This window comes from Cyprinus carpio, chromosome B8, assembly GCF_018340385.1.
Source record: "Cyprinus carpio isolate SPL01 chromosome B8, ASM1834038v1, whole genome shotgun sequence".
Lineage (NCBI taxonomy): Eukaryota > Metazoa > Chordata > Actinopteri > Cypriniformes > Cyprinidae > Cyprinus > Cyprinus carpio.
Genome location: NC_056604.1, coordinates 17,481,653 through 17,535,973, shown reverse-complemented (window position 1 = coordinate 17,535,973; position 54,321 = coordinate 17,481,653). Strand labels below are relative to the sequence as shown.

The 54,321-nt window shown below is 36.1% G+C and overlaps 3 protein-coding genes across 6 annotated transcripts in view; 2 read left to right on the top strand and 1 right to left on the bottom strand.

The window, feature by feature from the left end:
* rassf2a (Ras association domain family member 2a) overlaps positions 1-8,810 on the top strand; it is a 15,660-nt gene extending 6,850 nt beyond the window's left edge. For all 3 annotated transcript variants that reach the window (XM_019082910.2, XM_019082911.2, XM_019082909.2), the window contains exons 3-10: positions 444-519; positions 858-1,009; positions 2,565-2,671; positions 2,747-2,889; positions 2,973-3,126; positions 4,367-4,488; positions 4,687-4,784; positions 7,928-8,810. In XM_019082910.2, coding sequence (XP_018938455.2) covers positions 444-519; positions 858-1,009; positions 2,565-2,671; positions 2,747-2,889; positions 2,973-3,126; positions 4,367-4,488; positions 4,687-4,784; positions 7,928-7,997 — 922 coding nt within the window. In that variant the 3' untranslated portion in view covers positions 7,998-8,810. The remainder of the gene's footprint in view (positions 1-443; positions 520-857; positions 1,010-2,564; positions 2,672-2,746; positions 2,890-2,972; positions 3,127-4,366; positions 4,489-4,686; positions 4,785-7,927) is intronic.
* Positions 8,811-8,992: 182 nt separating this feature from the next.
* On the top strand, positions 8,993-12,860 carry LOC122138133 (glycine-rich cell wall structural protein 1.0-like). Its single transcript, XM_042729025.1, has 2 exons — positions 8,993-10,238; positions 12,163-12,860. Exon 2 carries the CDS (start codon positions 12,174-12,176, stop codon positions 12,720-12,722), a length of 549 nt encoding a protein of 182 aa, XP_042584959.1. The 5' UTR covers positions 8,993-10,238; positions 12,163-12,173; the 3' UTR covers positions 12,723-12,860.
* Positions 12,861-14,570: 1,710 nt separating this feature from the next.
* Positions 14,571-35,907, bottom strand: LOC109080060 (coiled-coil domain-containing protein 92-like). Of its 2 annotated transcripts, XM_042729013.1 has the most exons (5): positions 35,567-35,907; positions 34,092-34,298; positions 25,211-25,427; positions 20,587-20,628; positions 14,571-16,277 (listed from the first exon to the last, which is right to left on the bottom strand). In XM_042729013.1, the coding sequence occupies exons 3-5, from the start codon at positions 25,344-25,346 to the stop codon at positions 15,400-15,402; spliced, it is 1,056 nt and encodes a 351-aa protein (XP_042584947.1). In that variant the 5' UTR covers positions 25,347-25,427; positions 34,092-34,298; positions 35,567-35,907; the 3' UTR covers positions 14,571-15,399. The 2 variants fall into 2 exon arrangements, with proteins under 2 accessions (XP_042584947.1, XP_042584946.1); XM_042729012.1 differs by lacking the exon at positions 34,092-34,298 and having other exon boundaries at positions 35,567-35,906.
* Between the last annotated feature and the right edge of the window lie 18,414 nt (positions 35,908-54,321).

Sequence of the window (54,321 nt, the reverse complement as noted above, 5' to 3'; positions counted from 1 at the left end):
ATATATATATATATATATATATATATATATATATATATATATTAAATGGTGTACCTGTTTCTTTTCGTTATTCATTTGTCATTTTATTCATAAAAAATGTCATTGGAGTAATAGCTGCTGAAAATTCAGCTTTGCCATCGCAGGACTAAATTACATTTTAAAATATATTCAAACAGAACACAGTTATTTTAAATCATAATAATATTTCACAATATCACAGTTTTTACTGTATTTTTTTTTATTAAATAAATGCAGCCTTGGTGTGCATAAGAAAATTCTATCTAATATTTATTATTATTATATGTCCATAAATATATATTAATTATTCTTTCAATTTTTATTTTTCACGTTGCACTTTAACTAACATAAGCACTCAAGTCCATTACGTAAATGTTCACAACTTTTTAAATGCAGATGAGATGAAATGAATTGTTCTTTCTCAGGAGAAGCATTCTCTCTCATTTAAAGACCTACAATCTCTACTATGAAGGAAAGAACCTGCAGCTACGCCACAGAGAGGTAAGAACGAGTTTTACACTAGTTGTGTGGCAGGTGGGGTAGCGTTTGACCCCTTCTGTGCTTTCTCAATTATTCACTATTGTCTGGGGAGTAATAACTGTCTGCGACTGGAGGGGTTGTGTTGGGGGGGGGCTTCTTTTGTGTCTGTAAATGCAGCTTGCTCAGGTGCTCTGGCTGTGCCAAATTACTGACAGATTTAGATATGCTACATTTATTATTTATCAACCTCATTTATTCTAAAAGTAATACTCCGGTCCATTTTGTATCAACACTTGTTTTTGTCAGGTAACAAACTCAAGGATAAGTATATGTGTGTGTTGTATGTATTGTGCCTGCAGGAAGAGGAGGAGCTGATCATTGAAGGACTTCTCAATATCTCATGGGGTTTGCGTCGACCAATCAGGCTTCAGATGCAGGATGACCACGAGCGAATCAGACCTCCTCCCTCCTCTACCTCCTGGCACTCAGGGTGTAACCTTGACAACCAGAGGTCAGACAATGAAGCAAACACACAAATATATTTAAATGAGCTCATTAACTTTCTATACATGCGGTATTGAGGAGCTACTGATGAAGAGAGAACGCACACTGACAAAATCAGTTCATGTTGAATAGACCTTGTTTTTAGGATGTTTTTAATATATAATTAATATGTTAATATACACTACCATTTAAAAGTTTGAGATTTGTTTTTGAAAGACATCTTTTATGCTCATCAACCCTTTAAAAAAAAGTAAAAATAGTATGCTTAATATTATGAAATATTATAAATAAAAGATTTGGTTTCTAATAATTTGGTTTCATTTATTTGAAAATGACATCTTCTGTAACATAAATGTCTTAACTGTCACTTTTGATCAATTAAATGTGAACAAGATTATTAATTTCTTTAGAAAACATCTTACTGACCACAAACTTTTGAAAGATAGTGTATATAAGACTGATAAAAAAGTTTTTTTTTCTTCCAATACAGAATTTTCAACCATTAAATGTCACTTTATTAAACAAAACAGTGTTTGATTAGTACCTATTTAGCTTATCAAACATAGCATTCAAACATTATGATCATAACAGAAATCAAGATATATGTCATAAGCCCAGTTCTTTAAACTCAAGTAACCTTGACACCATACGCAGCTGAGAGCCTGCTTTGTTTCCTGTTTGTTGCCATAGCAACTCTATCCTTGTGATGACCATGCTTTTGGCATTCCACCAGCTGAAATGTTTTGAACGTGTGTGATATAAATATTTCACACATTTCTAACGTTTTATGGTTTTGATCTCTTCTCATCTATTTTTGCCTCATGGTTCCAAATGGTGACTTCAAAAGAGCTATTTATATCTGAGTGCTCCAATGCTAATATTGCTTTCAGCACCTACTGAGGTTCAGTACACAGAACCAAAGAGCTGAGAAACTGAGCACTTACCTGCCAGAATGTTATTATGTTAGCTTAACAAGCGGTTCCCAGAATCATTAGATTTCACATCCAGTATGTGTTCATATGCATGACAGAAACTTTCAACTGGAATTAATTTTTTGATTGTTTTGGCATCATTTGGACAAATAATAGGATTCATTTGAGTGATTCTAGGAATTCAGTATTGATGTTGCTCAGAAAAGCATGAAAAGTTGCAAGGTCAAATGTTGCTTTACTGACCTTTTTTAAGGTCTGTTGGCATTTGGGTTTTTGAAGGATGAATTAAATTAATCAAAAGTGACAAAAAAGACATTTATAATGTTACAACAGATTTCTAATTCAAATAAGTGTTGTTTTTCAACTTTCTCTCAATCAAAAAATCCTAATAAATAAATAAATCTATCGTTTCCTCAAAAATATTAAGCAGCAACTTTTTCATCATTGTTAATAAATTAGTATTAAATCTGCATATTAGAATGATTTCTGAAGGATCATGTCATATTAATACAGTATTGTATTTTTTATCTAATAAATGCAGCCTTTGTGAGCAAAAATAAAATAAAAGTGTATAGTATATAAGGTAGATTTTTGGAAGAATTCTCCTGTTCCTCTCTAATTGTTTTCCAGTCAGGAGGGTCAGAAACAGACTCCTCAAACTCCACCTCAGTTGGAAGTGACGCCCCCAGAGGACCACTCGAGCAATGGCACAACACAAGACCATGAAGAAGAAGAAGGTCCGACTTCAAAAAGACACATTATGTGAAATTGTGACTTGTTCTTCCTCCTCATCTTCTGCTTTCTCCCGGCAGAGGCGTGTGACCTCTCCGCTCAGCTTCTTAGAACCAAAAGTGATGCTGGCGTTCTGAGACGGGGAAGGAGACGGTCTCCCAGCGACCAGCGGCGAATCAGAAGGCACAGATTTTCCATCAACGGTCACTTCTACAACCACAAGGTAACTTGAGAAGAAACATTTGTGTGTGTGATTGTTTGAGCATCAGTCATGTGATCTCTTGTTCCTCTTTCTCTTTAAATCAGACGGCTGTGTTCACCCCTGCGTATGGTTCTGTAACTAACGTCCGGATCAACAGCTGCATGACCACGCCACAGGTGCTGCGGGTGTTACTGAATAAGTTTAAGATCGAGAACAGCCCAGATGAGTTCGCCCTCTACCTCGTTCATGCCAGCGGAGGTCAGCTCCTGTCTGCTTTTATTTACCAGTTAATAAAAAACTTTACTGTGAAATACTGAATCGCCATCTAGTGGACACAGAACAACATGGCACTTACACTATATTGGAGGCTAGAATCAATATTATACACTAATTATAGCTATTATACTGCTACCAAAAGTTTGGAATATATATATATTTTTTAAGAAGTGTGTTATGCCCACTAAGGGTGCATTTTTTTGATTAAGTATAAAAAAATGTGAACGTAATATTTTGAAATATTATTACAATTTAAAATAACTTCTTTCTTTTTAAATATATTTTTGAAAATGTAATTTATTTCTGTCATGGAAGAGCTGAATTACTCCAGTCTTTAGTGTGGCATGATTTGGAAATAATTTAATTATTTCATATTTTTTTTTCAAAATACACTATACTTTTCTTTTTAAATATATTTTTAAAGAGCTGACTTAATTGTCTTTATATAGATTACATGGAAATGAAAATTTTAAGAGGAGACAAAATGAATTATTTAATCAGTCAATGGCATGATTTGGAAATAATTCTAAATATTTCTTGTAAAATAATTTTTTTAAATTATATATTTCTTGTAATAATATATTTTTTTTAATCATTATATTTTGTGGTAAGATTGATAAGATATAATGTTGTTTAATAGTTGATCAGCAAGGATGCAGTATTTATTAAATACATATAAATTATTATTTTTGTTATATTATATTTTAATTATTTTATTTATTAAATGATGTTCTTTTGAACTTTTTTATTTATCATAGAATAATGAATAAGTTAGTTTTTGTTGTTTTAAAGAAAACTTTTTAAAAATTGTATTAATATTTTACAATATTGCTGTTTTTTTATATAAAAAAAAGGTACTTTAGTTACCATGAAAGACTTCCTTCAAAAACATATATATATATATATATATATATATATATATATATATATATATATATATATATATATATATTAGTTTTAGTATTAAACTTGATGTTTGTGCTTAAGATATGAATGATACCTCAAATCCTATGACGGATATGAAAATTTTAATTAGCTGTGGGAAATTGCCAAAGAGTTGCTCTGTGGTTAAGATTTTTGTATAGCTCTTTGGCAGCTGCCCACAGCACACTAGTATCGTGATAGTGACCAGTTTTGCACCTTATTTACCTTATATATTTGTACAATGTAATGAAATGTTCAAATCTTGTTCTATATGTACAAAATGTGTTATGTGTTTCAGAGCGTGTTCAGCTCAAGCGTATGGACTACCCATTAGTAGTGAGAATACTTCAGGGACCATGTGAGCACGTCTGCAAGATCTTTCTCATGGAGCAGGATCTGGGAGAGGAGATTCCCTATGAAGTGAGTCTGTGTGTGTGTGTGTGTGTGTGTGTGTGTGTGTGTGTGTGTGTGTGTGTGTGTGTGTGTGTGTGTGTGTGTGTGTGTGTGTGTGTGTGAAGCAGGGTTGATCTGCTTAGAAATTTTACATTATAGGCTGGTAATGCTGAAACACACAAAGAAATTCACAAAACTTACTGCAGTTGCTCTCCACTGCTCTAGGTGGCGCAGTACATTAAATTTGAGATGCCTGTTCTGCGGAGTTTTATTACCAAACTGAAGGAAGAGGAGGACAGGGAGGTGCAGAAGCTGAGAAGCAGGTATGAGCCACCTTACATGAGCAGATGGGAGAAATGATGGCTTCTGAAGCTTTGAATCAATTAATTAATTTCAACATGCTGACATCTGCTGGTCAAACTTGCAAATGCTGTGGAAAGACTCAAAGGCCCCATTTACACTGCATGGTTCAAGTGACCCAATTCCAATTTTTTCCTCTCATGTGGCATAGATCGGATATGACCGGTGAACGTGTAAGCAGGAAAAAAACGCATGGATTCCGATTTTCTCAGATCGGATTCAGGCCTCATTCATATGTGGTAATAAATTGGATATGAATCGGATACGTGCATTTGCGCGTGCCATGTAAGCAGACGAATCGGATATTCCCCAGTAAATGCGAGTCGTACGTCATTAAAAAAGTGATGTCAACTCAGGTGGACACCACCAACTGAGATCACATGACTTATTATAGGCGCGATGGAGGACGAAGGATACACACAGTGGAGCAATGCGGAGGTTTCATGTCTTTTAAGTCCTCTTTTTTTCTCCGCCGTACGAGACCAATGTTTTGCTGATTTTTTTTGTTGACTTTTCAAAATATTGTGGAAAGCAAAACACTGTATAATTTTATTTGCATCTGCATCCATTGTATTTCGTGCTGTTTTACTTCCTTTTCCGGGTCAGAACATCTACGTTTGGTAGTTTCAGCATTGTATAGTGTAAATGCAAAAATCGGATACGGGTCACTTTTAAAAGATGATGTAAGCGAGTCGTCAAAAAAATCGGATATAGTCAGAAAATCGGATTTGGGCATCAAGACCTGCAGTGTAAATGCAGCCAAAGTCAGCTACAAAGACACAATACTGTACTTTGGAAAATTGAAGGCATATTTTTTTTTATTTAGTTACAGTTACAGTATCATAATATACAATGTCCAGATCTGATTTTTTTAGTTTTTCCATAAACTTTCTTACTAATGAAATATTAAAGGGGTCATATGATGTTGCTAAAAAGAACATTATTTTTTGTGTATTTTTTTTTGTGTATTTTGTTTTGTGCGGTTTGTTTTTGAGGTTTAATGTTAATTATTGTTTTTCTTTATTGTTTTTCTTTTGTGAAATGCTTTTCTGAAAACAAAGCTCTTTGGTCTGAAAAGCGAGGTGTGCTCTGATTGGCCAGCTATCCAGTGTGTTGTGATTTGCCGAATACCTCAAGCCTGTGACAGAAATGTTACACCCCTTAACATACTGTGATGCCAAGTACCCTTTTCAATGAGATAAAACCCATTGCAAAATAGGCATTTGTTGCATCCAGTGGGGACATAATTACAGATTATAATCACTTATACTGTGTTTTACGCTTTGCGTTGTGTTGCGGATCGCGCCACGCCGTGTAAACATAAATACAACTTAACCACTGATTTCTAGTTGTGTCCTCTTTTGGAAGGCCAAACAAAGTAGCTTCGATTTCACTCCGAAACACAGCGTCCCTGCTACAGGGCACCCGCGGCAACAACGAGAATTAAAGTTACGCCTTCTTTCTTTGCGTGAACATTTGGGCGCATTATGCAAATCTTTCTACATCGTGACGTAGACAGGGTTTAAATTGGGCCGGGGCCATCCGGAGCTGAGTCCCGGTACATAGACTCTGTTGCTTGACATTAACGCTTCATTAATGCCAGAGAAGTAAGCATGCTGTGGTAAAAATTCAAAATGAAATGTTTTTATATTTAAAATACAGTTAGTTACGCAACATCGCACAGCGTTTTCACCATTACGATTGTTTAATAGTTCAATAAACAGTTCAGTAAGCAAATACAATAATATTAGGTCACTTACATTTTATGCGGAAATACAGCGCATCTCACAGCAATCAGCCGATTCATTGCTGAATGATTCTATGTTCTGAGCGAATCGGTGGAGTGAAAGTTTCTTTAACCCATGCATAAACATCTGATGAATCAGCCATTTGAACGAATCGCTTGAATGAACAACTCAGTGACTCACTCATTAAATGCTCACTACTGGCACCTATTGGCATTTTAATTTAGTTTAACCTGTTAACCTGCACCTAGACGCCGGCGTCCTCAACTCCCCTTGTTTGCACGTGTCAATATCTATGAATAGATTAAATGAAACGGGACAAATTTAATCTTGACAAACTATATATAATTATAAGTATCATTTCCAGCATCAGTTCTTGTTTGTATATTCCAAAAAAATACTTAAAACAATTACATTATTCAATGCAGTTATATTTTTTCAGTGTCAATTATTTAATCTGATAATGCATAGATAACAATAATCACATTATTATAATTGAATTTATAGTTTAAATGTAAGAATTTGAAATGAAAGATGAAGTATTAATGAGGTTGAAAATGCCCTCTATAAAGGTAAAAAATGCACTTGGATTAATTGGAATCCATAAAAGTGGAAAATAAAAAACGCAGATTTATGTCTGTATGTATATAAAACTGATAAGAATATTGCTTCAGAATAAATCATATTTGATATATATATATATATATATATATATATATATATATATATATATATATATATATATATATATATATATATATATATTAGCCCGACACTATAGAGCCCATCCACATATAAAATCCCAATTTAACCCCTGGATGTAGACATGTGGGAGCGAGTTTAAACGAGGTGTTTTAGGAGGGCGTGGACATATTACTATTTCATATTAATTCTGTTCTCTGACAACAGAAACAGTAAAATATATAAATGAAAACAGTTTTATTGAGAATTTAGCTGCATCAAAATACAGTATGTGGGCACAGAGAGACAAACAAATATAATAATGCTCAGTTTACACAGAAATCTGTGATTAGAAATGTGTGTTGCTCATCGTGGCTCATGAGTGCTCATGTCTTTTGAGCCTAAATGCCATGTGACTGCTGACTCAAGCACCACAGAAGATGATGTCATGACAATGCTAATGGCTGATGACTATTGGCTGATGGCACCACAAGAGGACATACAGTCACAAGCCCTTCACTAGAGACTATCCTAAGCTGGGATGTCAAAGGCAGCAGGGAGGGAAACATATTAGTTTCACTTCTAAGAGACCTCCAAATCAATGATGCATTAAAAGTTAGTCAAACTTATTTTCAGTGCATTTCTGTGTTTTAATAATCCATGCATCTCTTTCTGAATAGATACAAGTATCTGCGGTGTATCATTGAGAAGCAGCTGCAGTGTTTACCAGAAGGCTCCACCTGTATGTGACGAGCACATTCCCCTCTTCATATCAATTAGTGGACTTCCAGACACAATTTCATCAGTCACGTCTGTCCTGAATGATTGTTAACCACTAATATGCATTGATATTTGCTGACCAGTGAAGATGGATGGTACATCTTGTTATATATACATTCTTTGTATATTTTCTCTGGTGCTGTAGGAAAACACATGCAGGTACAATAATATAAAAGCACATTCTTCCATTAAACCAGGGAATTTCATCATCCAGTGATCACTGGAAAGAGCAATTGACAATAACAAGCAAAAAAAAGGAGCAATGACAAGCACAAAGTAACAAATGCTTACAACTTTAGTATTATTTGTTTGGTTTAACCCATTAAAAAGGGTGACGACTGACTGATCACTTTAAATGTTGGATGTATTGAGAATATATGCTGTCTGAGCCAACCATTACTGTCTGATTACAACTCCATTAGACCAACGTCTTTTTTAGACAGTGATTAAATCTCTGTTCCAGAATGGTGGGAAGCGAAGTCAAAGACTGAATTTAAAGGATGATTGAAAACGGAGTGAAGCAGCACAAGGGATTGTAGTCTCTGAATATCTGAATGTTGTTTGGGATGTCTGAGTGAGTGCGTGAGTTAGTATGACTAGTATGCATGTTTGGGCACCTGAAGAGGAAGGACAGCATGGCTGTAGTTGAGAAAGAGCTTCATTTTTTATTTTATTTTTTAACGTTTAGACTCTCATTCACACCTATGACTGGCCTCTGTGTTGTCATACTTCTGATGTTTCATCTGGCCTGTGTTTATATGATACTGATTGTAAAACTGGGAATATGGTGATAATTATATTTAAATAAAATGTTATCATCAGAAAAAAAAAAAAAAAAAAAACTGTTTTATTTACACTTATCAGATATATCTGTTACTAGTTTGAGCATGTGTATCAGTATTAAGCTAATATGTTAGATTATGGAGGATAATTACTATTATTTGACAGTGCGCATGTAACTATTAAAACGCATAACAAAAACAGTATTATATAATTTTTTTTTTTACTGCTTATGGTCAGTAAGATTGATATAGTTTTGAAAGAAATTGATTTTATTCAGCAAGGATGCATTACATGAATCAAAAGTGATGCATTTATAATGTTAAAAGATTTCTAATTCTAAGAAATGCTGTTCTTTTGAACTTTCTATTCATCAAAGAATGTTATAATAATACCCACTACATAGTCTACATCACAACGGTAGTATGAACTACATCCAGTGTGCCCTACACGTAGGCCTAATATGTACTATAAATCTAGTAAAATACAAACTTAGTATGCATTACATCTAGAGTGAACATTGCAATATATAGCTAGATATAGGCCTATGTTTATAACGTAACTGAGGTTATGCACACTATGTAGTATGCAGTTTAGCAAGAGGACTAAATGTGTATAAGATCACTAATTAATATTGTTTTGCATTTGTATTCTCATAGTCTTTACACAGTTCTAGCAAAGTTTTTTTCTTTATTTTGATGTACCTTTGTAACACTATATTTCATGTATTATAACCTTAGCATTACTTTTCAGAAAACTAGTTAACGCTGCTGTGTGGGTATATCTAACAGCTGAGCGAGTGATGGCAAGTTTGACATCTTTTCCTAATCTATCATTTTTTTCCTCTTATGGAAACTCAGAAATGCTACTTTTTTTTTTTTTTTTTGGATCGCATTCACCACTTCAGAACCCAACTATATTGACATCTGCTTTTAAGAATACTGGAAACGTGAAGGTCCATTGCTATTCTTTTACTGGCCAAGATTTTTGATGCACAACCTACCAGCAAAGAAAATCTCTGAGTGAATGTCAGAACTATCAGTCTTCCACATGATTTGACTGCAGGTCGTCTCATGGGTTATCTAACCAGCATCTCTGAGCTCATGGAGAGATACAATCACCACATGACCGAGCCCACAGTATGACCCCTGGGCCTAAAGACGTTTGTCAAATCCACAGACCGTCTTAATCCTGTTGATGGATTAGAGTGTTGTTCTGATCCTGTGCCGGTGAGACGAGCCGACGTAGGTTCATTCATTCAACCAATCAGAGGATGAGCAGCAGTCGGTTAATGCCGCTGTGTACGTGTACTTGTGTGAGTTCTGCCTCAAACTCTCATCCATTCAAGCTCAGCAGACCAGAGAGGAGGACAACACTTGGACAGTCATCCTGAACCTTGCAAAACACATTTCATCCACATACCAATTCAATGTAAGTCAATGCATAGGCTACTCTTTTGGACAAACTAAACTTTAACCGTATTATATAAGAATATGTAATATTATTAGTAGTTTATTATTATTTTATTAATTTTCTAAAGAAAAGTATATCTTCATACTGGAAAATTACATACCAGTGCGTTTTATAATGTTGTATTACTGTTTATTTCTATTTTCTAAGGCTGTTGATGCAGAATTAATACTTGTATGTAATATGAAGATAATGGTGTAAAACATTTGCTTTTTACTCAAATTCCAGCACTGTTTATATTATTTTAGGGTCATCTTAGAGTGATAGTGTCCTTGTGATAAAGTTTACTTTATAATTGAATGATTTTAAGAATGAGCGTCATCTTTGTGCTGCATTTGAGTGAATGTTGCAGGGGTGAGAATATTCTTAAGAGACAACCAGACACTCAATTGTACCAGATTACCTTTCTAAAGCTGCCAGACTGGCGGCCTAGATTCTGGAAAGATCATGTACTGCTCAAGTCTTGATCATAATATACATAGAGATCTATATACAATATGTTAAATACAGATTTTCTTTATATAAAATGTTCTTAATCAGTATTTTTGTCTTGCCTTCCAAATAAATAAATACATATTGGAAAAAAAATACACACACATTTTATATATATATATATATTTTTATTTTTTTTTGAAAGAAATCTTTTTTTGCTCACCAAGGCTGCATTTATTTAATCAAAAATACATAACCTTAATATTGTGAAATATTATTATAGTTTGTTTTAAAGCTGAGAAACAATATAAAACTGTTTTCTATTTGAATATATTTTAAAATGTAATTTATTCCTGTCATGCAAAGCTGGATTTTCAGTCTTCAGTTTCACATGATCCTTCAGAAATCATTTTATATATTGATTTGGTGCTCAAGAAACTTTTGAAGAAATTACATCTTAAAATATTTTTATATAGAAAACAGTTCAGTAACACTATACGATAAGGTTCAATTTGCTTACTATAATTAATTAACATTAACAATGAGAAATAAATTGTTACAATATTTAATAGTCTTTGTTAACACCAGTTAATAAAAATACAACTGTTCATTGTTAGTCCATGTTAGCATGCAGGTCTATTAAATAACATTAAGTCACAACTTTTGATTTTAATAATGTATTAGTAAATATTGGAATCAAAATTAAGAAATGCTTTAGAAGTTTTTTTATCATTATTAGTTTTGTTAACTAATGTAGTTAACTAATATTAACAAAAGGAACCCTATTGTAAAGTGTTACCAATAGTTGTTTAATTGTAACTGTGTTTCACAGTGTTCCTGCAGTCTTTGTGAGCAGAGACTTTCAGAAACATTACAAAATTCCTAAATTTTATATAGATAGATTTTGTATTTTTATGGCCTCTGAATAACTGTTTTTTTTTTTTTTTCTTTTTTTAAAGGACATTGTTTGTGTTCTTTATTTATTTTTTTTGTTGGGGTTGGGGAAGTTTACACAAACATTCTTAAAAGATCTGTTTTGCATATATCTTCAATTATTATTTTTTTCCGTTTTAGAAACAGAATTGTCTCTCAAATGTATTAAAATTATGCTTAAAATTAGCCAATAACCAAAAATTAGGTTAGGTTAGGGTTATATAAAATAGGTTCTTTTTTCTTACAGGAAAACATTATAAATAGCCTACTTTTTTTTTTCAGATAAAAGCTTATAGACATTTAAGAAAATAAGACCGCTCTAATTTCTCTTTCTTGACATTATTGGCTTTCTCTATATCATTTCTCCTGATGCTGTGTCCTCTGTGACCACTAATCAGACAGATCTCATTGGGATTGTTTTTTTAAAACTGTGTTTAGCTCTTGCTTTCACAGAGTTTGCATGCACTGTCTTTGTTACCGGACATGGATTCAGTCAACCTCTGACCTTGTGTTTTCACAGCATCTTCCAGCATGTTCTCCCAATATAAAATCTTGTCGTTGATGAACTGCCTGTTACTCCTGACGGTGATATTTCCTGTGGTCCAGTCGCGTCGGGGCGGGGGCTTCGGGCGCGGAGGAGGCCGAGGTGGAGGATGGGGTGGCAGCAGCTCCGGTCGCACGGGTTGGGGAGGAGGTGGTGGACATTACCATGCCCCACCAGCCCACACCGGAGGCTCCTCGGGACACAGCACTGGGAAGGTAGCAGGGGCGGCCGCCGCCGGAGCTCTAGGGGGAATGCTGGTCGGACACGGCTTGAGCTCCTTGGCCCGACCTGGATATGGGTACGGGCACGGGTATGGAGGATACGGAGGCTATGGTGCGGGATATGGGCATGGCCATGGGTACGGCCACGGTCACGGACACGGACATGGACACGGGCATGGACACGAAGGACATGAAGGACACAATGAGACAGATTTGGATTATTACACAGATGCTGCCAGTTCTGGACCCATTTATAGCTGTGTGACAGTCTTTGGACTCGTGATGTCATTCTTATTTGGGTACTTTCTGTCATAAGGGCCACTTATGGGTCACTTGGCATGGGTCATGGCTTCTTGCATCTGTCACTTCTTTCAATACAAAAATAATCTAACAAAATAAAAATATGGGACATGGACTAAATGCAATTAAACAGCACTCTGTGCATGATCTTTGCCCAAGTTTTGTGTTAAATTGACAGCAGAAAACAAGGCTGCATTTGCTTGACTGGCGACTGTTTCCAATGTTTTTTTGTCTCTGCAAGCGAGAGTTATGATGAGCACATGCCTCAGAAGCCTTTAGATTTTTTTTTTCCAGATTGTTGCTTTTTATAAATTAATAATGTAGTTTTTTCATGATATAGTTTATATGAATAATGAAATTTGTATTATTTAAAATATATGATGAATTACAGGTAGTTTATTATCTAAAGAGATTTGATTTGCATAGTGTATTTTGTATATTTTTTTTTTTTATTTTTGTGCAAAGTTGATTTGTTTTTTTTTTATTGGGCGTTTTTTGATGTTCTTTGTTTTTTTATGTTTTTTTCTGCCATTTACGTCAGCGAACATTCAAAATAAAACAAGGCTTATGGTAAAATCACATTAAACCATAATAAGCTTGACGAAGTGTCTCGAGTCGAGAGCAAATCTTGTTAAAGGGGCTCGGGCTCTCTCTACCTCACTTCCCCGAGCTCTTTAACAAGCAGCTGATTGTCTTAAACCAATAAGATTCAATTGCTTTCGCTTATACACCTTCCTAGATTTGTTTATCAGTATGTATGTTTATTTTTGTACTGCTAATATAAAATAAATACACTTCATAAAATACTTGACGTTTTGTCATTTTTCATTCCATGTGAGTGATATGATGCCTACCACTTAGAGGACCTCAGATGATGCTAACCCAGAGACAACATACAGAACTACCACATTTTGCTATAAGTTTGATTGCATAATTGCTGTTAATAGTCTGTTTGTTTACGTCTTTTATTGATTTTTCTGAACATTTCTGCCATATGCACATAAACTGACAGTCATCACTGATAAGCTACTACTAAATATTGTAGAAAGTTAATTTTCTGTATAGATGCTTTGCAATGATTTGTATCGTAAAAAGCGCTATACAAATAATCTTGAATTGAATTGAATTGAATAATACAGATAAACGTGGTTTGATTTAGTCAGGAATGGGAGAAATTGTGATGACTAGGTATTCACTATTACATTGGTCCTAAAATTAGACTACATTTTCAGATGTGGACATGATATTTACATGCAAAATAACCCTAACAAAGAGAACTTAATAAATCACAAAATTCTGTGTTTAGAAGCAAGCAGGAGGAATTTTCATCCCCAGTGTATTATTGTCGCTCCATCTTTCTTCATCTTAAACAATGAATAACACATCTTTGAAGGGATAGTTCACCCAAAACAGAAAATTCTATCAATAATTACTCGCCTTATATCATTTCAAACCTGTAAGACCATTGTTCATCTTTTAAACACAAATCAATTTATTTTGATGAAATCCGAGAGCTTTCTGACCCTTCATAGACCGCAACACAACTGACACATTCAAGGCCCAGAAAGGAACATGAGGACATTGTTAAAATAGTCCATGTGACAAAAGTGGGTTAACCATAATGCTATGAAGCTACGAGAAAGCTTTTTTTGGGGCCTTGAACGTGTCAGTTGCATTGCTGTCTATGCAGTGCCAGAAAGCTCTGAAATATCAAAAATATCTTAATTTGTGTTCAGAAAAGGTCTTACGGCTTTGAAACGACATTAGGGTGAGCAATGAGTGACAGAATCTTCACTTTTGGGTGAAGTATCCCTTTATTTTTTATGTAGAATGTTATTAATAAAAGCAAGTGAAACAAGATCATAAACTGAAGTGACCTCTTTGAGACCTTTAATTGCTGTAGGTGTTTAATAAGGAGCAGCAGGATTGTTCACATTAGCCTGTAGATATGTGAATAAAAGGGGAAGGAGAGTTGAAGGAGAGTGGAGATTCCAGTACTGCTGCAGTGTTCATGAATAAATATGAGTAGATATGAATATGCATTAGAACATTAAATCGGCAGGCAATGACGAGATTTGGCAATATATGAGCCTGTGTTTGCACCTTGAGTCAAACAGAGCGGGACATCGATGATGAGAAGAACGGAAAGCGCGAAGAAGATGCTGAAAGTCAAATGGGAAAGAAAAAGAAACATTTGGCATGCTCACAGTTCTCCTTCCCAGCTGATGTGAGACAAAGAAATTATTCAAATGACCATGAACAAAAGTATTTAACATCTTTTTTTTCCTCCATTTATACAGTGTTGCATAAAAAGCAGCATGACATACAGAAGCTCTTGCTGCCATCCGTAGTCTCTCCATCTTCCCTTTAAAACACATTCATATTCTCTCACACTCGCAAAAACAGTCTTTGCCTAAATATTGTTCACTCGCCAGTGTGTGTTGTTCAGACTTTAACAGGGATGTGCTGTGCTATTGTGTTTGTTAGTTGTTTAAATCTGTATTGTGTTTGTGTTCTATATGTTTATTGACTAGGTTGTTGGTGATATGTTGATGATTTGAGCATCTGTATCCATGTTTGTGTGTGGTTTCACAGTCATAAAGATTTCCGCATATACTGCATTGGTCTTAATACGTCTATATATTTATATACCAGTTGTTTCAGGATGTGTAAATGTGCGCATTTGTCAGTCTTAAACAGTTCTGTCTGCACCTGAGCGTTTGCGAACCACCTGCTCCCCATTGACCTGGTCCACGGCGAGGGTCTCCACTTCCGCCTGGTGCCGAGCCGCACCTCCACCTGCTGAGGGCGAGCGGTGGATCCTATGCGCCACTCCTATATGCGCGTTAGCATGTGGATGGGGTCCCTCCCACGCTGGACTATTCTTGGGACTTGGGGGAACTGGGATGTGGGAGGGGCTTGATGGTGCAGGAGGTGTGGCCAAAGAAGCGATGGGCGGGATTACAGAAGGGCGTTCCCGCAACACCGGCTGAGACTCTACGGGGGCCATGGGCTCTCTGGCTTGCAGGAATGGTGTGGGATCTGGCATGGCATCTACCGAATCCCTCAGTACCACCCTGCGGCCATCTGTGGCGCCCAACCGGTACAGCTCCGTGTATTCAGAGTGCAGCGGCTGCGAAAGACTTTTGCGCATGCGTCTGCGAGGTGTCTCGGGTTGCCGGACGTCTTTGTCATTTCCCAACGCCACAGGAGCAGGAGGAGGGGTGGGTTTGAAAGAGCCAACAGGGCTGACGGAAGGGCTTATACCCGCAGCTCCCCCGGCGAGAAGACGTTTTTTGGTAGCGTGGAGCTGGGAGGTGAGGTAGGCAATGGTGCTGGCTCTCTGCTCCAGCTCTCCAGACAGGACAGCCAACTTATGGCTCTTCAACTTCAGCTCATCCAGGTACTTCTTCTCCCGCTCACGGATGGTGTTCTCCAACACCGAGATCATGGCGTTCTTCTGCTCCAGATCTCGCAGGAGCTCTGTGTTCTCCTGCTCTTTAGCCTTGAGCTGAGCCTCCAGCTCCTCACAGCGCTGGTGCAGCTCTCTGCAACGAGCTTCACCATCATCTGAGAGAGAACGAGATGTTAGGTTCAAACATTTAAAAGGATGCTACACACAAATATACATTTTATTCCAGGGCTCTTCAACTCCAGTCTTGGAGAGCCAGTGTCCTGCTGAGTTTAGTTTCATGTAGCCAGACCTTCAGACTGACGGCAGAAGGTCTGAGAACCTTGGCCGCTTTTAATGGTCAAGGACCAGTCAAAAGGGTATATGACTGACAGATAGACCAACCAATCATGTTTTGTTTTGTGCCGCGTTATGTTTAGGGGCGTGGAAGTGTTGCCACAATAACAGACTGGTGTGTTAAACTCTTGAATGTATTTCAGAGAGTCCATGCTGCGAACTTTACATATTTCACATACTTTTAAACATCCAGTGTTAAGTTGATCCTCTCATTAGCTGTGTTTCCATTAGCCTTCAAATTGCGCAAATTGAAATTGCGAATTGAAAATACACCTAATGGAAAAACATCAATTACACAAAAACTCTCAAATATTACAAAGAAGTTTTTATGCTCGCATTATGAGGTTTTTCAGGCAATTCAAAAAAGGAACATATCGCAAAACTGCAATGGAAACAGTTGTTGTTTTTTTCTCTCGCATTTATAGGTTACCTGGTGTACGTAAAAATCACATGGTCATTCTTTAATGTACTATAACCTCCAAGAAACACCTCAATGCATTGACGTGATGACTGAGGCTGAGACTTTAGCTCTAACACAAACCAAACACATCCGAATGAGCTTATAAAGTGTTCAATATTACTTGAAAGTTGAACGCGGGTGCGATAAATTGGGATTGTACTAATGTCTGCAGGACACTGGCCCTCCAGGAATGGAGTTTCACTTTCACTAGTACCTTTCACTAGTATCATCATTTGTCATCAGCCTTTTAAGATTCTTCTTTAGTCTCCAGTGCTATTTGTGTGCCACGAGTTAATGCCTATGCGGTGTTTTTTCACTTGTAAGTAATAATGATTATGCTTCCTTAGAGGGCACAAGGCAGCTGTCTATCTAGAAAGAGAAGCGTTTCACTAGGTTTTGGAATAAAGCTATTAATAAGTACAATGTCTGAAATAATATGTTAACATAAAGACATTCTGCAAACTGACTAAAACACTAGCCTGCAGAGGGCAGCAGTGAACTGTGAATCACACATCAATAAACCAATTACCCCTGCAGAACTAATGGCTATGAAACATCAAACCCTTTCCTATACAGGAGCACTCCACTCCTCCCTTAAGATCTGATGTTATGCTTTAGACAAACAGCATTTGTTGTATTATGGGAACAGTTCGTTTAGCTTAGCTCAGCATAGATATTATTGATTTCTACATAAATTTAGCTGGGTAAACACTTTGTAATTGCATGGATAATTCTGAACCATCTTACTGAAAATCACCTCATCATTAAAAAAAAAAAAAAAATGTACATGGGTTATGTCGGTCTTATAAATGTCTAAGATTGTTAAAGACATGCATTTAGCAGCTAAATAGGGTGTGGCTGAGATGGGCACCTCAGAGAGAGACTCCACACATTCATAAGGAGAGGGAGTGAAGGGCAGACACACAGAGACAGAGTTCCTATCTCCTGTTACACTGCTAATGGATGTGAAGGTTGGGGGAATAGCAATGTCCCTCTTTATTGACCTTCAGCTTTGCAACAGCCTAAACAATATGCACACAAGGGAAGCTTTGTCTCTCTCTCTCTCTCTCTCTCTCTCTCTCTCTCTCTCTCACTTTCTTGCTTTCTCAGTTTAAATTTATCGTGCTTCACTGGCATGACAAAAGACAAAAAGTAAACATTTGTAACTGCCAAGGCAGTAAAATAAAAAATAAAAATAAAGAAAGAACAGTATAGTAGTATATAGAGTAAAATTAGAGAATCAGAAATGTAACATGATTTAGCAAATGTAAAAAAAAAAAAAAAAAAATCTGGAAATTTTATCAAATTAATCAGAAAAATGCTGCAAATTTAAATTAGTGCAATCAAATAAAGTGAAACAACAACTTAATAGACAAAATGGCATATAAAAGTAGCATTTACAAAACACAATAAAATAAATGTCCTTTAATGTCAAATTCACATATTGAAGTTATCCGGTACACTTCATCTGAGATAATGAGGGTCTCAGTTTTGTGTGATCTCTCTAATAGTTATTAAAATAGACATGCAGAATGAGCTCATGTTGGAGACTGACTCACACTCTCTCTCACTTTCCCTGACCGCATCATTACTACTTAGCAATGGCCGCACCAGATAATGAGGTCATCATTAAATTCATACACAAACCCAGTTGGAGAGCAATAATACATCCACGAAACACACTCCAGCAAAGTCATCTGAGGTCAAAGCGACAGCTCCAGTATGAGAGTGCTTACACGTGAAACTGAACTTCATTCTTCACAATGATAATATGTGACCCTGGACCACAAAACCAGTCATACAGGTACATTTTTCGAAAATAAATATTTATTCATCATCTGAAAACTGAACAAATAAACTTTCCATTGACGCTAGTTTGCTAGGATAGGACTGAAAATTTGACCGAGATACAAGTATTAGAATATCTGGAATCTGAAAGGTGCAAAAAAATCTAAATAATGAGAAAATCATCTTTAAAGTTGTCCAAATTAAGTTCTCAGCAATGCATATTACTAACCAAAACGTAAGTTTTAATATATTTACGGTAGGAAATTTACAAAATATCTTCATGAAACATGATCTTTACTTAATATCCTAATGATTTTTGGCATAAAATAAAAATCGATAATTTTGACCCATACAATGTATTTTTGGCTATTGCTACAAATATACCCGTGCAACTTAAGACTGGTTTTGTTGTCCAGGCTCACATATCACATGTGTCACGGTAGAGAGACAACACAGATGTCTAATTAGCGAACGGTGGTGTAGTTATCTGTTACGGACATGTAGTTTAATGAGAATGAACCATCTGCTGTTACTCCAGTCGACAGAAAGTGCTGTTTTAAATTGGAAGAGAAATAATCTCTATTATTATATGATGGCTGGATTAAGAATGATGCTTGATCTTTGAAATGAGAGGAACATGATTCTCATTTGCAAAGTCTTTCATGTCATCTGTGAATGTCATTCCACATAAAACTAAATGTTTTGATGTATGGCAGTGGTGCTAGTCTGAAATATCATGGCTATTGTTAGGAACATGAGCGTGGGGATGTAGTCAGCAGGTTGCAGATGATGCATTAGCCGTTTGCATTAGTGCTGTATTAGTGTAGTCATTCATAATCTCATTTCCTGTGCTAGACACGAATCTGGCTCACATCAGCCACATGCACAAACACAAACAACAGCCTGTCCAACCATACAGACACTAAACAAATGTGAAACTAATTTATTACACACAGCTCTCTGCAATACTTGATTCTGACTAGTCAACTGCAGAAATATAATATGCAGAATAATCATATTAATCTAAAAACAAATATTGGGATATTGTTACAGTGTTTGTCATGGTGTTTTTTTCTGTTATTTTATAATTTAATTTAATTTTTTATTTTTTTGCTATTTTTGTGAGATAATACAATCATTTTTTAAATCCAAAATCAATATTTAATGTATTTATTTGTTGGACTTGTTCAATAAAGAGGATAATGTACAGTCTTTATCATGTAAAAAAACTCTCAAAGTCTCAAAGCCTTCACTGTTTTGCCTGGAAACTGCATGTCTGTGGGAACTGCGTTGAGCATTCAGACACCTAAATGTTTCATCAGTGCATTGTATGTTTGTGCCGACACTGAAAGGCCAACATAATTTAAACAGAGTGAAATTAAAAGGGAGAAAGCGGGAAATGTCAGTCCCTGTGGGCAGCAGGGGGTCTGTGTGTGTGTGTGTGTGTGTGTGTGGGTGTGTGTGCTTGCTGGGTGGGTTGCTGGTTGCCAGGTTACAAGACATGACCATGGTGGTATATGTGCGAAGAGGGACACAGTTCTCTTTCTTTGCGGGAAACAAAAAAGTCTTATTTACAACCTGCTGCAAAGAGGGGGCAATACAGTGTCAGATAAATAAAGAGACTGCCAGATAAAACAAGAAACTAAAAATAAATATGAACAGCATTTCTGGATGTTTCCATTTGGCATACCTCCTGCTGTTTGCATGTCCATCTGTCTGTGCGTCTACTAGGCTGTTAAGAGATTTCTTTTAACAGGTAAACGTGTGGATGACAAGCACTTTGACAGCATCCTAGCAACACCTGACACACACACAGCTCTCTTGCAAAAGCATTTTCTGAGTGTGAATGCAGCCACATATAAATCGTGCGTGAGAAATCTTACCTCCTGGATCAGAACTCCGCATTGTCAGCTCATATGTCAGGTCTGTGAAACAAAAGAGAGGAAAGAAGGAGTGGACAGGACGACAAAGGGAGGAGTGTAAGAGAGAGAGAGAGAGATATCAAATGTTAGGCTGGCAGCACGAAGCATCACACTACCTTAAATGACAACAGTTGAAGAACACATGACACAAGACATCACCTGAAACAGGAGGAGATCAAGAGAGTGAGAGCAAAAACAGAGAAACAGTAACACAAGAGAGAGTCAACCAAGGATAAAAGAGCATGTGGGAGTCAGTGGGACAATAAAATGTCTGTTTTGTTTCGTGGTTTTGCTTTGGTGATTTGTTTTGCTTTGCTTTTTGGCTGTGATGTTTTGTTTTGTGCTTTGATTTTGTGCAATAATGAATCACACTAATATTTTGTTTTGTGCTTTGATTTTGTGTAATATTTATTTATATTTATATATGTTTTTATATTTAATTATTTAATATATTGTTAAATGGAGAATGACCATGGAGACTGGAGTGAAGAGGGTTAAGGCCACTGAACGCGAAAATTCTGTTCTCAGATACCAATCATAACAAGAATTCAGCATCCTCTTCACTCTCAGAATACTCTTATTCGGTGCCTCTTGCCTTTTTGTACAACAGCAGCTGCACATGATCTAAGCTCAAATCTAATTGGACGGCCTCTTACATCGTGGAGTGATGGGGGAAAAAAATGTAATTGTACGTCATCTTAGATCGTGTATTGTTGGGCGGACGATATATTTTCTACATGTGTTTTGTATGCAGCTCATGGTGTTTTTATAACAACCAAGGATGTTAACATTCATTTTTCCATGAATTAGTTCAAATTATTCATTTTAACGATTCAATTGCCTCAATCTATTTGTGTCAATTGTTTAATAAAAGTTAAACAATGTCAAGTTTAATAAAAATTATTAGATTGTTTTATAATTGTTAATTTTATTTAAGTATTTTTTATTGTTATCGGCATCGGCCATTTTCAAAACCGATTTGCCGATAAAACCATTTTTTTTAAACGCGCGATCTGGCACTGATCCAGCCACCTCAGTCAGAGCGCACCACTCTGTGGCCTAGACTAAGCCCTGCCCATCGTCCGTCTGATTTGTTGGGAGTCACGAGCCTGGCCAATCAATACGGCTGGCGCGGCTGGAAATGTTCCGCTCTCACCAGTGTTTTAGCGACTTGTCGCTAGATTTAGCGACTTTTCAGCCCCCCTTAGCGACATTTTTTCGGAAAAAGCGACTAGCGACAAATCTAGCGACTTTCTTGGACAAACCTCATTTAGTCTCTGAGACTCTCTGGTAACTGTACGGCCGCACGAGCGCGAGGTCTCTCTTTCCCAGCGCGCGCCTCTCTCTCTGCATCTGCTCTGTTCAGCGAGCGCAGAGAGGAGCAGCACTTTCAGTTAAAAAAAGATATTCTGTTGCTTCTAACTCTTTTACATGTGAGTATAGCCGAAATCACAGCACAACCATTGTCTTTAATCATATGTGTATTTGATTTCATTAGACAATGTCGTGAATAGGATTTTAGTGCAGATTAATATCCTTGAGAGCTGGTTATGTATTCTTAATGGACCGCGTTTCAGTCATTATAATATTCATTCCGTTGTTTGTAAACAGAAACATTAAAATATAATAATAAAAACAGTTTTATTGCGAATTTGGCTGCATTAAAAATGCAGTATGTAAGCACAGGGAGGCAAATAAAAATACGACGCACTTACGTCATGAATATGCTAATTAACGTATGACATCATATAGCGACATTTAGCGACTTTTCAGGCGGGGTTTAGCTACTTTCCATTGAAAGAAGTTGGCAACACTGGCTTTAATATGGTAATTAAAGTATGTGATTATGTGGTGATATTTAGACATCAATAAGTTATCTCTCGAAGGTAAGAATGCAGTAAACATTCCTGAAGTTGCAATAAATCACTTCACTGAAGTTGCAAAACACCTAAATATAATCGATTTATGATGACAAGCCCCGTTCAGTTATTATACCGTGAATTCCCGTCAATGTCCGTCATTGCAGTGATATGCTTTAACGGATCATCACATCAGTGCTGAGATAGTGAAACTAAAACCTACTTCTCTTGTCCGTCATTGCAGTGATATGCTTTAGATAGATTATCAACACGAATGAATTCACTCACGTCTGCTGCGTTTTTTTTGTGTGTTGTTCACATAGCTTCACTGAACAGCGTCCGTTCCGTTAGGGCTCTTAGTCAAAAAAATTGCGCATATTTGGAGAAATATTGCTTTATTCTAACATGATTGCAAAATAATTTATCATACAGATCCAGAATTACCATTATGCAATTTTGAAGAGCTGAAAGGGCATCAAGCGCGAGCTCTGATGCCCTGACGCGACGCGAGCTCCCTATTCCTGATTTAGTTATCTCCCTCCGCGGCCGCGCTCTCTCATTTGACTAATAACCAGGATGCGATTTGCCGGGGGGGGGGTGGGGGGATTTCCCCCCTTCTGGTCTATGCATCCCTGCCTCTGCTGAATAACTTTTATCCCCGGTGGGTGATAAAAAAACATCATGCAAACCCGCTCTGACGTCCAGATCTGAATCAAATGATCGCAATACGCGATCCATTGAAGCGCATCGAAACAGTTAATCATTTTGCGACGCAATGGTTTAACTGATTCGGAGTTTTCAAAAAGCTCCGTTATGTTTCCTTGCTCGCTTTCTCAATGTAATTTGTTGTTTGAATAACCGTGGACAAAATCATTACAATTAATAGGCCTAACGTAGGCTTACAATGTTTTTATTAAACTGAGATCACACTAAATACAATTTCCGTCGTATTAAAAACATTTCATAAAATTTTTCAAAAGCATCCCCCCCCCCCTCTGTTTATTTCACAAATCGCACCCTGCTAATAACCCTATGCTAATAACGGTAAATTGTCAATAATCTCACATTGCACGTTTCTGGATGACGCTGTCCTGTATACTTCCTAGTTTGTATCGCCGTGATAAACAGTCAAACAAACATTTTACACATCAAAAAAAAAAACACTATTACAGTATGGGTTGTGTGTGATTTTAATGCAACTCTGGGTTGCAAATAAAATGCTAAATATAACACACACACACACACACATATATATATATATAGAGAGAGAGACTATTACTATTTTCATTATTTGTTCATTTGTTGCTGTTTAAATTTGCTTTAAGTTTTTACTTTGTTTATAGGATGCTGCTGGATGGATGCTGCCACTTTTTTATGTTTGTTGTTATTATTAATAGTAATTTTTGTTATTATGAACAGTTCTCAGAATTAAAGATGTGTTAAAATAATTTAAAGAGAGTCTTTGTCAGAGGCCTTTTTATTCTTAATTTTGACATTAATTTTTCATTTTTACACTAGACACATATCGGTTCAAAATATCGGTTATCGGTCTCCTTGATCTGTAATAATCGGTATCGGCATCGGCCCTGAAAAATGCATATCGGTCGATCCCTAAAAATTATTAAACATACAAAGATTGCATGTCTGTCTATAATAGAATCAAAATCAACTATAGATCACAATCGGAAGTTATTACAAGCACCCGATGATGGTTTAAAGTGTGTTTTGAGCAAAAACATTAATAATTACATAAATTTGGCTTGATGCTAATTGTACTTCTGTTTATATTTTAAGATGTTTTCGTGTAAGTATTATAGATAGTTTTTTGTTTCTGGTGCAGAACCAAACTTTATTTATCTTAATTTAATGCTGTATACTGAGAAGTGGAAAATGTCCACAAAATCCATATATGAGATACATATCTGAGGAAAAATGCATTGTTGGCCAGCACCACTTAGCATACAGGCGTGAATTAGCAGGAGGCGATCAATCGTTTCGCGTTCGGTGTGAAAGCACAGTTCATCGCCGATTCTTCTTGTTTTTTTTTCGCTGTGCTCTGTTTTTGAAGCGATTTTTATGTGAGATGTGAGGTGTATAGTGTGATATTAACTTTATTCTCACAATCCTAAACAATAATCCCTGTGGCACCATTTTACTCAAAGTAGAGAAGTGACCTGTTGACAGGACTGCATAAACTCGATGTGCAGTATGTGTTTCTGACAAAGTGCCAACGATTTGTGTTCATTTCTGATCTAGACATTTACTATAATGCCACCACAACTGACCTCAAGATGTCAACATCATTAAACTGACAGCCATCATGTAACACAATGGATTTTATGAGTCACATCCCAATCCCATCCTCCCCATCCGTCCTCTCATTTCCAGTCAAATTTTAATTATCTTCTGAATAAAAGTGGCAAAAATACAAAAATAAAATAAAAACAATACAAGAGTAACTAAATAAAATAATAGTAAATGCACTGGCAATGAATTTTCTTCATTGCTCAGCAAAAAATTTTACATAAGCAAGTAATTATTATGAGAATTTGAGCCATTAAATAAACGAGACTCCATTTTTCATGATTATAATGCTTAATTTACTGTAAACATTTTACAAATGAATAATGTATGTGTTTATGGATGCTTGCTTAGGTGCAGTTTTGCTGTAAGTGGCAGTCACTACATGACGCTCAGTGTATTGGCATGTGTGCGTATGCGTGTACCTGTGCAGTGCTGTTGTAGGCGGCGGATCTCAGCATGAAGGCCTTTCAGTGTGTTGGCATGGTCTTGTTGAAGGAACAGCAGGTTTTTCTGTGCGCTGTCCAGTTGATTCTCCAAGGTCACACTCACCGAGGCCATGTTGATGATGGTACACGGTCACACTCACATGTATAACTAAACTCACTCTCTCACACCTGCACACACACTAGCCTAGGAGACCTGTAGACACAAGAAAAGAAAATACTTGTCAGATATATAGAATACTCAGCCTTCTGGCAGTTATCAGTCATTATAACTAAAAGTTACATTAGTCTATTACACAACTAGCTCCAAGGTTATTGGAGGACGTTTTACAAGAAATTGCTATTTCAGTCTTTCTACTTCAAAATTTCTCAGTTAATTTAATGTGTTACTTGCTGTTTCTTCTTTGGAATTACTCGTGACATTTACTTGCAATTTCTGAATGAAATTGGTTTCTGCATCAAATATGTTTTTAGTGTAGCTGGCTGATTATAAAACTGTATACTATTTTTTTAAACAAGTGAATATTAAAGTAATTAAAATATTTTAAAATAAATAATAATATTCTTATTTTATATACTATAAATACTAAAAATAAAACACCACAAATAAATTTTTGAGATAAAATATGCAATTTTCTAAAGCGGTGTTACTACATTATTACTGATTATAATGGAAAGTTTTATGTGTATATATAATTATGAATAATACTGATCTAATAACCACAAACTAATACAGTCTATAGTAAATTTCATCGTTGTCAAGCACAACAGAAGTAAAATATTATTATTGTATGAAACACAAAACGTTTCACACAAAAAGCACCTCAAATTTCTTTTTATCTAAAAAAGAATTTGACTGTAGTCACATTTTTGCAGTTCACAGATTCAGTGCTGCCACAGACACAAGTGTATTATTTCAAGATATTTTAGGACGTCTAATTCAGATCTGACAGGTACTGTAATAGGGACATTTTCTGAGTGTCATTCCATTAAAAGATATCACTTACAGCGTCTTTAATTAAACCTCTTCTGAGACATCAACATCAGGATATCTGCTACTCTGCAATTCCCAGAGTACATGACAAAATACAAGTAATTCAACATAACACCAAATCACTCTTTCTACTGGCACGTGAGGTCACAATTCACCAGCGGTGGCTGTGTTTGTGTAATCAGGACAAGCTTCTATAAAACTGCAGATTTAAAGTCAGTGCTGGATAAAAATGCACTCACATGAGATGTTTACAATGGAGTCACAGCCACATAGTGAGGTCAGGAGACTGTCATGTAGTGCTTAATTTATTAATGTACATTAATGCATTTATGTTGTTAAATTGTTTTATTAGTATATCTTTACCGAATTAACGTTCCTCTCTCTGAGAGGACAAAGAGCTATATTTATCTAATGACAGCATAAAGGTTTGACATTACGTACTGTGTTTCAGATGAGGCAGAGAAGCAAGGGAGAGTCTGTAGATACTGTATGTGGGAGTATTGATTTAAGGGGGTGAACACTGGGCTGATTTCCACAGACCCTGCACTGCTTAGGGATCATCCCCCATCCCAAAGCGCTCTTAAAGAGGTCATATCATACATATTTCATTTTTTCCCCTTTATGTTTTCTGATCCACTTAAAATTTAAGTAGGGCTGGGTGATATATTGAATATTCATGGTCTATCACAATAAATGTGCTGGTGAATGAAATTGAGCAATATTTTAATAATCAATGATATAGTGTCTTTTTTATCTAACCATTATAGTTCCCTTTTTATCTAGCCATTAATTTTCTGTGATCAGTCTTTGATTCTGTCTTGTCTCACAAGTAGGGAAGTGTTGAAATATGTTTTAATAGCCTCATTTAGAGTAAAAACAGTATTTGATTGATTAAGTTGGTTTAAATTATTCATTTTAATGAATCAATTCAGTTCTGGTTCAAGTTCTGCCTCAATCATCACTCTAACGTGTTCACAGGAATCTCTGTATTGCATTTGTCATTTATTTAAAATTTAAATTATCAATATAAAATATACACTATGCACATTACTGTTCAAAAGATTTGAACAAAAATGTTGTTATTTTGAACTTTATTTCAAGGAAATCCTGAAAAATGTATCACGGTTTCTACAAAAAACGCTTAAACACTGATAGCCTAATGCAAAAACTTTCTCAGTTAGCATAAGAGTCTTTATTAAATAGATTTGTAGAATGTTTCAAGGTTTTTATAAGTTAGGTTTAGAGTCTTTTTTAATCAGATTATTATTGTGCATATTAAATGTTTACTAGACTAAAAGTGCATTTTCCTCGTGCTCATTTAAACAAAAACTGTGCTGATTTTTATGGTGCATATATTGTGATGATCAATTATTTTAAAATGTTTTGTTTTTTTTACTTTCATGCAAATCCTCTGGTCATGAAATTTTGATGAGTACCTTAGCTTAAATAAAGGATATTTTTAGACAGGCAGTTTTGAGTTTCACGTTTTGAGTTCTGAAAGTTGATCAGGTACACCAAACTCTTGTCTCTTATTTAAACGATCAAGGAAAATTCAATTTCTCATGATATGTTCCTTTTAAAAAACACTTTGGCCCAGCCTAATAGATCATATTCCAGCTACAAATATACTCGATTGTGGGCTAATGTATTAATCTAACACCACGTTTAATTTTTTTTTTAATTTTTTTTATGATTTTAAAGGAAGTTTAAAGATAGTGTCTTCTTAATGAATTCTTTGGTTTGTTTTTGTTTTTTCTCATAAAGCCCTGTGTAGTTTAAATTATTAACAGAGAACTTAGGCAGACTCTCTCCTCTGGGTGCACTTCCTCCTATCATGATAATGCAACACAATAAAACTGACAAAACCAGCCATTCAGAAAGACAGAAGAAAAAGGATAAACACATGAGATAAGAGAACGCCTTGCGGGTGTGTTGAGGGTCGGCATTGCTAATCATACTTCGCATTCATTCTACTATATGATGAAAAAATGAGCTTCCTGCTTTCATGCAGAAAAACGTGATGCTACAAAATGTGAAAAATGTTCCTGCGGGAGCAAACTGCAGCAGTTTCCAAGTGAAACAAAAAGTGGTGTAGAAGTGCTGCAATTTTTTATTAATTTTATCAATTAATAATGTAAGTTTTACTTACATTTAAAATCTAGGGATTATGGTCAGGGTAAGCGTTAGGAAAAAATTAATTCCTATTGGTTGTGTTAAAAATTTATAAAACACTTTAGACTTTTAGACTTTATAAGAGAAAATCAATCACTTTTAATGACACTCTGTGGACATTTCATCTAGACACTGCAGTGATTCATACGGCAACTTATTTCAGGCTTGCAAAAACATCCATGGTCATGTTTTCCTTGTAAGATCAAGTATAAAACGAGAGAAAGGAGCAGCCAAAAAAGGTAGTGTGGTCAATCAGAAGAGAGGAGCAGATGCCTTAAATGAACCTTCACTCTGTCAGACTGACCACAGCCCTCCACCAGACAGACACAACAAAAGGAAGGGAAAAGCAGCAGGCTGGATTCGCTCTAAAGTCTGAAAGGGAAAACAAAAACACTGTGGGTTTCTGAAAACAAAAAAAAAAAAAAAAAAAATATATATATATATATATATATATATATATATATATAATATATATATATATATATATATATATACACAAATATTTGAACAGTGTGGATAAAAAGAGGGTAAGAGATGTTCGAAGTACACTACGAGTCAGTGGAACTCATGAAAAGCCTATGAGCATGAATGAGTAATGCCAGGCTGTGCTGACGCTGGGTGCGGCACAGAGAAGGCAGTCAGTAGACTCTGCCCCGCTCTTTTATTAATTCACTTGCTGTCGTCCCTCCTCATGTGTCTTCTCTCTTTTTCTTGCTATCTCCATTTCTCCTCATTCATACAGTATATCACGCAATGTTAAGATTTACAGAAACAAAGAAACACACTACCAACAAACAGGGTTGGGCAAAATTCAGAACTGAGAAAAGACTCACTTTCAATTTACAGTGAGAATATAGTAAGTGAGAACCACAACCAACAGAAACCTGAAAAAGTTTTTTTTTAATTATTATTATTTTTTTAAATGACTATTTATTACTATTTCTATTTTGGGCCAGATTTACTAAACATCAAATTAGCATTAAAGCGCAATTCCATAAAAAACACAGATGGGAAGGGAAAATTCTGCCGGTGATTAACTGACAACGCACATATTAAAGAACACAGACACAACATCTCATTTGCATAATAACAAGTGCAATCTACCAAGAGCAGAGCAAATTACCACCTGCTTTAAGACATGCTTTTTTTGGCCATTAAATAATGTCACAAATTCCAGTGAATGGACAAGCACAAATCTTAGTAAATCGTGTTGCGTGGTACATTTAAATACTCTCTTCCCATAGGCAAGGCAAGTTTATTTATATAGCACATTTCATACACAATGGTAATCCATAAATTTACAGATCGAAAGGGAAACTCCTACAAATGCATATTCAATATGAGTTGCAAATATAACTGTGTCCATGCCATTTCAGCGCTAATTTCCCACTGAGTGTCTTTAGTAAATCCTAACATTATTTTTTACGCCAAATGAGGGTTTGTGCTGGCGCAAGCTATTAGTAAATTTGGCCCTTTGTCACTTAAATTTAATGCCCAGAATATTGTGAAACATTACAATTTAAAATGACTGTTGTATATTTAAATATATTTTAAAATGTCATTTATTCCTGTGATTGCAAAGCTGAGTTTTCCGCAACCATTACTCCAAAAGATTACAACCATTACTCCAGATTGATCTACAATGATGCTCAATATTTTTATGGAAACTATAATCCGCCCCAACCCCCCATCTCATAATTGAAGTGTAAATTCTTCGGATTACATCGTTGTCCAGTATTGTACTGTCAGCAATTTATAAAAACGTTTTGATAATTGTAACATACATATTTACATTAGGGCTGTCAAATGATTAATCACGATTAATCACATAGGCCCAAAAAAAAGTTTTGTTCCTGGTATATTTATTATGTATATATAAATAAACACACATGCATGTATATATTTAAGAAGAATATGTTGTGTTTATATATAAATATATTTATATATAATAAAAAATATAAGAATATAAATATATAAATGTATATACATGTAAATATTTTCTAAATATATAATTTATGTGTGTGTATTTATATATACATAATAAATATACCCTGTAACATACATATATTATGTAAACAAAACTTATTTTGGATGTGATTAATCGTGATTAATCATTTGACAGCCTATTATAAAAACATTTTGATAATTGTAACATACATATTTACATAAATAATTATTCAGGTACATGTGTAATAACTTGTGATGTCTTGGTGTTGTCTGATGCAGATGCACTCAACAAAGCGTTCTTACTATATACTGTAAACAACATGGACGTAGTGTCCGTGACGTCACCTGTAGGCGTTTTTTTTTTGAAGCCTAAAGTAGGCGGATGACTTGGCAGTGCGTCACTCCCGGATAATCGAAAATAGGCAAAAAGGCGAGAGTTGGTTGCTGAAACCATGCCCAGCTATCTTGACGGTGGTGTCACTCAAGTGGCCACGCCCTTAATTATGCAGAATTTTAAGGATGAGTTTAAATGGATGAGTTATAAAAAAATTCACCCCCCTCACAGTTGTCATGAAGGGCAAAATCAGCTATATATAAAAAAAAAAAAAAAAAATTTTTTTTGAACCATGCTGTAAACAAAACATTGTTTTTTCTGCTGTAAAGTTGGGCATTTTAAATGGGAGTCTATGGGATTTGACAAATTACAGTTTAGGTCACTTCCGTGTTGGCCTGACACAGTTCTAACCAGGACATAATTCGAATTTCTGTAGGCAGGATTCGCAGGAATTATTTTAATGATATTCTAATGGGCCGCTTTGTGACATCACAAAAACCCGGAAAACAACACTGTAGTGCAAACGAGCCATTCGTTGTAGTTCTTGAAAAGGGATTTTTTTAAAACTAAATATCTCCCTTTGGAGTGGACTTTGAGTTTTGCAACTTTGTAGATCATTTTATGCCCAAACATGCACACTACATACTGACTAAAATTCAAAAAGTGAAAAAGCATAATTCACACAGTACACAAAAAGTGAAAATGCTAATTCACATAGTACACAATCCTGACACAAACACAGTAAAACTCCATATGACTTATATACACACATCCTGAATCATTTTTTTCAACCATTTTGTAGGTGGACACTGGACACCAACACTCTTATAACATCAGTTGGGTGTCATTAATAGCGTGATCTGATCTCTCTTTCACAGCACAACACACACAGACTTTTCACACAGTGAGAATGACTTTGCCACGGTCAAACCTGCTGTGCTTGTAAAGATTAAAAAAAAGGGTTATGCTCAAGACGGCAGCTACATAAAGGACAATGATAGATGACCTCCATTACTTAAAGATAGAAAGATAGAGACTATGAGGCTCTGTGGAGCAGGCAAAAACTATGAATAATTTATGAATAAAACACAAAGTGAGGCATATAACGAGTTTGTATGCCTACTATGAGCAATACCAATATTAAGGTACAACTGCAAGTGATGATGTCATCTATAGTGAATCACATGAGCATTTCCTGAAACAAGAGAGCTTCCCAGCAGCCATTATGACATCATAACAACATCATACTGTAGTGTAGGTATTAACATAAATAAATGCATGAACTCCACAAGAATGTATAAAACCTGATGATCATGTTTCCCAACATGTGAGATAATCTGTACAATGAGACACATGATCAATGTCACAAATATATTTCTTTGATTAGTGGCCTTGAATTAGTGTAGCATCTGACATTTATTTATTTTACATTAGAGTATTTCTTTGTTTTATTCCTTTGTTTGTGTTTTCACATTCTGCTTATTTTCTGCTTTAAATTAGACTCTGAATTCCAGATGTTGTAGAAGGAATTTTGTTCAACCCAGGCTCATCGGAAGAATGTGCCTTTGCCGACATTTGTGAAATGATATTACATTGCTTCTTACATGTTTTGCAAGACTTCACAAAGTGAAATGTCCAGTGAGTGGCACTAAAAGAGTGTTCAGTTGTAATCTGTAATCAGCAATTTTATATTTAGGCAAAATAAGAAAAATGTACACATCTCCATTCTGTTCAAAAATGTTCACCCCCTTCCTCTTAATGCACTGTTTTTCCTTCAAGAGCAGGGGTAGGCAACGTCAGTCCTGGAGTGCCGATGTCCAGCAGAGTTTAGCTTTATCCCTAATTGAACACACCTGAACAAGCTAATCAAGGTCTTTAGGATTACTAAGGCTACAGACAAGTGAGGTTTTTTTTCATGGTTGGAGCTAAACTCTGCAGGACATCGGCACTCCAGGACCAACGTTGCCTACCCCTGTTCTAGAGCATCAGTGAGCATTTGAACCTTCGGTAATAGTTGGATATGAGTCCCTTAGTTGTCCTCAGTGTGAAAAGATTGATTTCGAAATCATACATTGTTGGAAAGGGTTCAAATACACAAAAATGCTGGAAAAACAAAGGATTTGTGGGACCTGAAGGATTTTTCTGAAGAAAAGCAGGCAGTTTAAAGGGATAGTTCACACAAAAAGGAAAACTGGATGTTTATCTGCTTACCCCCAGGGCATCCAAGATGTAGGTGGACTTTGTTTCTTCAGTAGGACTGTCCACTGTCACTTCCGGGGCTTGATCGTGCCTCGTCAGTGCTTCCTCGGGGCCAACGGCCCAGGTTTTTTGGCACGACGAAAACCTTGGGCCAAAGCTGTGACTTATTTCTGATTAGTTTTCTGATAACTTCATTGTTGGTAAAATTATGGGGTTGCATGACGTTGTTCCTGAGAGGCGTGTAAAGGGCGGGTTTTAGTGAAGCGCAGCGGAGCTTCTGGCCCGACAGTGGAAACGCAGTGCTATTTTGGCCTGGTGCTACAGGTCCGGGGCTATTAGCCCCGCCCGGCCCGTTTAAAGCACTTGCTTGCACTGGCCTGACAGTGGAAAAGCAGCTAATGTGTCGTCACAAGCCGCAGGGTTTAATTTGGATTTGTCTGTGCATGTTTTTTTTTTACTCTCATAGATTTTGTTGCCATTGCCAGACTGCATTCATTCTTGTGTTCTACTTGTGTTCCACCTACATCTTGGATGCCCTGGGGGTAAGCAGATAAATATCAAATTTTCATTTTTGGGTGAACTGTCCCTTTAACTGTTCAGGACAAACAAGGGACTCATGAACAATTATAACTAAACAAAAACAAAAAAAAAAAAACACAGCTGTGGATCATTCAGTTAAAAACACAGTATTAAGAATTATTACTAGGCTATTATTTTCTCTTGTGGACTATATGTAAACATCTTTTAGGTGAAATATCTTATGCAGGTCAGTACTAAAACAATAACATGCATTTTGTGTGATCCCTCTTATTTAAAAAAAAAAGAACATTTTGCAGATTCTGAAAGGGGGATGTAAACTTTTGACCTCAACTGTATGAACACACTTGTTTGTAGTGCAAACAGTTTTACCATTTAATAACTCTTTATTAATCTGTAATTGCCCATGTATTTATAATTTGTGTGAAACAAAAAAATAAATATATAAATGTTGGCGTTTTGCATGTATAGGTACGTTTGTAGGTATCTTAGCACAAAGCCATCCTGTTTGACGTTTACCGCACACTAGTCTGTAAATTCACACAATATTTCAAAGGATAACCCTAGTATAATAATCAAATCATAACACACTTATTTATAGGCTGATGAGGCATCAAGTGAGCATCAGAAACAAAGTGCACCCAATCACCATCTGTGTCCCGCATCCAACTACTTACCGTAAATTAACCATTAAATCACAGGCGCTGGGAGCATTGACCATCCTTCAGAAGTGATATTCCACGGCATACGTGAAGACTCACTCCCTCACCCTTCCTTTAGGAGCCATTTACGGGCTGGTAGACATTTTAGAGTGCTGATGCAGACATTTGCTCTGATCTGACTGATGCTGGTCCCTACAGTCAGAGGGTGAGGCCTCCCCCGCCCTGCTCCACATGAGACAAAAGAATCCCCTTGACATTAGTACTCAACTCTGTTGTTTTTTCCCCGTATTATTGCTCACACTCTCCCTTAAAAGCTCTCATTCTTGTCCTCCAAATTCTCTCTCCTTCTCTTGCATTAATAATCAATGAGCTGCAGCTTTAGAGGAGACTATAAACACTGTTATATCCTAGTCCTGATAGTCACATCACACATACACACAAACATGAAACATCCAATATCCAGTGCTTCAGTATGCAGTCACACCCACTACATACTCCTGCATGATGTAAGCTAGTATGATGACATATTATGCAGGGCACAAAAACAGCAGCAGGTTAATAGCAACTGATTATCAGTTATTATTAGAAACGTCACTACTTTTCGGTTCTATTATTAAATAACCACTTATTAAATAAATGAAGACCACAAAATCGTGATTAATAAAATGTGGGACTTTCATGGCAGCATCTGATTGGCCAGTGCACATCAACACATGCACGTGAGAATGGCTGGGGATGAGCAGGATCATAAAAGGCACCTGCATTGCGGACAGCGCAACAATCAACAAACCACCATCCTAAAAATGAATATAATTACACCAGAAGACATTTAAAAGCTTAGGGACACAAGGATGTGTTGCGTTTTTACTCAGAACCTGTAAACAATCCAAACACGACAGCACGTGTCCTAAACAATATTGCATATGCATCTGCTAGACAGAATGAATAGATTTTCAAATGAATGATTTGAAGCAAATAAATGTTAACGCATCAATAAAAAAAAAAATAATACAAAAAAATAATCGACAATGACGTAAAAGCGGTTGGTTTTCTAAATATTTAATATTCTAAGCATGATAAATAAACAGAAATGATCTAAAACTCATTTCGCACAACTCTCGTGACATCCAAAACAATCAACCAGAATGTGTCAATGTCATCTATATGCCACTTTACAGCACCCATCTTCACAATCGTCTCTAGTTCCTGTCATAATAATCAGCCACCGGCTGATGATCTCATCCGTCCGAAAATACGCAACAAGCAGTAAACAATAACAACCTACATCAATGCAAGTGCTAAACTGCGTTCTTAACATATACGAGACAGTATTGTTTTCTAAAACAGACAGTGCAGTAGACTTTCTTTGAAAACATCGCTTGTTTGTTTCAGTCAGCGGCTCGAGCAGGAGCAGGTGCAGCTGAGATGAGACCTGCCCCTGAGCGCGCTTAACACCGGGAGCGAAGCGCAAGGAGGCGGCCGACACCTACCGGGTTGATGGGCTGAGATTAGTGTGTGTCTGATGTGGAGATGGGCTCGGTTCTGCTGTACGCGGGCTGTTGAGAGGAGAGATATGCTGGGTTTGGTCTCCTCGCTGGAGCAGAGAGAGAGAGGGGGCTGTGTCTGACATCTCCCGGAGATACAACACTAAATAAAGCGGTGCATGCCGGGATACTGAGGAAAACACATGCGCGCACTTCTGAGGGCCTCTGGCGCAGGTGAAACGCACGTAACTTACACAAGTCACTCTGTTTTCGTCTTAATGTTAGTGCAGTATTATATGTCTTATAGATGTAACGTTAGTGATATCTGGTGATTTAAAGTCGATGACGAGTTAATTGTGTCAACCGAAATGTAGGCTATTTGACGCAAAGCGTCATCACTATAGAAACATGATGACGTTTAGCGTGCGCTAGGTTTACAGGTCTGCGAGATGTCATTATGTATGACTATGAAAATTAAAGTTAATATAGTCCTCAATAGATCAGCTGTATCCCACATGAACATGTGATTTGAGAATGGAAAATGTATATTATTATTTATATTATTTCTGTTATTAGAAAAGTTTAATATTCATCAAACAAAGTGGAGTGGTTAAAAAACCCAAATTCTCTATTTCAGTTCCAGGCAGCCCTTTGAGGTATTGAGCAAATAACATTTTCAAAAAGAAAAAGACCGGAAGAGTGTTTATTATTATTTTTAATAATAATTGTTTTATGAGCTAACAATCTTTTTTAACAAGAGGGCTGACAGTCAGTGTGATGTTTTTTATTTTCATTTCTTTTTGAACTAATAAAATGAATTGCAATGTTTGAACAAAAGCGTTTACCAAATGTAATTATATTTATGATATCTTTATAGCTAATGTTCTCAGTTAGAAATGAAAAAACAAACAAACAAACAAACAAAAATTCACATAGTTGACAGAGTGAAAAAAGACCAAATCGACTGTTAGACTTTTAGCTATTTTTTGAAGACATAACACAAAAAAGTTGGCAAATTAAACAGTTTATAATATCTGTCATAAGTAATTCAAAACATTAGTTATGCTTAGCCCTGTATCATTAGTAACATATCAATAGTTAATTTATGAAAATGCATTATAATTCTATATATATATATTCAGTGTTCATTAATGTTACATTTCCTTTTTCCTGTTATTAACATTCAATAACAACAGTCAATAAACTTAAACTTCAACACTCATTTTAACCCTCATATAATACATTTCTTACTTTCTTATAATAATGGTCTTTCACATATAAAACAAACACATTTTAGGCATGTTTTCAGTAGTCTTTAGAAGCTCTGCACATATAGCCTTTAAAAGGAGTTGTATTCCTGGACACCATAACTGTTCATAACTATTTAATATGCCAAGTTAATGTTAGCTATTTTTTCACTATACACAATAGAAATCTTGTTTTAGTTAGTGTCTGATCATGAGAACATGAGGGGGTTCTGCTTGCCAAGATATAATCTCCTGGATTAGTCAAATTATAACAGCCTTCAAGTGCAGACTGGAACTCCACCAAGAGGAACATTCCACAACAAAACCAATTTGTTTGAGTGAAGCCTCTGCGTTTTCGGAAAACACAAAACAGACGTGTCCTTCATAGTCAGATCTCTCCTGCTGCCCACTTTAAATACAATTTCAGCAAATTTAAGGCAGTTGCACAAATTATTCTGAGAGTTCACAGTAACATCAAATCAATGTTTAGTGCTAATCCAGCAGGGAATTTTATTCACTAGTGTTCTAACCTTTGAAACAAGCACCACTGACTAAATATAGTGTTTTCAGCATTCTAGAGTAGAAAACGTCCACAAGAGAGCAGTGTTTTACCATTTCACTCAAACATCTTGACTTTGACCTGCTGTAAAGGCTAATGAATACACTCCCTCTCTAGATGCCACTGACAAGTTAGTATTTCAGTAACATTTTACATGGCTTTTTAGGCTCCCATATGCAGACAGGCACGACAGTGTGAGTCATGAATACACACTGCTTTCTTTTTCCGAAGAACAATTATAGGAATAGTTCACCAAATTAACATGTACTTAGATGATGAGTTTTCTTTCTTCATCAGAACAAATTTGGAGAAATTTAGCATTACATCGTTTGCTCACCAGTGTAGATCCTCTGCAGTGAATGGGTGCCATCAGAATGAGAGTCCATCATTAGGGATTTACCTTTAATCCACTGCTTCTGGTCAAAGTATAAGTTCATAACGTAAAAAAATGTATCCACCCCCTGTTGTCATCTCATCAAAATCAACCATCATATTTGTTTATAACTGTTTTTGTTTGTAAATGTTGCTTGATCTGTGTATATTTCTCTCCTGATTCAGATAAGACATCTTTTTCACTGGAGTATAAGCACTATTATGGATGAAGCCAGCAATGGATTTGATTATCACAAACACAATGTTGAGCTGATGTTAATTGATGGACGGGAGTCATGTGAATTATTTGTGAATTAATGTGATTTTTTTATCAGCTGTTTGAACTCTAATTTTGATGGCACCCATTCACTACAGAGGATCCATTAGTGAGCAAGTGATGTAATGCTAATTTTTTCCATATATGTTCAGATGAAGATACAAACTCATCTACATCTTGGATGGCCTGAGGGGAGTACATTTTCAGCCAATTTAAATTTTTGGATGAACTATTCCTTTAAGGATGGAAAGCAAGCTGTGGTTTTTACAAAAGCTTTTTTTATATAACAAACAAATTTGGATATATATGCTGCATCTAAGTTAAACATGATGCCAACCATCCATCTAAAACTTGAACCATTTTATGGAACAAAAAAGTAGCTCAATCTTGTCTAAAGTTGTGTTTGTTCATCACTCAGTCTAACTGGTAGAAGGTAGACTGTTTAGACTTTGTATCATATATTTTAAATGACATTTTCTGCACTTATAATATTTAACCGACAGCAGTTGACAAGCTTCAGTCCATGTATGGTGTCACTCAGTCACATATTACACCAGATGACATGTCTGCACCTAGCAGCTGTGGCCATGCTAATGCTCTTATAGAAACAAATCACCCATGTTCAGTTTCCTCTTTACAGTTTATCTTTTGAAAACGAATAGTGGCAATTCCCCGAGCCCAAACCCTCAAAACCCTTTACTGAACGCCCAAGGCCGAGAACAGAAGTGCCTCTGTGCTTCTCTCTCCACACAAACAGACCTCTCTCTTCCTGAAATTACATTTGGCATGGTGAATTCCGCAGTGGCCCAGCTACTGTGTAAAGTGATATGAACCAAACAAAAAATCAATTTTCAGAACCATTCAAGAAGAAGGGCGCGAGATATGAGGACAGTCTCAAATACAAGGCAGCAGGTCTGTGGGATTAATGGAATTGTTGTCTTACTCCTGAGATGTTATTGTTTGGAAATGGACTTTAATCTTTACCCAGCTTTCATTCAGTCTCTTGACCTGGATTAAATTCTTCTCATGTCTTTATTTTTTGGGTGTCTGGTTAACAGCCCAGAATTTGGAAAGGAGAGAGGAATGAGTGAGAGAAAAAGAGAGACAGATGAAGGGATGGTTGAAGGCACAAGCAAACTTCTCCGTTGAAACACATACCTTATTCAGGATTTGTTTTACTTCTGTGTCTTTTGAGTTATTTATGTTTCATAACAGGTAGCTATAAAAGTTCAGAGAGGGGAAGGAGGACTCACTCCCCAAATAAAACCTGAAGAACACAGTAAATGTCCATCCTGAGGAAATCAGTCTAGCATTTCAATACACACTGAATTATATTAGAGCAATCGTGAGCGATGTGGGTCATGTTTAAATACCAGCACGCACTTAATACACACACATACACACACACACACACACACACACACACACACACACACACACAACACACCAGCACGCACTTGAACGCACGCACTGTCAGGCAGAATGGCACTACCTGGAGATGTATGCCTGTAAATGTGTTTAGTCTTCTCAACTCCCTAAAGCCATTTCCAGACTTTTTGGCACTGTTTGCCAAAAAATTCTCAGACCAACTACCATCAGCTATTCCAACCACGCAAAAAATGCACCATTCAGACAACTCCAGCTAAACAGACCTTGGTGAAAACTTTCTTCCACTAGAACTTCCACTTTCTTCCAGACAAACTGCCTGTGCATTAGTGGTAGTGATTTTTCAGTAGACTCTTTCTGTAGGATTCTGTGCATATGGATATGAATCTGAAATTAACCTACTTTATAGTTACCGAAAATTGGATGAGGATTGTGTAGTATGTCTGAATTCATAATTCATAAGAAATCTTAGGTAGCTGACTTGTTGCCTCACTGTCGGCAATGACTTTGCAGGCAGCAATTGCACACAAATGTACCTCAGAAAACTGATTTCGGACTGGCTTCTGATGATCTGATGGTCTAATGATAAACAGAGAGAGCTTTGGTGATAATTAAGCAAACATTAAATTACTACAGTGTTATTTTCTTGCTAGGAATTAAATCAAAAGTTGAAAAAGTTATTCAAAAGCATACATTTGCATACCAACTGACCATCACCTGCGATTTTTAAATATCTTTGTTTTTTTATTTTTTAGCTCAACTGTCACAGAATCGGACGCACATCATAGGCAGTGAATGTCACATCTATGCTACTTTCGAAAATCAATCATATGAAGATCTCAGTAGACAGGACATGACACAATCATATTTAGACGTTGGCAAAAAACTGTCTCAGTTGACGTGTCGAAGGACTTTGCTGTGTCCTTTAAAGTTATTTTTGTTTTCGTAGCTCAAAAAAAAAAAAAAAGTATTCTCATAGCTACATAAAATTACAGTTGATCCACTGATGTCACATGGACTATTTTAACGATGTCCTTACTATCTTAAGCGCTTTGGTGAGTGGTGTGGGTTGTGTTTAATGTTTAAATAACGGAATTAATTTAATAAAAAAACACACACGCACGCACGCACTGTCAGGCAGAATGGCACTACCTGGAGATGTATGCCTGTAAATGTGTTTAGTCTTCTCAACTCCCTAAAGCCATTTCCAGACTTTTTGGCACTGTTTGCCAAAAAGATTCTCAGACCAACTACCATCAGCTATTCCAACCATGCAAAAAATGCACCATTTCTGACAACTCCAGCTAAAACAGACCTTGGTGAAAACTTTTCTTCCACTAGAACTTCCACTTTCTTCCAGACAAACTGCCTGTGCATTAGTGGTAGTGATTTTTCAGTAGACTCTTCTGTAGGATCTGTGCAATTGATATGAATCTGAAATTAACCTACTTTATAGTTACCGAAAATTGGATGAGGATTGTGTAGTATGTCTGAATTCATAATTCATATGAAAGCTTAGGTAGCTGACTTGTTGCCTCACTGTCGGCAATGACTTTGCAGGCAGCAATTGCACACAAATGTACCTCAGAAAACTGATTTCGGACTGGCTTACTACAGTGTTATTTTCTTGCTAGGAATTAAATCAAAAGTTGAAAAAGTTTATTCAAAAGCATACATTTGCATACCAACTGACCATCACCTGCGATTTTTAAATATCTTTGTTTTTTTATTTTTTAGCTCAACTGTCACAGAATCGGACGCACATCATAGGCAGTGAACGTCACATCTATGCTACTTTCGAAAGAGAGAGGTGTGCACACTGGGAAAGAGAGACCTTGCTCTCACAGTGGCAGTACCAATGAGTCACAGAAACTAAGGGCAAACCCTAAAGATTTGTCGCTTTTTTGAGAAAAAAGTCACTAAATCTAGCGACAAAGTCATTAACACTAGGCTAGGCCATGGGTCAAACAGAGAATGCATGCTGTGTTAATCGCGCGTTAATAAAATTAGTGCCTTTAAAATGAATTTTCATTAACGCGTTATTAACACGTTAATTTTGACAGTCCTAGTTGCGTTGCTTTCTACGCAGGGTCAGAAAGCTCTCGGATTTCATCAAAAATATCTTAATTTGTGTTCTGCAACAACATAAGGGTGAGTAATTAATGCCGGAATTTTCATTTTTGGGTGAAATATTTAGTTCAGTCATGAAACTCTATGCAAGCTGACAGGTTGTTAATGTAATTGATGATATTCAGAGAGTTAAACGACTTGGCACAAGCTGATTGGTTCATTCATATGCAGCCAATGAGCTTACTGCCTTGCATTTATATGGCTGGCTAGCATTCACTTGAGATTCCTTCAGCACGCTTTCAGAATTTCTCTGAAACCCTCCACCTTCCCCAGCTCCACCTGTATAGCTCTGCTACGGGTTATTTTATATGCTATTTGTGCAGCAGCAGTATGTTTTAAATACTCACGGCACTGTATCGCCATATGCATTGGCAGTTGCAAGTTCCTGTACTTGCTTGAAGCAGCAGTAGCAATAATCTACAACTACAGCAAATACTTTAACACTGTCATATCCATCACCATGCTCAAATCTTCAGAGAGTTGTTATGATTGAACTAGCCCTTTAAACTAAACAATAAGCAACATTCTAGAGCAACATTTTAGGAGCAGTTGGGAATGGTTTGGGTTGCTTGTTTTTTTTTATATTTTAAAACAAACATGCAAGCTCAAAGAGAAATCAGCCATTTCCTTTAACAGACAGGAAGTGTCATGAATGTGTGAGTGTGATTTATTGCTCACTCACCAGGTACATTCTGAAATGAGAAATCAAACATTACGAGTGTTACTGTGAGGATACACAGCGATCTGTGAAACAGTGCCCCTATGCACACCTTGCCTGTAAAAAACTACAAGTCCACCAGTGTTTAACTGTGTGTGCCAGGCCAGAAATGAGGTCAGGTGTGGTTTTGATTCACTATGAGAGCAGGTAGTGAGAGGAATGAGCATGAACTGTGTGAACAGGTCCTGTTTGGCTGATCTGGATTGGGTGGTGTTCAGGTCTTGGGTTCAGTGCTGGTAAAAAGCTCAGAAACTCAGTCCACGGATGTAGTTGGGACGATGGCAAATGAACCAACTCTTTATTGCCCTCATTCTGACATGTTGCCAAAACCAACCATTTTCAGGTATCAATACTCTTACAGTTATTATACTGGAGTTGGCAAGGCAGATCTTGCCCCAAAAACCTAAAGTTAATTTAATTTTCCAAACGTCCCCCCTCCCCCCCGTTCATTTAAAAAGGGAAGTCATAATCGCTCTGAGATCGAATTGAAAGTGTCATTTATTTGATTAGTTCAAAGTGAGCAAGCCTGCCAATGTATTCACAGCCACTGAATAAAATGACTGATTTCAGCAAACCGTGCTCCACAATGGAGTTTTTCAGCCCTCATTACTGCAGAACCCGAAGTACAGTTTGAAACTGACCTACTCAGTTTTTCAAATGCACCATAAAATAACTGACTGTTTAATATTGTTTGCTTGCCAAGAGTGAAATTACTCTCAGAGAGCCAAGATGGAGCATTTGTTTTTGAAATGATGGAAATAATGATAGTAGGCAAACACCATAAAATAAAACATATTTATAATAATACAGATTTATAATAAATCTATATTAAATATAAATGAATCGCAAAATTGAATAGAAATTATTATAATAATATCGATAATCTAAATATAAGCGTCACCAACATTTGCAAACCCCTTGTTTAATCTATCTATCTATCTATCTATCTATCTATCTATCTATCTATCTATCTATCTATCTATCTATCTATATTAGTGCTGGGCAACAATAAAAAAATTAATATTTAATTTTTTTTTATCACGATTAATCGCATGATTGTTTTGCACAAAATTCAATAATGAATTCAAAATTTTTTATATTTCTTCATTTAAAAGTACTGCAGTATGAACAAAAGTGCAAAAACATTTTGTTTGCAAACACTTTAAACAAATAAGGTGTTTTTTTTACTGCAGTATTCCTTTTTACATAGCCTAGTAGCAGTTAAAATATTTATTGTAAATCTCAACTTATACATTAATGTAATCAAATTAAATATAAAACCAAAGCTATTTGCCACCGCTAGGGCATTAATGTTTTATACAAAATATTTTATTTTAGGCCAGAGCCTCTATCATAACATTATAACAGGCACCTTCTGAGTAGAGACCTGCACTAGTGTGGGACCCAACGTAGCAGAGTACGGCGCGGGACAACACTTGATAGGCCCACGGGTGCGGGCGGGTCGAGACTCGTGTGTGTGCGGGACGCGGGAGAATGGATGTATTCACACTAGGTTATCTTAACTGTGCCCGAGTGCTTTGACCCCAAAAAGCCCAGATGTCAGATGTTGCTACATCCCATTAAAACAGATGGTAGCATAATTCGATAGCGAAAAGTGCTACCTATCAGATTTTGCTTCCAGCATGATATCAGTAAGGTGCGAGGCTTTATTAACATGTACCCCAACCCTAAACCAGATAAATACAGTGTTGGTAGCATAATCTGATAGGTAACATTATTTGTCAGAACACCGGCCCTGGCTCGGATGGAAGAGGTGGGCCAGAGCACGGTATGCATGTAGTGGGAGCGCTAACCGCGCCGGAGCACGGAACTTCTGATACGTGCAGCAAGATTGCGTGTACATTTCTTAGCACCAAGAGTGATAGATCTGTAAAGAAAGAAATTGTGAGAGGGCCGCGTCCCAAACGACTCAAAATAATAAACCACAAAGTTAACAAAACTATGCACTCCACTGTGCTGAGCGAGAGCACTTCTCTGCTGTCTTCACGTGCTATCGGAAACTTCCTATTTCCAACTTATGAAGTCGTGGTTATGAGCTCGTTGGATTCTTTTCTGTTAAAAATAACAGTGAGCAGTGGTATGTGAATGTTGATGCTTAGCCTAAATAATTTTATGCGTTAATGCGATAATAACATGTTAACTTGCCCAGCCCTAATATATATATATATGTGTGTGTGTGTGTGTATTTTCATTACTTTTTATTATTTAATATTACTATATATATTATTTTTATATATACAGTTTTAAAGTTTTACAATTCAAATATGAAAGAAGAAAATTTTATTTCATTATCATTTAATTAAAAATATATACAATTGTGTGTATACACATTACAAATAAAATATAATGCAAATAATAAACATATTATATATACATATATATAGTATAAAATAGATAAATCTATATATAAATATATAATATGTTTGTTTATATATATGTCATTAATTTATTGATTAAATTTATGTATGCTGCAAAAAATTGTTTTTGAAAACTCTAATAATTTATTTTAATGCTGTAATTTTAGTTTATAGTAAAAGGTGTGTGTATCCCTGCTTAGGAATCACTGCTTTGTGTGATGCAGTGTGCACTTGACATCCACATGCACTAACATAAATGCATCTGTGATCACTTCATTAGGCATATATGGTCTTAACAGACACTGTATCACCAAAGCAACTTGCATAAAAATGCACATATTGCCAGACATATTCTTTTGCTTGTCTCATAATGTGTAGGTACACATTTTACTCATAAAACACAATCAGTGGCAAAAAGTCAGAGAAATAAACATGCATTGCAGAGCTCAACTCAAGGGGTTAATCCTCACCATTGAGCTAAACCTTTTCCCCATCAGCGCTCTCCAAAGAGACATCCGTCTATTTCATTAATACCCCTCATCATGTTCAGACCAGATGTTAAAGCAAAACCAGTCTCTCTCTCTTTCTCTGCTGTGGTGAGGTATGGAAAGTATTTGCTAGGTTCCTCTGAGGGTTTTGCAGCTGGAACACACAGGGAGGAAGCAAGATAGATAGAGAGATAGCAGAAACGCTGGAGAGATGGAGCTCAGTGAAGATGTGTGAAAACTGGACTTCATGTCTTCCCTGTAATGAGCCATTAGATAATGGACTGGATGGCAAACATACAAACTCAAACAAAGGGTCTGTCTCAGATGATACTGTTCTGGCTCATGATTGACAGGATGATAGCACTAGAATATTAGTCCAGGTTTACATATTTCTGCTCTATTCTACACCATTTTATACAGTAAGTATTGTGGAATATTGAACACTATACTCACTTGACAGTTGCAGCTTTCCTTATTTGGCTGAATGTTTGGATCCTGACAGAAACTGTGCAACTAAAACAATTTTTTTTGGAGAAGTCAACTTTACACCCTACATTGTGTATTTATGCTTCAAATATTTGTATGTAAAATATCATTTTGGCACACTGGTGTAACCTGCAATCAGGTTAGGTAACATGCTAAAGCTTGTAGCAACACAAAGCAAAAAGCCAACAAACATTAAATGGCCATTCTTACAAAAGAAGTATACTTCAAGTTAAATACATTTTACAAGTATATTTTATATAGTTAGTATACTAATATTCATGTACTAGTAGTATACTTGTAAGTGCACTATTTAAATACATGTTAGGACTAAACTGGCCCACCTTTTAGGCTAGTTTATAAAAGTAAACTTTTGAGTGTACTTTAAGTATAACAGTAGTAGAGTTTTTCTTTTTGTACTGTAAACTCTACTACAATTGAATTTAAAGGTAAACTGTTAGTTTAATAGCATATATACTTCTAGTGCAATATTAATTTATGACAGTAAACGTTGAAGAATAGTCTCAGTAAACTACCAGTTTAATAGTTTTCATTCTGAATACTTGTCTTTTTTTAAGTGAAATTACATGGATAGTTCACCCAAAAACTAAAAATAAGTCATTATTTACTCATCCTCAGGTTGTTCCAAATGGGCAACCATTGACTTCCATAGTATTTTGTTTTTTTAATACTATGGCAGTCAATGGCTACTGTCAGCTCTGGTTACCAGCATTCTTCAAATTATCTTCTTTTGTGCTAAACAGAAGAAAAACACTCATACAGGTCTTTAATAAATTGAGAGAAAGTAAAAGAGTGTCAGAATTAAAATTTTTGACTGAACTAATTTTTTACCACCATACTTATAGTTGGAATAACACCGTAGAAGAATTTTCAATAAAATCAGCCAAATGTTGATCTGTTTCTGTGTGGATTAATAGCACTGCAAAAAAATCAAGTCACTTTCACCAATGTGCAGTACACCTCAGTATAAGCCGAGTATAGTATACTGAATTATATATTTAAGTAGATCTCTGATAAGTGCATAAAAATATACTGAAGTATGCTCTCTTTTTAGTTAAAAAGAAGTAATCTAATAGCACAGATGAAAAAATTGTATAAAACATCAGTTTTAGGAACTGATGATGAATATCAAATTGATTAGGGCATGTAATGGATGTATTTAAATCTCTTATATATATATATATATATATATATATATATATATATATATATATATATATATATATATATATATATATATATATATATATATAAATTATTTTGTTTTGTTATTAAGTTTGTGTATATGTATTTATAAATATTAAAACAATTTCTTCATTAATCCTTTTTGTTAAAGTTTGTGAGTGGGCATTGACAGGTTAAAAGTAAGGTTCCTTTGGCTCAGTCAGAGACTCCGTGCAGGTGAAGTGGTCCATAGCTTCAGGTGTTGACATTTTAAACACTATGGTGTAATGGGACACACACCGCAACTATTTTTGTGCCACTTCTCTTTTTGAAAGGTGAATGAGAGCGTATACTGTATGTGAATTCGTACAATTCATCAGGGTGGCCCACGATTCAAAACACACAATGAGTCTTTCAGCACAAATAAAGGCAAAGATAAGAACATCTTACAGCACTGTCGGGACACTAAAGCATGTCGACTCCCATGAGCAGCCCACATGTGTCTGGGAGATCCTGGCCTAAGCTCAGACGGATCGACGCTGTTGATGTTCAAGGCTTCCTGTCATCATGGTGGCTTAAATTTAGAATGCTTTCTCTCTGCTTGTTCTTGGTTTTGTTCCAATACACAGATTTAGCAAAAGACTCCATTTTGTCTTTTCCTGTTATACATGTTTCAGGATGAGGTAGAACAATACTCCAGCATTCCTTATATTCATATATCCAATCATTTTGGTTTATTTTGTAACATTGCCATAATTGGTAATGCAGATTTGCCTAGCTTAGCAAACACTGGATTTTGTTCTGTGTTCACAGTCTTCTCAAGCATTTGCTGTTGGGAAATATGAAAGCCCACATACTTTGAGGTTTTTTTTGTGTGTGTGTGGGGGGGCACTTAGATGGGATATTTCAGCACATATATGATTCTTTAAACTAGCCCAAATAGACAGACCATTGACTGTTTCTGTTTTAAAAAGAGCAAGAAGAGAGTGAGAGTGGAGGAGAGACATAAGTCAAATTTAGAGTCATAGCAGAGGGGATTTTGCAAACCTTGACATTCTTCTGCTGATCTGCGTGTTCTGTTAAACTCATGTCAGAGGAGGCCTGGGAGCTTCTAATACATCTGAAAAATGGCCTTGCTTGACATGCATAGCGTGATGTTAAAGGAATAGTTCAACAAAAGATGAACATTTGCTGAAAATGTGTTCACTCTCAGGCTATCCAAGATGTCGATGAGTTTGTTTGCTCATCGGAATAGATCTGGAGAAATTTTGCATTTCATCACTTACTCAGTGGATCCTCTGCAGTGAATGGGTGCCTTCAGAATGAAAGTCCAAACAGTGATAAAAACATCACAATAATTAATAAGTAATCCAAACAATTCCAGTCCATCAGTTGATGTCTTGTGAAGCAAAAAGACACCATCTTTTATCATTAAGACATCATTAAGGTCTTTTAGCATTAAAAAAACACTTCTGGCCAAAATATCCACCATAATCCATAATAATGCTTTCTCCTGTGAAAAATCTCTGTTGTCCTTTCACATCAAAATGCTCCAACATATTTGTTTAGAACATTTTACACTGTTTTTGCTTGTAAACAGTATTTGATCTGTATATATGGTATTTCCTGACTCACATGATAACTTTTTCATGGGAGAAATACTATGAACAGAGGACTTGGTGCTTTATGTGAAAGCCATTGTTTGAGGTTAAAAACATCTTAATTATGGATTTTTTTTCTTACAAACACAGATTTTTACTTCACAAAATGTTAATTGTTGGACTGGAGTCATGTGGATTACTTGTGGATTATTGTGATGTTTTTATCAGTTGTTTGGACTCTCATTCTGACGGCACCAATTCAATGCTGCAGATCCATTGGTGAGCAAGTGATGTAATGCAAAATTTACCCAAATCTGTTTCGATGAAGAAACAAACTCAACTACATTTTGCATGGCCTGAGGGTGAGTACATTTTTAGCTAATTTTAATTTTAGAGCAAACTATTCCTTTAAAGTCTGTTCCATACTAAACATTGGATATAGATTTTTAAAAAATGTTTTAATTATCGAAATTCTATGTGCAGATTTGTTAGAAGCCTGTAATGCATTTGTTGTTATACATCAAAATTGCTACTGTACTTCAAATCTCGCAGTGTTACTTAAAGGAGTCATCGGATGTAAATTTCACTTTACAGTACATGTTGTTTGAACATAAATGTGTTTTGGAAGTGTGTGTATACATCCACCCTATAATGATAAAAATCCACCCAGTGTTTTTTTTAAAATCCCCTTTCTCAAATCAGGCGTTTCTGAGATCCCTGGCAGAATTATGTATTTCTGCACAGGCCCCTCCTACAATAGTTGATTGACATGGCCGTCTTACTTTAGACCAGCCCTGAGTGAGCTGTAGGCTGTCTGCTATTGTGTCGACTCAGGTGCAGGGGAAGACAAGAATGTCTCAGATTAAGCGATTGAGCTGGCATCATCTCTTCTCAGGTGTTCTGGATCCAGTGGCAATACAGAGAAACAAATAGAGACATAATTAGCGTAGATAAAAATTAATTAATTTAACCCAAGCTAAAGAATAATAATGCACATTTGATCATATATAACTGCAGTCCAAAATTATGAGATGCATTATTTGAATGCTTGGCCAAAGAGGTGTGTTTTTAATCTAGATTTAAACAGAGGAAGTGTGTCTGAACCCCGAACATTATCAGGAAGGCTATTCCAGAGTTTGGGAGCCAAATGCGAAAAAGCTCTACCTCCTTTAGTGGACTTTGCTATCCTAGGTACTATTAAAAGTCCAGCGTTTTGTGACCTTAGGGAGCGTGATGGATTGTAGCGTGGTAGAAGACTAGTTAGGTACGCAGGAGCTAAGCCATTAAGGGCCTTATAAGTAAGTAATAATATTTTGTAACTGATACGGAACTTAATGGGTAGCCAGTGCAGAGACTGTAGTATTGGGGTAATATGATCATATTTTCTTGACCTGGTAAGGACTCTAGCCGCTGCATTTTGGACTACCTGTAGCTTGTTTATTGAGGATGCAGGACAACCACCTAGCAGTGCATTACAATAGTCCAGTCTAGAGGTCATGAACGCATGAACTAGTTTTTCTGCATCAGAAACAGTTAACATGTTTCGTAGCTTGGCAATGTATCTAAGATGGAAGAATGCTGTTTTTGTAACATGGGAAATATGATTTTCAAAAGACAAGTTACTGTCTAATATAACACCCAGATTTTTGACTGTAGAGGAAGTAACAGTACATCCGTCTAATTGCAAATTGTAATCTATGAGATTCTGTGTACTGTTTTTTGGTCCAATAAGTAATATCTCTGTCTTATCTAAATTTAATAGGAGAAAATTATTGGTCATCCAATCTTTTACATTTTTAACACACTCTGTTAGCTTAGATAATTTAGAAGTTTCACCTGGTCTTGTTGAGATATATAGTTGAGTATAATTAGCATAACAGTGGAAACTAATCCCGTATTTTCTAATGATATTACCAAGGGGGAACATGTATATTGAAAATAGCAGAGGACCTAGGACAGATCCTTGTGGCACTCCATATTTTACTGGTGACAAATGAGATGACTCCCCATTTAATAAACAAAGTGGTATCGGTCGGACAGGTAGGATCTAAACCATCTTAAAGCCTGCCCTTGGATACCTGTATAGTTTTGTAATCTATCTATGAGTATGTTGTGATCTATGGTGTCGAACGCAGCACTAGCATTTAAAAGCAACATAGACTAAAGCCCCATTCGGACGGTAATTGTTTCTCATATGGACGTCTGTAAAAAATTAATTTACATATCACCTCAGTGATAAAACTGATTGATTCGGATGGCGATATATTCACCGTGAAGGAGCGAGTTCTGTGATCATACGAACCTGGGAACGTGGTGCTCACGTGGCCAGTCACATGATTGCCTGCTATAAATAAAATTAATTTTATTTACAAATGTATTCTTATTATTGTGTAAAATGTATTTAAAAATACTTATTATTATGTAAAATGTATTCTTATTATTCCAAGCATATTTTATAATATATAATCCTATTTATTATTTGATTATTTAAATCTCCTGTTTAAAAATAGGAAAATAGATGTGCTATAGTTGTATATAATTATACACAATATATATCTTTTTATAATACACATTTTAAAATTGTATTAAATACCAGCTGCTGCCATAATAAAGACCCATTTCGAATGTTTACGTGCTTTTCTTCTCTTTCTCCTCCCAGTCGCTGTGGTGGAGCAGTTATTAAGTATTGTTCTTTTAAATACTTTCAGAAATAAATATGTATGCAAATTACACTGAAGTACAATGTTACCTTACAATGTTCCGGAGTGCTCAAATAGGGTTTAAACGCTGAATTTTGAATTGATTTCTTCTCATAAACTCTGAGATGTGGATTCGGACGGCAATTAAATTACCACACGACCTTGGTGTTTGTCAAAAAACAGTAGGTAATTGGGCTGGGGATTTTTATGGGGGTGGTGAGAGAAAAACACCGACATCCTGGATTCTGACGGTATTAAAATCACCAACTACCCCCTGTAAACGGTGAAACAATTACTGTCCGAATATGGCTTTAAGCTTGAAAAAAAAAAAACCAGAGCTGATTTTGACAGGGTAAAAAGGGTGTTTTTTACACTACCATTGTGAAATTTTAACCAAAGTATGTTATAGACTTTTCATTAAGACCCTAAAGAATTAAATCAACTTGAGAAAAATGGGCATCCAATGACCCCTTTAAATTCTTATATTTAACTTTACTTCACAATAACATTTATTATTTTTCACTTTGAGGCAGAATCAAGTTCCCAAGAAATTGGGATCAGTTTTTATTTTAAAACGATCCTATAAGAGACAGATTATCTTAGATCAGCATTCAGCACACTCACAAAGACATTTTGTACAGTATGTACAAGCCTCGCTCATACAGTATCTACAGTAATAGTAAATGAAAGCACTGGAATCTGACCAAGTTCCCACTGTGTGGTTTGCAGCTGCTCGCCCCAAACTTTCTCTTAAAGATTGAGGCTGTTAAAAAAAACACACCATTAAACTCCACAGTGAGCGGAGCAAATGTAAAGAGAGAGCCAAATGGCTCACGGGGGCTTTGTTACGCGGGCCTACTGAAGCAGCCCAACTGTTTATTTGCAGCTTTCAGAGCTCTGGATATCTGATCTGAGATCAGACTGATAGGGGGTCAGGAGTTTGAACAGCTAATCAGGGTCAGAGGATCCTGTTCCTCCCTCTGTGATTTGAAGATCTGAATTCTACGCAGATGGCAAAACACTGAGAATAAAAGGCACATAGAACCTGAAAAACAGAAAAGCAAACAAAGCAGGAGACAAAAAAAATGGAAAATACATGACAATATGCTACTGAGTGTAAGAAAACAAGCTGCTGCATCAGTAGACATGCGTATATTCCCATGCATGGGATGACAGTAAACAGCACAGCCACCCATCTACTGCCAAGACATATGAATAGCTGCTGCTCAGAAGAGCCATTAGAACAACATGTTTTACTATATATGTGTGACTGGGCCTTCTTTACTAAATGGTTTAATGCTAGAGCACTGTTCTATGTGTATATGGTCGCTTGACAATAACATGTAGTGACTTACAGTACGTGTATCTGGTCTGGCAAAGCCCACATTTTATATAATCTTAGCAATGTGTTGTCATACTCTTAGGTTATTTAGCTAATGAACTTATCAAGCTATGTGTGCCTAAGCCAGTATGGCTCAAGCTTATCTGATTAGTGATACAAAATATGTGTGTAGTAACGAAACAAAATATAATATTGCAAGCAGATGGTAAAAAAAAAAAAAAAAACATTAACCACCTGCTATAATAATGAAACTGTACAATTATCTTATACTTACAGCAAAACAAAGAACCAAACTGTTTAAAAGTTAAACAGCAAGCTCACAGGCTGCGAAAACAGCAAAGGCCAATCAGCTAATATTATGTTGTGATATTTTTTTGTAACATTATAAATACATTTACCATAACTTTTGATCCATTTAATGTGTCCTTGCTGAATAAAAGTATTAATTAAAAAATCTTAGTGACTAAAACTTTCTTACAGTGGTGTGTATACAAATGAACTGTTCTAAAAAGCATAAAATTATTATTTTAATTTAAATTGTGTTCTTTTAATATTATGGTTCTGTTGTTTAGCACTAAAAAGTGTGGTGCCATTTAGAACCTGTAATTTGAATTCTATTGTGAGTATAGTGTTGTGTGGTCCACAGAATCATCATTACGCTCTATTCTGTCAGTGAAAAGCAGTCACCTCATTGCCATTTAGAAACTAATTTCACCATACAGCCATTTCTTTAAACAGCTGTCACAACTGTCATTGGCTCTGTTGAAATAAAACACACATGACAAAAATTACATAGATTGAGTCAGACCAACTGAGAGACATTTGAAATAACACAAAACTTATTTGCGGACTGGTAAAATTTCATGTGTTATTGTTGATAATAGGTCATGTGTCAGTTGGTGTATTTGGCTTTAAAATAGCTTCTGGCAGCTCTAGGTTAGTTGGTTTGAGTATGTTGGCTGCAAAAGACATTGTACATTTAAGACCTTGGGAAATAATTGTGATGAAATGCATAGAATATGGTTTTGACATGAAATGAGTTTATACAGTATCTAAGCAGTATCACACAAGCAAAAGTGCTGTTGTTCTGAACTTCACAGCTGTGATTCATTCAGCCACATTGATTTTGTACAACAGTTCAAAAAACAAAGATAATAGTAATTTATTTAGACACATTATACAAATAAAAGCAAAATTAACTGTTGTGTCTCAGAGAAATGTGCAGCTGTGTTTTGTTCCTCAATTAATGATTTTGTGCAAATCAGTTGAGTGAATGATTCATTGACTCTTCAATGAAGACAGTCATTTGTTTTGTTCCTTAGTGGATCAGTGTTTTAATAAATGCATATCAGTTTCGCTGCTTCACAAGTGGAATTCGACAACCAAAACTAATTGTTGTATAAATTATGACCAAGTATGATTTGGACCAAAAAAGTATCAAACTGCACTGATTAGTTCTACCCTTTTCCTATTATTCTTTAGAAAATTCCATTCATTGTTGGAAATGAAGCAGTAAAGGTATATTTATAGAATCTGGAGATCCATTCATTTCTTTTGTTAATATTAGAATTATTGGTTCCATACCTTCCATCTCCAGTCAAGAAGATTGGCTGTATAATCTGGGAAAACCCTTATATAGCAGCCAACTATGTCCACTAACTAACTGACAGTCTCACACAGTGCTTCTCTTGCTTTCTCTGTATAACAGGAACTCCAGTTGCAGCCTTCTGGAATGTCCTGTCTCTCTTCTCTATTTTTCCTTTCTTTTTGTCTTCCTTTCTGGATCAGAGCCTTCTGTGGGAGGAAGAGGTGCATGCTGGGAGAGTCATGTGCCATATGTAAACATTGAAGGGGCTGTTTATACGTTCCACACATGGGCTATAGAGCCTTGTCTGA

Bases quoted from the DNA above. Each gene is read 5' to 3' on its own strand.
- LOC109080060 (XM_042729013.1), bottom strand. From the start codon at position 25,346: ATGGCCTCGGTGAGTGTGACCTTGGAGAATCAACTGGACAGCGCACAG. The intron at 20,629-25,210 runs GTACACGCATAC...TTTGTTTCACAG, and splicing joins CCTACAACAGCACTGCACAG to ACCTGACATATGAGCTGACA. The intron at 16,278-20,586 runs GTAAGATTTCTC...GTTCTCTCTCAG, and splicing joins GCGGAGTTCTGATCCAGGAG to ATGATGGTGAAGCTCGTTGC.
- LOC122138133 (XM_042729025.1), top strand. From the start codon at position 12,174: ATGTTCTCCCAATATAAAATCTTGTCGTTGATGAACTGCCTGTTACTC.